The sequence below is a fragment of the Telmatherina bonti genome, assembly GCF_933228915.1.
Source record: "Telmatherina bonti genome assembly, chromosome: 14".
NCBI lineage: Eukaryota > Metazoa > Chordata > Actinopteri > Atheriniformes > Telmatherinidae > Telmatherina > Telmatherina bonti.
In genome coordinates this window covers 27,654,753-27,726,841 of record NC_136612.1, presented here as the reverse complement: position 1 = coordinate 27,726,841, position 72,089 = coordinate 27,654,753, and the positions used below count along the sequence as shown (strand labels likewise).

The window sequence follows — 72,089 nt, the reverse complement described above, 5'->3', positions numbered from 1 at the left end:
TTTTCCCAATTAAACTCAGGTGCAAAGGCAGCTTTTTCGCTACTTCTTAACATGTTGTCAAATTGCTGAGTAGCATGACCTGTGCTGACGTTCTGTAGATTGGTGATTGACGCATGTTCTGTCTATGCCATGAACTTCATCAATCACCAGCTTGGCTGCTATCCTAGTGAAGATGGACTTGTGGCTCTATTTAACGTTTAAATCTATGGAGAAAACAGGATAATGAAGTTGTTATCAATACCAGGAGTTATTAGACATGAGTGGTTTTAAATGAGTCCATTTGTCTTCATTCTGACTCAAAACATGTCATTCAGAGATCCGTTGTTTTCTCTCTTATTGACCATACGGACCCATTCAAATAAGACAATAAGGACACTGCCTTGTCTGAGATCTTTATAAATGAAACACTCTTCATCTGTTACCAGCTTTTGATTCTTTTTTTTTCATGCAGTGTAGTCATATTATTTCTAAGCTTTTGCAGAACTCACAGAATGGACACAAATCCAGTTTTAGGTAGTTGTCTGTCTTTGGTTATGCAGTTTCAAAATCGCTGTAGGTACGATGTTTTAGTGTTCAGCCAGCTTAATGAAATCTTGATTTCCCAAACTCCCTCTCTGTATGTGTCTTTTCTCATCTCTCTGCCCAAAGTCTTTGTGTTTCAGACAGTGCCAGCTGCTACCATTTGGTATTGTTTGTAGAGTGCTCAGAGCCAACTGAATCAACAAGCTGACTGATTAAAATGAAAATGGGTCCTCACTCTTGGCTAAAGGGACTTTGCTACATAGATTCTCCTTTCTTCAATTACAGCATCGAACCTCAATGTTTGCTGTTTTGCACTTGAAATGAAAGGTGAATAAATTAAATGTTTTGTGTCCACGTCAAGCTAAATCTCTTGTGTTTGGGATTTTAGCTTCCTTACTGCAGCCTAAAAGCAGAATTGTGTGGAAAGAACTGATTCAAACAACTGAGATTCCCGTCAATTTAACGATCATTGTGCAATATCAAAGAAAGCTTTTCTGTAATTCCCTAAAATATAGATCATGAGAGAAGTTTATTTAGTTATTAATACATTTCATGTTTATATTTGACTGTGTAAAATAAAATAAAAAAAACCCAAAAAGATTCTGGGAGAAACTTTCTTCTTCAAAAATGCCTCCAGTTTTGAATCACTTCTTAAAACCCACCTATTTTCACTGGCATTTTACCCAGAACGAGTTTGCTTTTATTGCTTTTTTCATTTTTACTTGTTTCATTGTTTTATATTTTGTTGTTTTATTCTTTTCTCTTTTATTGTTTTATGTTTTCATATCTTAAATATGTTATGTTTAGCACTTTGTTCAGCAGTAACTGTCAGAAAGTGCTTTATAAATAAAGTTGGCTTGGCTCGTGTTAAAAAGGCTAAGCATTTGATGCTTGCTCTCTCTATACCCAATCCTGACACCCTAACCTGCCAACTTTACAGACACATGGTGGGATAGTATATGTTGGATTTTCACACATACTCTGTACATTAAAAAGGCAAAAGGTGGGTTGAAAATTGACTAAGTGTTCTAGAAAGTGACATAAAAACATTTACATGAACTTTGAGGCAGATTCATCACATTACTGACTCATAAGAAACCAGGATAAAACGATGAGTAATTTCGGTTTAGTTTATTTAATATTGCATGTGACTTTAGGTCATTTTCACTTTACCTTGATGCACAGATAAACACAACAGCAAGATGGCATGAGCTGCTGCTGCTTCTTTTTGGGTTCAGTGAAGAGACGGTTGACCCAGCAATAAAGTGCATCAGTGATGACAGACTGTATGTAAACACACATAAGTCAGTTTTTACACGATGCAAAACAAAATGCAGCATATTCACATCTTTACTGCTTGTTGGTCATAATATCATTATATCAATTCATTGATGGTTGACTGAAAGATTAATAAAGTCTGTGTTTTCTATTTTTACTCCAGTATCTATCATTCAAGCCGAGCTCGAGTTGCTCACACCTACTCAGGAGCTCGTCCAGACAATTAGAATGAGCCTCTTCAATCCTTCTGGGAACTGCCCTTATGAAAGGACTAAAGCTACCCACTTTCTCCAGTGACAGCAGACAAAATCATGAATAGCTTCATCAGAGAGCTCTGCAGAGTTCTGTCGTGCCTGGCACACTTGACTGCACTGGCTACTGGCTGCTGCATGTGCAATGGTGCTGAGCAGTCCCTTGCTGGTGTCAAACAACTTTCTCACCTGCTGGCTCTGACACAAAGTTTTCCAATTCACAAAACATACCAAAGTTTCACATAAAGTTTTTTTCTTTCTTTTTTTAGTCTTTCTTTTGGGAGGGGGGGCTTTTTTTAATCTCAACAATTTGCCCTCATATTTACTTTTTGACATTAAATAAAATTTTTCTCTTCTGTGTATGCACCATTGTAAGTCTAAATTGACAGGCAACTTTACAGTAGAATGGTCTTACTTGCATAAACACGTCAGTCCTAATCAATGTTTTGCATGACAGGAAATATTTCATGAACCTTGAATATCTGCAGCTGTGGTGGAAAGTACAGTCTGCTTTGCTAACCACCTGTTGGAGCAGCATCAGCACTAGTTGCTCAAAATAACCTGGACAGATTCATAAAACTGGGTGGCTCTGTGCTGGATATTTTTGTGATTTTGTGAAGCTGAATAGCATACAATTTTGGACAGAACTGAACACCTTCTATAGTACACAATGACCAAAGAGAGACTTCAGTCATAGGCTGCCTCAGCTCTGCTGCAATAACTACATGTGCAGCAGGCTATTAGTGCCAAGTCTATTTTATTATTCTTCTTTTACTTATTTTCATCATCTCATTTCCCTTTTAGAATTATTTTCCATCCATATAGATGATTATGTAGATATTTTACTAATAAAATGACTAGTTTGTAGATATGTTTGTTTGTAGATCTGTAGTTTGTAGACAGTTTGTAGATATGTTTCCTGTACAAGCTAAAGCAGACCATTTATTGTGTAATCCCAAAGTGATTTCTTTGAAAGAAGTATTTAGGGTAAAAATGGATCTAATGAACTGTGCCCTTGAAGAAAAGAATAAAAAATAAATTCACGCATCTCGACAAAAAGCGAGCAATTATGTTGGAGTGTGGCAGAGGCTTTAAATTAGGCATTATCATGGCAGAGCGTTTCCTTTGACACCCTGTAGGATGGAGCTCACACTGAGCTTCTGCACTTTTTATGAACACAGACCTTTGTGTGATACCACAGGCCACAATGGGTGACATCCTTAGCAATCAGCACCTGCTGCCTGTGACAACAGAAGTATATCGGCAGATGACATGTCATGTGGTTCCATACTGTGTCATGATGTGTGGGTTTGATAGCAGAGAAAATAAAGGTGTGAGCCTAGACTTAAGAGACAGGAGATCACAGTAGGAGACGGAGCGGCAGTAGCTCTCATGCGGCGCTAGTGGCTTGTGTGAACAGCTAATGACGAACAAAGTCATCCACAATTCTCATATGGGATGGGAAGTCATGGGCGTCAGCTAGCACCCTTCCAGATGCACCAAAGCGTGAATGTCTCCTGTTGGCAAACTGCTACAACACCTCCTACAGTTTGCGCAGATTTGGCTTTTTATGTGTTTGTGTGTGTGAGTGATGCTTCTTTATTTAGACTAACTGTAGTTATATTGCCCACTTGTTTTTGTCATACTTTTAGATAATGAGGCTACATAAGTGTATTATAAAACTAATGTTCTGTACTTTTATTTGAGCTCTCCTCCCTTTTTAAGCATTGTCAGCCATCCTAATCTATTTCCAGTCCCATGCACATGGGTTCAATTAGCCCCTGTTTTCTTTTTCAACGTTTTAATCAACATGAGCCTGAAAATAAACGATACAATGAAAAAAATAAAGAAACACAAACAAAGTCTCCTACGAAGGAAAATTGTTTTTCTTCAATCCCTAGAAACCAATCTGTCCTGCATGGCTGCAGTGCCCATTTATAGTGGAGAGGCTGCAGTATCTGATGGCTTTGGAAGGTTTTGACCCTTTGTTGCTTTATATCCCTGGGTGGAAAACAAGTAGTTAGCTTTGTCTGAGTTGTGGAGGAGTGCAGACACACACACAGACACAAACCTGGACACAAACAAGCATGCTCTGTCCTTGAGCATTTAAGAGAGCATCTCATTGAGACAAGAAAAATTCTTTTCTCCTCCACGTTTGGGAGTTCTCAACAGTGACAGAGGAAGTTTATTTTCTTTGTTTCAAATGTACAATTAGCATTTTTTTTTCCTTCATGTTAAAATGTTAATTTTTTTTTCAAGTTTTTAAAGGTCTATATAGAGCTGAAAATTAAATAATTAAAACCCTGTGAGGTCTTCAATGTTATAAAGTAAGTAAGTAAGTAAGTAAAGTTTATTTATAAAGCGCTTTTCACAGATAAAAATCACAAAGTGCTGTACATAAAAATGGGTACAATAACACAATCAGCAACAATCAGCAAAAATTAAAATCATCCAAGAATCAACAAAAAGCTCTTCTAAACAGTAGAGTCTTTAGCTGCATTTTAAAAGAGTCCACAGAGTCAAGCACACGAAGGGACAGAGGCAGCTCATTCCAGAGTCTGGGAGCAACAGACTGGAAAGACAGGTCACCACGAGTTTTAAAACGAGTTTTTGGAACCTTCAGGAGGTTCTGGCCAGAAGACCGAAGAGAGCGTCCAGAAGAGTATGGACATAGTAAGTCGGTGATATACTGAGGGGCCTGACCATGTAACGCCTGAAAGGTCAATACTAAAATTTTAAAATCTATGCGAAATTTAACAGGAAGCCAATGAAGACGTGTCAAAACAGGGGTGATGTGGGCTGTTCTGGCTGCACCTGTCAAAAGTCTGGCAGCAGAGTTCTGCACAATTTGAAGCTTATTTAGAGTCGTCTTATTTATGTAAGTGAAAACAGAGTTACAGTAATCAATGCGACTCGAGATGAAAGCATGGATGATCATTTCAAGATCTGATTTTGACAACAACCTCCTTACTTTAGAGATGTTTCTTAGATGATAGAAACTGTTTTTGGTCAGTTGTCGGGTGTGACTCTCCAAAGACATGGCCTGATCAAACACAACCCCAAGGTTTCTGAGACTGGTTTTCACAGACGGTCCCAGAGCACCAAGATAGTTTTTGATCATAGGTATCTTTTTATCAGGGGCAATGATCAGAGTTTCTGTTTTGTTAGAATTTATCTGAAGGTAATTTGAGGAGAGCCAGTTTTTAATGCAGGACACACATTCTAACAACATAGATAAAAAATAAAACTCTGAATCATTGAAGGAACAGTACAAAACAGTATAAAGGAGCTGATGGTTTGATAGTAAGGTCATGGCGGTTGTAAAAAACAATAAATTTAGTGCAAGACATCTAGGAATTTAACCACAGACTCTGTTTTTTCTCTGTTGAGAAGACACATGCAAAAGGACACAACTTGAAAAATTACAGGTGTGGCGATTAGTGTTGCAGAAATACAAGCAGTCGCTGCAAAGTAGAACAAAGTTAGTGAAATAGCATTAAACCATTGTAGTCCGAACTGAAATGTAGCCCGAGCAAAAGGCAGTATTACCTGCAACATTTTCACTTCATGAATTTTAGAATATGCAGTTATCTTGAAGCAGTCAGCTTGAGTCTGAAGAGAGGGAAGTTTTCATTTAATCTTTTCAAGTCGTCTTGAGAGGGAAAGACAGTAAAACAAACAGCTAAATGATGTGTTCAAAGCAGATCTATGCAAGTTTTTTTTTCTCCTTGGCCAAACCCAAAACCTTTCTGTTCTGGATCTGTCCAGCATTTTTATCCCACAGCAAACTGAGAAATGTTTTTTCTTTTCTCATGAACCCTAAAACAACATATTGATGTATTTCAGGGTATTAGATTTGGTTATTTTTGCCCATCAAGAACTGTTTCACATCAGTACTGAAATAAATTTAATAATTTAGCATTAAGGTCCTTAAAGTTGATTTAAAACAAATAAGAATAACAAAAAAAAAAAAAAAAAAAAAAAAAAAAAAAGAAGAAATCGTTTTTAGATGTGTGTGATTATATATCATTCCAAAAAACTTTCACATCTCCTTTGCCAGTGTCTGACATTGTGGATGGTCAGTGAAACAACACACTCTGTGTCTATGCAGTCACTGAAATCAAGCAGGTTGAGCTCTGATACTGCTTGAATAATCGAAGGCCTCAAAGGAAAAGCTGTTGCCTCCACAGAAGCATATGTCAGTCCAGATTTCTAATATATGCCTTCAAATCAAGGGTATCCCTACACACAAAAGTCATAATGCCACAAACACCAGTGGATCCTTATACAGTCAAGGAAACTGGCTTTTACAACTACAACAGTTTAGATATTGTTTCTGATTCTTGAAATGTAGAAATTTTTCCTAAAAAGCAGCTTAAATGTGGGGTTGTGTCATCACAGAACCAGTTTATTGTTATTCTGTACATCTGAGATGAGCTCACGTCCAGAGAAACAAGTCATGTTTCTGTAGAAATTTGACAAATGGCGTCTTGTTTGAGTAATCCCATTTCAAAACACATTTAAGTTAGGGACAATGTTATTACAATGGCTTTTCAAGGTACTTTGAAGTCCACACTGATTATGGTGACATGACGGTTTCTCATGCTCTTTCATGTGAGGGCTGGAAGGTCACACACATCCATCACTTGTTTTAGGCCTTGGCCTTTTCAGATCAAGATTTCCCCAAACTCCCAAATTCTTTTTGCATCTGTTGAAGCCCATGGTTGGTTGCTGCTGATAAGTGATTGAAGGCTGTGATTGAAAACTCCTCTGTGTAGAAAGGCTTGTTACATACTCCACGAGAAGCGAGAACTTTTTTTTTTCTTTAGGCCCCGAGAAGAAATTTTGTAATTTTGTTCTCGCGAACATGTTTGAAGACGGTTCTCTGAGGCAGACTCCAAGACATATCGTGTGATTGGTTGGACATTTGAGGTGGGCGTGGTTAACAAGGAAATGATGAAGCAGATAGTTGCCCCTTGCACGTTTGTGATGTTGCAAGTAAAATGGATTGTTTTGATTATACAGCTGAACGAGGTGGTGAGAAAATACAAGCAATTTTACAACATTTATTCATTCATTCATTTTCCTAACCGCTTAGTCTGATTAAGGAAGCTGGAGACTATCCCAGCAGTCTTTGGGTGAACGGCAGGGTACACCCTGGACAGCTCACCAGTCCATCGCAGGCAATTTTTAAACATGTGGCATTAAAGCACAACAACCCAGCCGCGTGGATAACTCGTCCTGCTGCGGACAAAGTTTCTTGTTAAATATGGAATAACTGGGTTCACTGCACATAAAGCTGACATCTCCTCCCACAGTGGTCTCTCTCCGCTGCAGATGATGCTCATCATTGAGTGTAAATGGACCTGACAAAAAAAGGACTTTTTTCTTGTTCTCTCAGCCTAGGGAGCAAATTCTTTCTTCTGGAACAAGCTTAAACCCTTGATGCTTGAGCCTTCAAGACCCAATCCTGACACCCTCACATGTCACTAATGAATCTGGAGATTGTTTCATTTTCAAAAACACTGTTACTTCTTTATACTTTGTTGAGTGTTCTGCTGCATCTGTTTATATTTTAAAAATGCAGCTGATCAGAAAAATAAATGCTCATATATATGTATATCTATCTATCTATTTATCTATCTATCTATCTATCTATCTATCTATCTATCTATCTATCTATCTATATATATATATATATATATATATATATATATATATATATATGTATATTTATATCTATATATAACTGAAAGAGAGAGAAACTGATAGCCTCATCTTATAACATTCTCTGTTAAACCATTACTCTTTTTGACTCTTGTAATTAACACACAAAGCACAGGGATGGAAAGTGCTAGCTTCAATTGGTCCCTGTGGGACTCAGGTCTCAGCCTACAAATAAGATATTGCCGCATAGACAGTATTTTATATATAAATTATATATTTATATATATATTATATTATACATATGTATATATATATATATATATATATATATATATATATATATATATATATATATATATATATACATATGTATATATATATATATATATATATATATATATATATATATATATATATATATATATATATATATATATATATATATTTATATGTAGTATGTATATATATTTATATGTAGTATGTATATATATTTATATGTAGTATGTATATATGTACATCTGTACAAGATTTAGATTTAAGGTATATAAAATTTTGCATTTTTCTGGAAATTAAAGCCAGGTAATTTGTGCTTGAGACATTTTTTTTTCTGTATTTTGTTTTCAAGGACTTGAGTTTTCATTGACTGTTTTCAAGTAATGTTGAGTGATAATACTTTGGGTTTTTCAATGACCATTCAAAGTTCCACATTTGCTGCTATTTTGCATGTTTTTTTGTAAAGTCCTCATCCTTGACCATTTCACACATCACAGCATAATTTGTGGCATCAAGACCTGCCACAGGATCAGAGAAATGCATCTGCTCCTTCAGATGATCTATCCACGTTTTATTGACTAGCTTTTCAGGATTCACATTGTTGGTGCAAAAATTTAATTTTTTATGCTTGTCAAAATGCATTGTATTTATGGCAATTCTCATTTGTTACTAACAAAATCGTAGCAGAATGCTAGTGAAAAAGAAATAGCCAGAAGAGATTGGTCAAGTAGAACTCTTTCTAATGATTTTTTATTTCTTATGTGTAGACACAAAACTGATTAATCTTATGTGTTACATGCTGTTTTATGTGTCAGTGATCGGCCAGTGCATGGGGGGGCTTGAGCTAATGATGGCCAGGTACAAGGAACTAACTGCAAATGAGAGACAAAGCAACAAAAAGGAAAAAAAGAAAAAGAAACAGTAGCTCAGGACCACCTTGAGATAGCATGAAAGTATGGCGTTTTGAAAAGAGAATATAAAGAAATGTGGGATGGCTCAAGACATTTACACAGTACTGTGTTTCACAATCATTCTGGCCCAGAAAAAGATTAATACATTGAAAGCTGCATTTTACCATCAAATTCACTTCCATAATGGTCTGACAGCAATTTCTAACAATACTACAACAGGTAATAAACGTATTCATCAATTTAAGTTCCAGACGTTAATTTAATGATAAGCTGCCTCCACTGTATCTTCTGCATCTTATACTGGTTTTGAAGGTTAGTCAAATATTTAGTGCTGCGTTAGCTCTGCAGAGTAAGCACCTTGTAACGGAATAGCAGCAACTCTAATTCAAGTGAATGATTCTGACACATCTGGCAATGAAAATGTAGAATACCTCCAAGCACAAGCAGTCATTCTTTATTTTAGATGTGGTTTCAGATGCTTACTATTATTGTGATGCACTTAGAAAGAGACACAGCTTTCAAGAGGCCAAATGGAGGATCTAAGTTCACTACGAGGTCAACCTGGAAACAATTCATAGTTAAGTGACAGGGATGCCATCAGTTGCAGCATTTCAGTGAAGCATTAGAGAGAATAATTAGAGAGTAATGTGGAAAGTCATATTAACAGTAATTGTGTTGAAAATTCATTGCTGTTGTTGTTCTTTTGATAGTCTTGTATTTAGCATGAGCAGTTTCTCCTTTGGGAAGACAACTATAGCAAATGGACTCAAATAAAGAGTGGTAAAATTCTGTTGACATCCGAAAATGCCTAAATTTTAGTCATATTGAATACAAACCTCCTGAGTTTCTTGCTTAAATTATAGAAGAAAAGGTCTAGGTGGGGATATTTTGTTTTTTAGACATCCCAGAAACCAAAAATGTATCCAGTGTCCAATTTGGTAAGAGTCTGTTCTTGATTACATGTGAAGGCATTAAAGCTCTCGTTTCTGCTGGTTACCATCACCAAGCTTGTCAACTCATGAACCCAGTGATGTATATTTACACATTTCTGTTTTCCTCCCAACATATGTTGCCACAAACAGAGACAATGAAACGAGGGGTTTGAAGATAACCAGAAAGCAATCAACATTTGGCAGCGGTTGTCAGCCAGTGAATGATTTATGTCCGATCGCAGCTCTGTTTTACATCTCTTCCTGCCAGTCAGCGGCTGGTGTGTTGTTGTGAAGCAGAGGTGCTCCTCGCCGTTTGATTGGAGTGGCGTGGAGCTGCAGCACATGAAAAAAGAGCCAGTGTCACCTTGTCACTCTCAGGCACGGCGCCAAACTGCTGGCGGGGGTTGGAACGGGCATGTTGCCGAGGAAGAGTGTGTGTTGAGCACTGTGGTGATGAATCATTGTGCTGTTCGACTCTCTTTCCTACCCCTTCTTTCCCTGCTGCCTCAACCCACCCTCCGCCTCACCCCATCACTAACGCTGTAATTATCCGCCTTCAGAGGGTGGGACATCTGCAATAACACTAGAGTTTGATCATTTGTGTGTTCAAGACAAGGGTGACTCACAGAAAAAAGGAAAGGTGTGGGAGAGGGTAATTTAGGTTGAATTGGCGATTCTCCTCTTTGTCATCTGACATCTCCATACTCTTTATGATTCCTTCATTGTCATTAACAATACAGTGATTCTTCATCCCTGGATGTTGGCAGCAGGTGCACTATTCTTACATCCTGTCAACATGATCCATCAGCAGACCCGTGCAGCTCATCTGACGCTCGCCACGACCCAAAACTCTGCCCATTAGAGGCCTTCTCCCACTCAGGTCTGCACATGCTCAGGAAACAGCAGCTGATCTGTCCTGGGTTTATGTGTGGCACATCTGATTAGAGACTAAGGGTCGAATGTGAAGTCACCCAAGATCAAGGCCTGTGCTGAAATAGATGCTCCCATGGCAGCAGGGCTGTCACAACAGCCAAAGCTCTGTGGTGGAGACGAGAGGTGGGTGGAGGTGACCCTGAGGGTCTCTGGGTATTGCTGACACACGTGCTCAGTCATAGCGATGGCTTTTGGGGATCAAGACTGATAGTAATGATTTCTGATATCCCATCATCCAGCAGCTAAACTCGCAGGTTCGTTGACAGAGAGAAAAATACAGTTTTTACTATGAAAATAAAAATAGCTGAATTTATTAAGGGGTTTACAGACAATAAAGAATTTATCTATTAACTGTGGGAAAAGATATATTTGTTGACAAACTCTAGAAATGCGGTAATATTTCTTGAGAGTTCTCAAAATGTGAAAGATTTCCAAGAAGTCATGGCTTTAGGGATTACTGTAAAAATGAATAAATAAGTAAATTTATAAGAAAGTATAAATGCGCAGATTTGGACAACTCTTTTCAATGAGTCATTTATGATGACTTGGAAATATAAAAAAAAATAAGTTACAGAACAACAATTAACATCATCATTTTGACTGGATGCAGATGCAATTACTGTGCTTTAAGCAATAATTAAAGCCACACACAAAAACACGGTGGACATAAGTCATTCACAACCACACAGTCTGTTATTAAGTTACATTTTTAATCATTGTGAAGAGGTGCTTTACTTCCAGAACTCCTGCTCTTTGCCTGATTTCACTGCTGTTGGCTCAGATCAGCAACAACAATCTGCACATTCACTGACTTTACACATTTAATGGGAAGAAATAAAACTTAAACTTTCAAGGTTCTTTCTTTTCCTTGTCGGTATGAAGGAGGTCACTAAGGTGCAGCACTAATTATCACCTGAGGGTGCTGGTTCTTTGAGAGAACTAGGAACCCCCTCACGTCCAAAGCCACCCACCCACCTGTGCTTGTTGGACCTGAAGCGAGTGCCATGTGTTTTAGCATTTGTGTCAGTCCCGTGTGTATTTGCTTACATTTTATCACAGAAATGTAGGTTTGTATCAGTACTGTAAGACTGCATGTATGTTAGTCTGTGTGACTGGATGATCCCTCTCAAATTGTCATGGTACTGAGGTCTAAGTTAAGCACTACTCAAGGCAGCTGTGCTCCCTGCTTTGTCTCAGTGGATTTACCCTGATTTCTGTGAAATGAGACAATATGAGAGACCAGCCGACATCTCATTTGAAGACTAATTAGGTTGTTAAGAGGGCAGATGGAGGAGGGGTGAAGAAGGGTCCGCAATGCATCAATGGTTTAATATGTGCTCTCTGAGATGACAAATATTGAGTCACATCTATATTGCATGGGTGAGTGAAAATACATTATGTCATGTGCTACTCCGGTTCTGGTGGGAGCAATCTGCATATTTCAGCTTTGAAATTCTCAGTACAATTGAAGGTATATACTGTACATAACAGCACAGCATGCTTGCTGAGGATGAAGTAAGGCAGTTGTGAAATGTGTTTAGACAAGTAGGAGCACCTGTGATGTCGGGTTGGCTGAGATCTGTTTAGAAAGTCAGAGTTAGCTTTGTTTCTCAGACTCTCCTTCTATTCTTCTCTTATCAAGATGACAAGGTTAAGAGAAGGTTATAAATTCAAAAGAGCTGTAATGTGTTATTTTTCCACTTAACGTGTGAGATATTAATTGGGCCATGTGAGGGGAGATGACACTTTATGCCATACATGCTATCTCACCCTTTTTGCCTCTTCACCACTGGCTCTCTCATCTCTGGAGAAGCAATGGACCTGACTTATATGTCATCATACAGAAAAGTAAAAAGGGAGCTTGAAGCAGACAGAGCTATTCAAAGAGAATTCCCTAAAGAGACAGAAAAGTATGGTAGAGAATAAAGATATCCCCATGTTTATCCACTATGTGCAGCACAAACATTGCCATTACTACAGAGGATTTAGAAATTGACTAATGTCTCCCATTATTATTTATGTGAGCTGGTGGATTTTATGTATGTAGTCAGCTGAGATATCTGTTTATCTTTGGGCATATTTAGAGAACGGGAAGCTTTCAGAAATATATAATTAAATGATTCAGCTTAATCAATTACAAAAAAACATTGATTAAAGTTCTGGTTATTGACAGTTGCTGTGTTGAACACATTTCTTCCAGTCTGTTTAAGTCATTTCCGGTCTTACCTGCTAATAAATTTGGGAAGCTTGTTTTTGTTTAATGGCAACAAGAAGTCATGAAATCGATAATGTTTTTCCAGTTTTATCCATTTATTTGGTACTTTGCAGTTTTATCTATAGAAGACAAGAAAAAGTGGAAGAAAAAATGTATTTACAATTTGCATTTGTTTGTTTTATTTATTATATCTATTCTAATTAATAAGCCTGGGGTCTGCAAATCATTACAGCCCAAAGGGCCATTTTTGCATTCAACCCAACAAAAAAAAAACTTTTGAAAAAACAGAACTTATCATTTTTTGATAAATATCTACAACAGTAGATATGATGTCATTTATTAGGAACCACAAATTTATTTAGATTTTTAGGCGCAGGTACTTTTAAACTCATTATGTTGACAATTCAATGCAATTTTCCCATAAAAGAACTGAAAAGCTGCTAAAAACTGCATTTATTACATCTATATTTAAAACATCAGTTGTTCCGGAGCCACATGCTGCAGATCCCAGTATGAAGTAATGTCCTTACTGGTGAAATCGTGTTTAAAGCCACAATACAGTGCAGAAGCTGCAATCAGAAGTGTATATATTAAAGTTGATTTAAAGTATATATATATGTATATATATATATATATATATATATATATATATATATATATATATATATATATATATATATATATATATATATATATATATATATATATATATATATATATATATATATATATATATATATGTATATATATATATATATATATATATATATATATATATATATATATATATATATATATATATATATATATATGTATATGTATATATGTATATGTATATAGTGTGTAGTGAAGAGACAAAACAGAAAAAAGTAAGAAGGTAAAATTGAAAGAGAGAGAAACTGATAGCCTCATCTTATAACATTCTCTGTTAAACCATTACTCTTTTTGACTCTTGTAATTAACACACAAAGCACAGGGATGGAAAGTGCTAGCTTCAATTGGTCCCTGTGAGACTCTGGTCTCAGCCTACAAATAAGATATTGCCGCATAGCCAGTATTTTACTGAAAGCAAAGAATAGATTTGTCTCCTGGCAGGCACAGCAAATATTTCATCCAGGGTATGCCTGCGGCTTAAAGCCCTGTTGGTATTAGTGCGCTTAAAACTTGTTGGGAGCTTAAAGTCCACATGGGAAGTTTTTCAAACTATCCATTACTTCAAACATACATTCACACACTCATACGGGCATTCACTTGGATTTATAATGTCACTTACCGAGAATATGTAACATGAAACTAAAACATGGCGGCTTACTCTTTGTTTTTTTTCTAAGTGGCAAAATCTATAATTCCATTTTGTACTGGTGTGAAATCACTGTCATGCTGCTGGGAGCAGACAGCTCCACACAGCAGCCCCAGGAAGTGGAGTCCAGCCGGGTGAAGTAATTGAATAACTAACAGCAGATCACTATTTGGCTGTCTCCAGTTCATTAGATGTACAGGAATGCTTAGACAGCGCTGGGTGGCTGGCAAACAGCAGACTGCATGCTGGAGAAAACCAGAGCTTAAGACTGGGAATGGTTGCGTTGTGCTCGTAGGCTCAGCCACAGTGCAGATAGTGTAATAGCAGAGGATAAGACGAGGCTATGTCATCTCACAAGAGACTCACTTTAACAGCATCTTTGAATTCTTTTAATCATGTAGCTTAATGACTTTAATGTCTTGTAGAGAAATTCTGAAAACAGTTGAAAGGCTCAGAGAGTCATGGGAAGCTCTCTGGGGTCATGGAATCGTTTCTTTTTTCTTTCTTTCAGGCAAGTCAAAAGCCTGCACCATTCAGTTGTCCACTCAGAAATGCGACTGCACTTCTGCATACCAACTCTTCATCTTTGTTCCTGTGAAAACAGGAAGTGTGCTCCAGTGTGGAGGAACTGGTTTACTTATTCATCAGGTTTTCAACTTCGATTGGACACAAGGTTTCCACGAGATGATAAATAGCATTCAAAGGATCAGGTGGGTGAGGAAAGGGAGGAGGTAAATAATGGAACAGCCTGACAAACAAAGGGGGCTTCATGATGCATTGTCTGAATGTGACACAAAGCCACAGGTGTGTGTGTATGTGTGTGTGTGTGTGTGTGTGTGTGGGATTGCGCGTGTGAGCAGAACTGATGGTTTCCTTGCCTCTCTGTCGCTGCCAGACCCCTGTAGGAATGTTTGGGCGGTATTTGAAGTGAGCCTTGCTGCACCGCCTCTGTGAAGTGGCTGCCTGAATGAAGATGGTACATTTGGGCAGAGATAGAAAATAGAATAAATAAATATATAAAAGAAAGAACATCCACCCAGAGTGGAAATGTAACTCTAATGCAGCAGGAGGAGGTGAACAGGAAAGCTATTAAGGCTAAGCGAGGGCCTGGGGTCCACTCAGGTTTTACAGTCCTACTCTTAGCTCCATGTGTATCCTGATACATTCTCTGTCACACACACACACACACACACACACACACATCTTCTCAACCTCTCGTTCCAGCTCCGTTCCATCTGAACTATTTTTCAGCGCTGAGCTGAGCAGACTCAAGGAAACGGTTCATTTAAATGTACATAATTTGCTCTGGGAGGCTCACTCTTGGTCTCACTGTTCCCCTGTGGCGCTGCAGAGAAACAGCCCTGGAGAAGCGGACACGGAGAAGAGATTTTATCCTGGAAGAATCCAGTGGCCTGTACAGAAGCACAGAGTGGTAAAAGCCAGCCAGAGTGAGAGCTTCAGGTACACTGGACATTTGTTCCCCAGGGGCTTTGATGCCAACATGTGTTTTCATCTCGTCTCACCACCAGATTCCTAGCTGGAAAAACCTAAATGTAACACACTGCGTTTGTCTCATTGCTTTTATTGTCTCATTAGTTTATGTGATATTTGAAGCATTTAGAAAATTTGTAGCCATTATGTAAGATTTTTTTTTTTTGATGATGTTAAAATACCTTTTTGTAAAAGGTGGGAATTTCTTTGTTTCACTACTAATTGCGTGAAAATGGCATTTTAAACATGGTCTTTTCCTAAAAAGTTTTTACTAAAAATGGAGAAAATATTGATCAATCAACAAACAACGAACAAAGAAGTAACTTTTGGCCTTAAAATGCACCACCAGGCATTTGTGCAGAGTATTAAAAAAGCAATAAGTAGACTTATAATGGTGGAAGCATGAAAAATGCCAAGATAAAAGATAGTCCAGGGTCAGCAGACAAAGACAGAAGTGAAAAAGACTGAAAGAGAGTGAAAAGCAGCTTGGCCTTTGTCAAAGTCGACACTTGGCCTTTTGTTGATCAGTCTGTGATTGTGTTGACTGTGTTTTGCAAGCAAGTGTGATGGCAGGATGTGAGGTGCATGCTGCAGAGTTACTACAAGACGTCAGAATATCAGTCATCTGTTTGCTTGTTTCGCTGTGTGAGGGTCTTCATGGCCTGTGGATTCGAAAAGTCTCTGTCTTTACACTAACACTGACCCACATTAGCCAGGGGGGCAGTGGAGGTCGGAAACACGTCTGCTCTCTGAGAACAAAGTAAACTAAACACGTAAATCCTCATAATTGATTCTACTTTGGCTGAGTCGACTTGTATCAAATCATGAGCAAACAAGTGTGAGGATAAAGGGATAAAAGATGTGCTTTTGTCTGAATGGTCTCCATTTGCTACAGCACAAATGAAATAAGAAGATGTCTTTTCATGCAACACCAGTGGAGAAATGTTGCTTTTCTTCAACTAATAGAGAACGTAGTCATGAAGAAATCTCAGAAAGTTAAATTAACTAGACTCTCTCCGTACTCCAACAAGGCTGATCTGTTGCTGAAAAATTACAGAAAACAAACTAATGAGATATGAGCTTTATTAAACTTACCTCATAGTTTACTTTGTTTGTGAAAGCAGAATCGATTTCATATTCCGGTAAAAGAAATTTGGCACCAATTCTATGAACATGTGCTCCAAAGCATTATGCTCCTGTAAAAGATTCATTTTCTGCATTTAGCTGTCGGCTCAGGGGTGCAGGACAGCGTGAGTAATGGCATATATACACTAAGACATCATGCACTCTCCACAGAAGGTTCAGCGATTGAGCCAGATCTGCTGCCCACACAGTAGATGATGAGAAAAATGAAGATGATAATAAATTGTATTTTAAATGTCTGATATGTTGGATTTTGAAATGTCTCACAGGTCAAGTGGTTCAGATTTAATTAGAGAAGCAAATATTTAATCATTATTGAGTATTGTTAATTCTGCTTTTATTGCTTTCAAGTGGTTACATTAAAAACTGTACATCTCATTAAACAAGAGTGTGACAGCTCAAATAGAATCAAACCGCAACCTAAAGTAGAGGCAAATTACATCCACTGATCATTTCTCTTCCTCATTTCTCCCCTCTCTGGGAGGGCAGCAACAGGCCTCTTTTATTATGTCTTTACATGGTTTTATTTCTCATTAAATTCCTTCATGACTTTTTTTAAAATCCCTCTGTATGTTGCTGTAATTTTTTTTTTTTTTTTTTTTTTCAGGTGAAGCACTTTTAGAAGTCTGGTATACATTGTGCTGTATAAATAAACTCGCCATGCCTCTCTGGCGTCTTCACATCTGGTTTCAGTTGCAGTCGACTCAGTTATCATTGTCTTCAGCTGTTGTAGAACTTTGTATTGCTATCTCATTTTTTCCCATTTTTTAGAAAAATTTTTGGAGCATATCAGAAACAACCAAACTATCTGCAGATGCTGTGGCCAAATGCTGCAACAAACAGCCAAGCAGTGATGCCACTGTGGCAAGTTTCTACCTGTAGTAATAAAAAAAAGCTTTACCTTTAAACCCAAATATTAAAGCAAAATGTTGTATGGTTCAACTCCAGTGTGCTGTAGAAATTGCTCAATTTATCACCTTTATCCCAATTCAGACCCCTTTATTTTACCCTCACCAGTCTAATATTTACTCACCTGTCCAAGCACAGTTTAGCGTGGTGCCCTACAAAACCTGGCAACTTTGAAGAGACTGTAGCACCACCCTGTTACAGCCATTTGGACGACACACACATCTAAACTCTTTAGAAATGATATTTCATTCCTGCATTTGCATGCAATCATTAGCTGCTATGTGAGCCAAAGAAAATTAAACTTCACAAGCACACGATGCAAGATGAACCCTGAGAAACGCCGTGTGGTGTGAAATTCAAAATGGCTACTGGAGAGCTTTCTGATCTAAATACAGCTCTCAGCTCCTTTCTCTATGATTTTTGGGTAATCGAATGAGTGCAATAAGACAAACACTTTTCATTTTGGCACGAAGTTCCACTGTATTTTTAGTGAGAAATATACATGTCAAGCAAACAGCTTTTCTTGACTACAAAACATATTTTCAAACGACTGTTTCTTTTTTAATTATACTGTCCAATTATGTAAGTGTTAAGAGCATTTAAGTGAACATAACATTTCTTACTGTTGGCCTCCACTACGTTTTAGTTAACTACAGCAATTTATCACATTTCCACGATAATTAGTCAACTGTGAGCCTCATACCCGCCTCCAGGAACACAGTCAGCAGCTGCTTCAGACAGCCAGTGAGCACCAGAAAAACACTGGATGACAATTGTCAGCTTTTTTTTTTAAAGTATAATTTATCACTTGAAAAGGGATAAAGACTATGGTACCATAGATGCAGACTTTGTAAAAAATACTGCACCTTCAACTTTAGGGAAAAAAATATTTTTTCTATGTTTAATTTTAAAGAAAGGCAAATGCTCTTGTTAAGGTATGAAGTATTGCGTCTCAAAACACCCTGGAGTGTTTTAAGTCTCATCTTAAGACTCACTTATATTCTTTGGCTTTTAACATGAGTTGTGTTGTCCTCCGTGTCTTTTTATTCATTTTATTAAATTATTATTATTTATTTTTACCTATTTATTGTGACTGATTTTAAGCTTATTACTTTGTATTTATCGCTACTTTAGTATGGTTCATGTTTTAGTATTGTATCATTGTTTTTTTTTTTTACTGTTTTATTCTATTTATTCTATTTTAGAACTTTTAAAACTGTTTATGTTTATAAAATTTGCTATAGAAATAAAGAGTTAAGTAACAAAAGAGGAACTGAAGCAAAAAGATACAAGATGCACATGAGGTTTTATCTGGATATTTATATAGATACTTTACAGCGTTTCACATCTTGAAGTGGATAATGAGTGGTTTAGTAAACAATGGCATCCAAGCAGCAGCCCCATGTTATATTGATGATCAGTGTTCATTGTGTATGTTATTCAGTGAACTAATGGTAAGCTTACCAATCCACAAAGACCAAAACATTTCTTTAGCTACCGTCCCCTCTTTTTCTTTCCCTAAAGATCCACAGATGGCCCAACTACTTGATATTTCTTAGTAATATTGATCTAAAGCAGATATGAATGAGTGTTTGGTTCTTTTTATTTTAGTTCAGGGAAATGCAGTATTTTCAGCATCTTTACATAGCACTCTTTTATGTGCTCATACTGGCAACACACACTCAATTAGCTGCAGCAAATAATCTGGCCTTTGGAAGCACACTAGCTCTTTGCCGGCTGTCATGGCAACAGGTGACAGTGACATTCAGTTGGGTGTGTTTATCACCTCAGTTTCACAGCAATGTATGAATCTGACATTTTGGAATGGGTGTCTCTGGCTCTGGGTGCAGAATCCGCTCTGCTGCTGGATCAGAAGCCTCTGTTGGTGCCTTCATGTTTTGGGTTATCAACAGAATATATTATACTTTTTATAGTAAAATGTACAATTCCATGGTCCATGTCAGCGCTGTTGTTTTCCTTTTCATCAAAAGCTGATTTCTGAATTGAGTTATTTGTATTTTTTTTCTCCAATATTTCATGCCAACTGTTGAATTCAATCCAAATATTTAGCAGTACATTGTAAGTTATCTATTATGAAAACATTATCAAAAACTCTGTGCGTTTGCATGGCTCATCTTATCTCATTTTGCATGCATACGTGAAAAAAATCTCTGCACTCTCAATGCATGTGTATCTGTTCAAATGTGAGTGTGCAGACCTTGTGCTGAAGCCTCGAGCCCAGTAATTGAAAATTGAATAGAACAGTGAAGTTGTGGGCTCATGGCTCGTGGCCTAATTTGGCAGATGGCTCACTGAATCTCTCTGTAGAGCCATTCCCTCAAAGTTTGTGTGTGTGTGTGTGTATGTGTGTGATTTGCGTGTGTCTGTGGTGTGTTTCTCTGCTCGTGTAACTCCTCAGAGACAAAACGTCCTCTTAACGATTCAAGTTTACACCAGGATCAGCACGAGAAGTTTGAGGTTGCAACATGATTGTGAGCATTAGGGTTGGTTTTGTTTTGTTCTCTTTGCTGCCCCTTTGTCCTCCCCTGTGCTCTGCTTCACCTTGCAAGGGCTCATTACCTCCTCTGTTTATTGAAACCTCATTCTATTTCCAATCTAGTCATCATGTTAATGTATTCAGTTAAGGAGATGTCATCCTGAAAATTTCTTGCTGTACACGTTCATTCCCCTCCAGAAGAACAATTATCACCTAGTACCCATTTTGAATGTAATTTCTTTTCTAAATTTCCACCGGTTTGCTTTGGTCTCTTTTTGGTAGTGAAAAGTGGATGGACTGCGTTCTCGGGTTTGAGGTTAGAGCCACTTCTTGCTGATTGTTTGAGGTTCAAAAACACATATTTGAAAGGATAAACTTGAGTATTTTTTTATTATGTTCAAACTAGCATCAAAGTTCAGCATCAAAAGCAATGAAAGCATGAAAAGCAGAATTATTATTTTGATTATCTGAGGAAACCAGAAACATACAATATAATAACTAGTGGATACGCTCTTTTATTGTAAATAACCCAAATGCAGCTGTCCTTGTGTCTTAAAAAATATTGATTCAATGTAAGAGGACATGAAAGGCATAAGCATGCATGTATTGTATCAGGTCTGAATGGGCTTCAAGACACAGTTTAGTAGTTAGTTTTGTGTTGCTCATTATTTCATTTGGCTATTAGCTAACCCTGTTGGAATAGGAAAGGAACTTAGTTATTCTCATAATAAATAATGTAACAGATACAAGAAGAAAAATGTATATTTTAGACTTATACCCATTAGACTAAAAACTAAAGATACATCATGCTTGATAGATGCTGATAAAGTAACCTATCCACTACGGTAAGAGAAATGTATTTTTTTAGATGTATCATGGTGCAGATATGGACAATTTGATGTTGATTTACAAATGTTTTAAAATGTTTTTAACAGTTAATAACACAATGTAGCTAAAGCTAGCGTGTGGAAGTACTCCATCTTCTATGGGTGACTTGGTCTGCTCAGAAACACCAGTTTGTTTGGGGAGGTGTGAATGTGCAAACAGACTCTGATATGGATGAACGAAGTGAACTCTGTTCTGCATACTTATGTCTCAGTTTGCTTCAAGTTAACCAAAAACAGAAATATGGTCAACACAAGACTGTTGGATTCAAGATACTGGCAAGTTTTTTTTTCATTGCTTGTTACAACAAACATGAAAAACCATGTTATACTTTTCTACTTGGAAACCAGTCTTGGTAAAGCAAACGCACACAGAGAACACAAAATGTCTGAATAATCTGCATCACAGCCAAATGGCTTGTAATTAAATCACATTGTGATGTACTCAATGATTCCCAACCCCTGCTACACACAGTTTAAATTCCCAAACCCTGACTTGCTGAAGCAGCCTGTGAAAATGAAAAATTGTTAGCTAATACCCGCAGCTCCAGGACAGAGGCAGGAAACACCCTGGACAGGTTGCCAGTCCTGCCATCCTCCAACTTTCAAATACAGACTTTTTGATGGATAGTCACATATAAGTCAGAGTTTTGTTTCAATTTACTTAAAAGTTTCACTTACAATGAGTTTGGTTTGTGCTCGTGTGATGAGACGTTTTCTTGTACCTTCAGTTGCCTCCCTGAATCTTTGAAATGAACTTGTTGAGAATAATGTTATTACTTTCAGGATTTTCAGGATAATAATAGTAATCAGGATAGTAATCATGATGGATAAGATTACCATGGGGAGCTATGTGAAGAAATCAGAAAATAAAACACACCTTCAGAGGTCCTGTCACGTTTCTAAATAGCATCATAAACAATTCATTGTTACAGCACATGTCAAAAGAAGGCGTGAGATGCTTCTGCATGTGTGCTTCTCCATATGAAGTTGTGTGTTATTTGCGGTGCAAACAGCCACAAGGCTTTCAGTTAAGCATGAAACTTTTTTTCTCTCCATGTATTAATTAATCACTGCATGTTTTGGTGCCGACGTGCCCGTGCGACCATGGCTGTGTTTTCATCATGGTCTCTAGTCCCTCAAGCTTGGTCTTTATTTAGAGAAACTTCTGTCATCAGGAGCAGGTTGTGAGTGAGCGTTTCCCAGTTCACCTCCCAGTGAATGCTCCACACCGACACGTGTCTGTACGTGTTAATCACAGATGTCTATCTCTCCCTCACTCTGGCCTCCTCCAGACCTCCCATGGCTCTTCCCCTTGTCTGCCTGCCCGGAGCAAGTGCAGCACAGGTGACACAAGGCAGCATGACTAGCACACCACACATCCATCAGACTGCGAGAAGCAGCAGGAGAGACCAAGCCGAGCTAAATTTGGAGAGTTGTTACTCATTGCTAGCAGACTGCTCAACAATATACAGAATTCGGTGGATTACATACATTCTTTCAAAGTTGACATTTTAACTTACTGGTTGCACTGGCATTTGTAGAGGTTAGGCTTTTTACATGTTGATGTGTTAATTTGCCAGTGAAGGTGGCGGCTCCTCTTACTATTCAGTATCTGTTTCATCTGTATGTTAATATCTGATGTCCAGTAATGGCCTGTCTTGTTCGAGTAGGAGGAATGTGGAGGGTAATATCTCCTCTTTGACATATGCCCCCCTGCAACTCTGTGCTTATCTTTCTCTCAGCAGGTTCCTACTTTAGGCCATGTAGCTCTGTCTGATGCCCGCTCACGCACACACAACTGCTCTTCGTACACACACACACAGACACACACAGATTTTGTGCAATTAAAGTCACATGGTGTGAGCTTGCTACCTCCCATGATTTATACCCAATAAGGTCATTTTGTAGATGAAGAAAACAAATACTTTCAACACTTGAAATTGCCTATTTGCAGATGTACTTTTCAGCTTAGCATTTTCCTTGTACCAGAGTGATTTCAGCATGCTTTTTTTTCCTTATCATGCCTCATTTGTTGTTTACGCTCTTATTCTGTTTGCATTTTTTTTATTTATTTCCTTATATATTTTGTGAACCTGATATTATTTCAGGATTGTGCACATATTCAGTTTGAACAAGATAAATGCAAACTCAGGGATATTGGTGCAGATGATAAGACACAACAACTCTGTTACAAAACTTTCAGAACGTACGCTATGTTGCACAAAAAGTAGGACTGTATGTGTGCATATCTGTGGTGATCCTTCAGCAAATTCTTTCCCACATTTTGCTTTTGTTTGACTACAAAGAGGTTTGTTTGCCTTGGCTACATAACTGAATACCATTAATGTGGTAAGTACTGCCTCATAGCCAAGAAATGGTTTGATCTTTGTTTAAAGTGTGTCAGCTTTTTAGCCCTATTAGTAGTTTGCTCTTCTTTGGGATGTGTGCAAAGCACAAGGGAAGCAGCGCTTTAAAAGGTCACTAATGCACTCAGCGTGCTGAAGGGGAAAAAAGGCATGTTGGATGTTTGTTTGTGCGTTTTATCTCTCTTTACAGTGAGTTCTCTGGAGATGCAGCGCCACAACATGTGAAGATACCATGGTACTTGGATTGTGAGAGGGGTGGGAGAGGGAGAAAGTTATAAACATTTAGCTCACTGTTCCTGCCTGCAGTATGTAAAGACTACAAAGGTCCCAATCAGACATTTACAAAGAAAAATGAAAACATAAAAGGACAGTAGAGTTTGAGACAGTAAATGTGGTCAAAAAGGAAAGCAAAAGGAAGTTCTGGAAGTAAAATTTCATTCTACTGTGGCCAAGAACATGTTGCTCTAGTGTTAAACAAGTAGGGGGGCAGTGGGGCGGTGAGCTGGGGTCACACTGTAACACTGACTGGAGGTTAGCCTGCAGATAAGAGACTGGGCGGTTCAGTTTTTAGCCAGCACCCCCAAGCTCAGGGAGTGACTGCAGAGTACACCTGGCCTGGCAGCTTCAGACCATCCAGGGAAAACTGGGAAAGGCTTCCTTTTCGGCCGCAGCACAAACTGACAAAGAGAATCATGTTCGGCGTTAGGAGCAAACAGAGCAAGTGTGGCAGCGTTGATGTGTGACTATACAGTCACACAGGTTTTTCTCTGCACTTTTTCTGCACGGTTGTGTGTGTGCATGTAGTAGACGCCGTTGGTTTGCAGTGGGAGCTCAGCCTACCAACAGCTGTCTGCTTTCCTAACCTTTCCGTTCGTCGTACCATGTTAAAGGTGGGGCACGGTCAGGAGGAATAAAATAGGTGCAAAAGGAGAGAAAGAAAAAGGTCAAGCTGAACACAGAAAGAAACTAATGGCTGCAGATTTGTGGAAAATATCACTTTATATGAAAAGTATTGGAAACCTTTAGTTGCGGCCATAGTAGGCCAGTTATATTATATTAAACTTTTTTTTTTCTTTCACCTTCATGATGAAAAATAATTTACCAGGATTTAAATATCTTTTTCTAACTGGAGTCATGCATATAATCTCACTGTCTCTTGCAATAACATGCAGCATATTATTATGATATTATGTCACAGCTATGCACATGATAAACACAATACTAATGCACAAAACCATTACTCTTCAGAGACTGTTAATTCCACTATGCACTTAGCATTAGGCTGTAAATTGCCAGAAATGTTAATGTCTGTGAGGTCTGACGCTGCATTATGGCATTGTTAACAAAAAGCAGTGCTCATTTCATTTACACAGTATGTCACGAGGGTCTCCTCCCCTCAGCTCTCAGCTGTAAAAATTCATACATTATGTATAAAATTCATGAAAATAAAACTGCAGATGGTACATGCATTGCACTATATATTCAATATGGTGCTTATGTTAGCTCTTCTGCAGTGGCAGAATTTAATGCAGCGGGACCTTTTTATTCGCAGGGGAGCACACCTGGGTGCACGTTTTTCTCATGGTGATATGCAGGTGACATCAGCGACAAAGGATTTATCGCAGCTGCTTCTTCCTCAAAGGTAAATTGGCAACCATAAATAGGTAGCAACCAGGTGTCCTATCGAGAAGAAAAAGGATTTCTGAAAACACCAAGATTATAAAAAGCTGTTGCACGATCCACTGCGCGAACTAATTAGGGAAAAATTAAGAGCAAAACTTCCCAGACTAGAGAAGCAAACTAATCATTAGTGAGATAATTGTGTGAACTCGTGTCTGCTGTGTTTCATTTTAAGCAAAAATACCTCAGAGTGTAACTTAGTCTGTTGCAGGAAGTTTATATCTACCGAAGCTGTTCCGTGTTCAGAAATAATTTCTGGTGAAGTTCTGAAATCCACAGATGTCTAAAATAATATTGCACTAAATTAAAAGTGAAGATAGCATGCATGTTTTTGTGATTTTCATGTTATTTTCATAATTGTAATCAGTAACACCAGATACATTAATTGATTTTGGAGACTTTTTTACATAAAACAAATAAACAAGCCAAATGCATTTTGGAAGTGAGTCCACCTGACAGGTTAAAGCTTTTTGCATGCAATGAACAGTTTAGGGGGGAACAATGATGCAGCATTGCTATCAATCAGCAGAAAAAGTTTTCAGGTGCTGTGCGTGGAGATGGATCAGTCTTGCTTTGGGTGAGTTTTACAGTTTGCAGGTAGGGCAACATCATCACTAGTGGCTGAAAGATTGGAGTCACTGAAAACACCTGCAAAATCTGCAGGCAACCATCATGTCTTCTCAAAAAAACTGAAAATATAAAGTTAAAAAAAAAAAATCCTACTTTAAAACGTGCAGTGGACAATCCCTGAAGGAACCATTTACACTTGCTATTAAAATGATGCGAAGCTGTTGTGTTTACTTGGGTTTCTACATAAATCGGACACAAAATGTTTTCTGATCTTGATCTAAGTCACAACAAGAGACAAACACAGTCGGCTTTGATTAACAAGGCACAAAAAGTTACGTGCTTTCATGTTTTTATTGAACACAACACGAAACATTCACATACGTTGTCTTGCAGCTGTAAAAGTTTTCTTCATAGTGTCCAGTCTTAGACATCATTTGCAATCTTTTGCAGGATAGTGTTGTAAACCACAAGACTGCGAACAAAATCTGAGCTAAGTCCCCGAGTAAAGCCAAACAGGTAGAAGAGTTTCCCTTCGCCCAACTCCTCCTTTAATGGTCCTGTTTTTTTTATTTTCAAGATGGCATTGAAATGTATGGTTATCATCAGGCTCTGACATTCTGGTTCCCACTGGTTTGTATGTGATTAGCTTGTTGTATGCTGCAGGGAACAACTAAAACGATGCACAGAACGATGAGTGCCGCCCTCAGGGGCAAGGTAGTGCAGATGAGTATAGCAGCCAGTGTCACATCCCATTCCTGCCAGGTCTGAGGGATGTCCAGTCCTTGACACTTGTCCAATCTAAGCTATCTCAAGTTCTTCCCTCCAGCTTCACGCTGGCTAATCTCTCCTGACACCTTACACCGCCCCGACAGGGAATCACTCTACCCTGAAAACAATCCAGCGCTCCTCCCTCTTCACCTCAAATCAGCACCAGTCTGGCTCTCTGTCTGTCTTTTTTAGATTTCACGTTATCTCTCCCTCCCTACCTATCCTCTCCCCATTACTCCCCTCTGTGGCCTCCTCATTCTCTTGTGCTTCCATCTGTCTTTGTCAAACTATATTCCGCTCCTTGCCTATCTCGCTCAGTCTCTCCTCTCCCTGTCTTCCCTCCACCATCCTCACTTCTTCGTTGGGTATATTTTGCCTATGTTGATGAGAATCTGCTAAGAGACACTGTGATTGCCAGTTGAGGAATAGCCTACATTCTCTTAGGGACTCATCTGCATTCAGAAACTGCTTTTAACTCCACCGTTGGTTGTTGCTAAAGTTGGAAGGTCTTTATCTCCAAGTGCACCTTTCCAGATGGAGAAAAGCTCCACAGAAGCGCTTTAGGATGGGATAAACATAGAAATCTCTCCCTGGATGCCTATCACCCTAAGTACACTTCAGTCTTGTGAGAGAAAAGAGAGATGAGGGACTTGCTGATAGACTATTTATTGTTTGTTTTGAGAGTCCATTATTAAGATGCATTGTGTAAACAGAACAGAAAACAAACATTCACAGTCATATTGTTTGCTTCGACTGTAGTTAGTGAACTCGCTCCTTTACACATCTGACTTTCCTAATTACTTTTCTTTGGGATTCAAGAATTCTCTTGAGACAGGTCACTCAAAAAAATCCCATTTATTATTTAAATGTATTCAACAGTTCCAAAAGATAAGATAAACAAGTCATAGATTTCAATTACAAGCTGTTTGTTCAACTCATGGCACCTATAGAGGCTCCACCCGACATTAGCACAATCTCATTGGCTGCTGAGTAAAATATCTGTCATTGGCTGTAGCACAGAATACGGCAACTCTGGAAAAGGACGATGTTGTTATGGCACGGCACATGCTAAATTGCAGACACTTACTGATATGCACAGACACACACACGCACAAACGCAAACACACGTACACACAGTCAAACGTGCAGTCATAATAGGCAAAGTCACTCACCCAATCAGTTTCATTCTCAAGCAAGCTGTCAGGCCGCGATGTTGACTAAATATTACCATAATGCCTGTATGTCACTGAAAATGCAGCTAATGAATGGATGACATCCAGTGAAGACGGTGAAACAGAAAAATTGCCCACTCACTGTAACTGTGCTTGAATGCTTCCTCTGCCTCCCAAAATCCTGCACATTTCTGCCTTTCTCTCAGTGCATTTGTGAAATTTTCCCCATCACCCTCTGCCTGAGAACCCAGATTTTCTATCTTTTCTTCTTTTTTTTTTCTTTTTTTTTGTGCTGTTCAAGAAAGCTTGGAGGTCAGCACTGCAGAGAGGAAGAAAGGATCAGCGCTCCTCAACCGGGTTACCTCTGAATCTAAAGATTTGCTTCTTCACATGACTGGTTGTGCCAAGTGGAGCATCTACATGAAACTAGAACAATGGAAAGATTTTTTTTCAACTCTACTTTAATCCGAAAAGCAGCAGGACAGTGTGCGACAGTATAAGAAACAGTGTGAGCAGGTTCGTGGAAGGGATACTGTCGAAATGAGATATTTCCTTTTTCATATATATTTGAGGTGCAGAAAGTATGTTCTTCTCCACATGATCATTATATAGTTACCTTGTAATACCCAGGGATGAAGAAAACACCCACTCCAATAAAATACTGAAAGTCTTGATTTAAATATGTCTTGTCCAGCTGTTAGATCTGTGAACTGCATCACAAATAACATCTCTCATTCAAGCAGAATATCTTCACAAGGGACATAGATTCTTTTTTTTTTTTTTTTTTTCTTTTTAGTATCTTTTGTGTTGGATATTATGCATGTCTACAAAATAAAAACACAATCTAAATTGCACAGAACAACGCTACAAGTTTCAGTCCGTCCAGTGGGCTGAGGGAACAGCTGATCGCTGTTGAGAGACAAGGTGAGATCATCCACTTTTGCAGGGTTTTCATTTTTGTTAATATTTCTGTGAAATGAAGCGGGGTTAAAGAGCGACACTGAAAGTGAGGAGCTTCTGACGCGTCAGTATTGTGGCAAGGAATGCAGAAAAAGCAGCCTATCTAACATCCCACTCCTCCCACGACACCTGCCAGCCCCTCTCAGTGCGTCCTCAGGAGCTTTGCGTCCAAGCTTGGCTGCAGACCCTGGATGTCTTGGCTGATGGATAGGAGCAGAGGTGTCCGTGGTGATGGTGAGGATTAGGAAAACTAGATAGCATTCCGGCTTTTAACACATACACACCCTCCCCCCTGTCATACAACTCTTTCAGAGTCTCTTCCTGCCTGATGGTCTCTGTGTCTGTGTCTGTCTGTTCTCAGTCTGCGTACAGGATGAAGCCAGAGAAGGTGCTGTACTTGTTGTTGTTTCCTCCGTGGGCTTTGCCACCATCTAGTTTGATGTAAACCTCGTCGCCTGCATCTAGATGGAGTATGACACTGTTGGAGGCGTAGTCATAGTTCTGGTCGGCATCTTGGGCAATAGCACTGGCACGAACCTGTAGACACAGGAGAAAAATGTGGGAGAATGGAGAGGGCTTGTCAGCTGTAACACATAACAGCGTTTTAGCTCAGTTCAATAAGTAAATGCTCTGAATCTGATATTCTCCTTTTCTGACAAGTTTGTACTGAACTTAGCATATTTTTTTCTATCGAACAGAATTTGCATTAGAGATCTCCTATACAATATACACTTCTTTTTTTTTTTACTTTTAGGGATGTATTAGACATAAATGTTATGCAGTTTCCTTGATGGACAGGTAGCCTTGGGAACAATTACATGTCTGTTGTCGTTAGCAAAATGATAAGAATGCACTTTATAAACGACCTCACTGCATCTCTGAACTCTTAACAAAAATGTAACAGATATTCTAAATCTGTAATAAAAATCTTTGAAAAAATCTTTACAAAAGTAAAGCTACATTTATAGATTTATGGATTATTATGTTATATTCCAACTTATTTGTATATTATTTCATTATATATATATATATATATATATATATATATATATATATATATATATATATATATATATATATATATATATGTATATATATATATGTATACATATATATATATATATATATATATATATATATATATGTATACATATATATATATATATATATATATATATATATATATATATGTATACATATATATATATATATATATATATATATATATATATATATATATATATATATATATATATATATATATATATATATATATATATATATATATATATATATATATATAGGGGATGAATACATATGAGCACAACTGTATGTATACACATATATTTTATGGAATAATATACAATAACATATATAAACATATATAAACTGTGGGCATTTTCTGTTGAACTGATTTGTTGTTTCAACTCAGTGAGTGGTCTTTCACGACAGAAAGAAAACAAATAAAAATTTAACCTTAGAAAAACAGGAACAAAAGATCCACAAAAAGGAAAAGTTTCTGATATTTAACAGCAATGTTGGTGTTTGGATTTACCATCATGGAAGAAATTACTGAGAAATACAAAAACAAAGGAAAAAATACATCAGGGATCCCTTTTAGATAAGCAAAAATATCTGCTTACAACAAGGAGTGACAAGAATCATGGGATTAAGTCTGCATAATAATAAAGAGGAATTTCTGTCTGTGTTTGTCTTTGTGTGCCTGAGCGCACTTTGTGTGTGAGTGCTTGTGTGATGTGTTAGTCTGACTGTAGGGCATTTGGTGCAGTTTCTTAATAACCTGTCCTGGGTAATTAAGATCTCAGTTACAAACATGGTCTCTCTCGAGGGAGGAAAGTAAAGCTTCAGTACCACATGAGTCCTGAAAGACAGCTTCCTTTTCACGCATTTATTTGTGTGTATGTGTGGCATAAATTGATTCTACCAAAGTGGTACTGCAGATAATAGGAACGACAGCTGCTAAATGTTTTATCCAAGGCTGCTGTTTTACAAAGACAGTTTGTTTATTTCTAGTTTTTGTCCAAATGCAAACAGCAGAGAAACTTGGTGAAAAAATTTTTTTTTAAAAAAGTTTGGAGAACTCATCATAATGCGATGCAGAAGTTAATCAACAATACCAGTTAAATCTCAGAGGGCGATGCTGTAGGACAACCTTCTACACTACAGATACAGATAATCAAAGAAATAGGACTGCCTAACAGTGCCACTTGAACTCAGTCCAGTTTAACATCAATAAGTGTTGAAAATCAGAGTGAAGACAATAAACTAATGTGGCTGCAGTGCAACTCCGGCAGAACATCAGTGTCAGCTGATGTCTGTGCACAGTGAACTGTGACATCCTCAGCATCCCTCATGCTGAGTGTTTTTCTTTTTCTTTTTACACTGTTCATACATACCTTTATTTAGCATTCTAACAAGTCCTGAGATACATTTTTTATGGCATTTTAAAGTGAGTAAATGTTTGAATGTGATTATCCATAGTTGCTAATTACATGAAGCTGCTGTTGATTGGGGGGATTTTAGGGCTGTTACGCTGAAAATATGTATGAAAACAAAACACTGAAATATATTGAGGGTGAAATATAAACTGTAAATCGTTTGGATACAATTAAAAAATTAGCTAAATCTTGCATTAAGACTCAAAGTAGAAATGAGCAGAAGGTTCGGGTTAAACCTGTTTGTATTATAAGATGGAGTGACCAATCTCACTATTTTAATCATCTTTTGAGTTTGTAGAAAGATAAACTAGAGCTGCTTCAACTCCAGTGTGCTGGCTGGTATAGAACAAAACCATTTTACACTTTCCACCTGCTGAATTTGCACGGTATCCCGGTGCTATTAAACAATTACTAAGAAAGAGAGCTGCATCATTTGTAAGCTAAATTGAGTAGAATTGAACAAAAAGATCATTATTTTCTCCGGGGAAGGAAAAAGAAAGCGTTGCACATCCTTTAAAGAAGCCAGTGGTTAAATAAGCCTATTAGTCACTTAGTCTGGTCAGTAAGGGTTGAATCAAAATCAATAGTTGACATGCATTTGGAAACTTTCCTTGTGGCTCATTATGGGGACTCTAAAGTCCATCCTGGCCCTGTCTTACCTTGGTGTACAAAGCCTTAAATTAGGGGCCCCTTGAGTGACTGTCAACTAGTTTGACCAACAAGCATCATAACAAATGTCTAGCAGCTAGCAGCCTGCAAATTCATTTACATACAACAGCTTTGCTGACATATGTGCGGGGAGAAGAACTAAGGACAGAAATCTGCAGGAAAAATATGAATTTTCAAACCCAACTTGGAGCCTAGAACAGAGCTGTTTTTAATATGAAGTGAAGTGTTTTAATTTGCTTTATGTATCCTGTTGTATGATTTTCTTAATAAGTAAGATGTTTCTATTTTTTTTGTTGTTGGTGCTGAGCTCTGATTTATAAAACCCGTCTACTAGAATCACAAACGTGTGCAGAGGATATGCAGAGGCATGGACAGTCTTATGAAAATAGCAAATCCAAACCCTTTATGAACTCAATACCCATAAGTAAATGAGAAACCTGTCTTTATGAAATTACTACTTTAAAATTCAGTTTTTTTCAAGCTGCAAATGGCAACCAAATTTACTTTATTAGATCCAATAAAATACTGAAAGGGAAGAATTTCTGCCTCCAAATGCATGCGTGTAGGATACAAAATCTGCACAACTTGAGTGCTATTTCTTTCTTTTTTAGAACTTCATAATGCATGAAAGTTCACATGCACTGATTTTCTGTAAGAATGCGTTGCACCATGTGTTCTGAGCACCAATGTTTCTACAGGTTATTCTACCAATCTGAGCTGCAACTGTGATTTTCCTCTCCATTTCGTTTATTTTTACAATTTCATTCTTCCAGTAATGGTTTGTGTTTCTTTATTCTGGATTTCTGTGGAGTTTTCATATGGGTTTACTGGCTTGCATATCTCTGGGTGCTTCACATATTTTCTTTTTAAATGACCTCCAACACACAGAACTGAATGTGGGGAAAAGAAGTACAGCGTTGACACTAATACAGCCCTTTTAACCAAATTCATTAAACAGAGAAGAAAATACATTTGTAAAAGCTGAATGTAAAAAAAAAAAAAAAGTTTGAAAAGCGAAAATAAAAAATATTTTAACTGTGAGGTAGAATTATAAGGAAAAAGAAACATGGGAGGAACTCCTCAGTAATGTTTGTGCAGCGAGTTATTTATGTGCAGTGACATTTCTCTCCTAAAGACCTTCCTCACTGTGAGAACAGCTTCACTGTATGTACCAAATCTCTCGGCGCAGGTGTGATTCTGCCTCATAATTAACAAGTGAGACAGATGTGTTGGGGAAAGTTAGAGAGTCAAAGGTTTCTCAAAACTTTTTAAGAGTGTGCCCCGGACACAAGTAGAGCTGTCACACTGAAAAGTGCTGGCGCTCTCAGGGCTTATCAGGCTAATAAAATTCTGGGGAGAGGTTTTAAGATACAGAGGTGATATATAGAATATTGTCCTATTTCTTTTTTTGTTTATCCGCGTGATTAAATCTAGCACAGCTCATATCGATGAGCAAACAAAGCCTCCCGCTCTGATTCTGAGATGCCAGCGTCCAGTGCATATTAATATGATATGATATGGCATGATCATGCAAAGTCAACATCATCTTATTAGAGGGTTAGCGCCTTGAGCTGCAGGAGAAGCAGGTGATGATGGCTCTGGAGGATTTGTCAGTTAGGATATTAATGAAACTTTATCAAAATATTTGCTTTGCAGGTAGGCACACAGAACCAAGGAACCTCTGGCAATGTCACAGATGTGTCTTATAGTCATTCCCTTTATTGGGTTTTTTTTAAAAGAAAAAATAAATCTAAATTTCCAACATTTTCAAGCCAATGAGTTTTAATTTTGTTGTTATTATTGTTATTATAATTTTGCCTGTGTAGGAGAGGGAGGGTACAAATATAACTTTCCTCAGGCGGAGAGAGGAAAAGCAAACTTCCATGAAATCCTGAAACCCTTCCAGTTCTCCCACATTGATATTGTTTTGTTTTGTTTCTTTGCTCTAATGGTTTCCATGCCCTTCTGAGACTAACTGCCACAGTCGAGGGCTCCTTCGCTACTTTCAGTAATACGCATGCATGAATAAAAATCTCTCACTATTTTTGAAATAATAATAAGGGAGTTCCTATTGGAGCTGTTATTTTCCTTTCCTTCTACCGCCCCCCCCTCTTCCTCTGCACACAAGGAACTTGTTAGAGATATAAGCTGAAGGTTCAAATGCGGGGTATGGCTGATATGTAGCCAGTGATGAGAACGACAAACAGCCAACTGGCAGTGCATGACCTTGACACAGAATATGTAGAGGAAGTCTGACAGGACAAACAAAGCGTGAGGCTGTAGGCGCCTGCTCCAACGATGGTAAATGAGGTGTCAGCGTTGTTGTCTTCCTTGTGGCTGCTCGTGCGTGTTTGCTTCTGTCATATCGTCAGCGTGATGGCCTTGATTGAATAATATTCTAAGTGAAGACTGTGCTTAGGCTTAATAGATAATACATACTTATTGTCATCCAGTGTGGATTCTATTTACTTTTCCTGACTTGTGCACTGTCTTTGTACAAATATAAATGTGACTTGTGAAGAATTAGGCATTCATGTGACGAATATGAGAGGAATGAGAGGAATTCATGGCACAGTATAAGAAACTGCCACTCATCTTCAATCCTACGAGGCTTCACATTCAATCAACATTACATTTTAAAAGGCTTAACTCATTATTTCCATTCAACAGCTACTTCGTGCAGAATGGTATGTTGGCTGGATGGCATTAATTATACACACTTTTTACATCTCTCCTCATGAAAATCCTGACAATTTTCTGCTTTATCTGTTGTGGCAGCTGCAGGAGGAGTCTAAAACATCTCACTGGGACAGTTATTTTACAAAAGGCTTTGTCTCAGTGACAAGGACATGTCTTGTGGCTTCTCTGACAGGGATTTGTTGACTTGGTGTTGAGCCTCCATTTTGGATCAACGAGTCTATTGGTCCTTTTTAAATCAAAGTGTACTGCCATCTAATTGTGTTTGAACATTCCAGCCGTGAACCGCATGCTTAATGGCAGCTTAGATGGCTTGCCTCCCTTATCGAGCCTGATCCAACATCCCTCTGCCACAAACATTACAAACACACACACATACACACACATGCATAGTGACATGCATAGTGACAGACTGATACAGGGAGACGAGCCGTACATTCACAAGCATTTTGACGCGCACACTGACACAAGGGGTCCAATTTTTCCAAAGTAATGAGAACAAGAAACTGATGGGGTGCAAGAGAGTTGTTGTGTCACAAAGCAGCATGTGTTACAGGTTCATTTGTGGGAGGAACATAAGTGAAAACATGATAAGAGAAATGAGATGGCAACAGGAGATTTGCCATCTGTCAGATGAGAGTAGAAAAAGGTCTCTGGAATTAATTTCAGCAGCTGTTCTCTTTGTACCTGCACAGCCCGCTTTGGAAAAAGTCGCTTTGCTCCACAAACTTTGCACTTTTAAACAGCTGGCTTACTCTAAAGTGTGTGTAACATCCAACATTGCTTTGTTGGTTTATCGCTAATGCTGGATCCAAACCTCCCAAGTGCTGAACGTGAGTGCTGGAGGCAGCTATTTCTGAAAGAAGTAAGAAGAAGGCATCAACTTTGACCTGCAATCCAGCCCCTTCTTTTCTTTCCTCTGTCTGTCTCATCAGACTCACTTAATTACTGAGTCTGTCTGCCAGCAGCACCGACAGGAACCCCGACCGCTGCCCGTAGCACTCTCTAAAAACTTCTCTTTTCTTTCATTCCAAACCTTTGTTCACACAAACCCATTTTTCCCGTTTACATCCTTGGAGATACCCAGACGCTAAGATTCTGAGTGTTGGCTGAAATGAGGCAGTCAGTTTACACTGCAAAAACTCAGCCTTAAAAAAAACAAGAAAAAAATATGCAAAAATTAGGTAAATGTTGCTTAAAATAAGATCAATTATCTGCCAACAGAACAAGAAAATTTGGCTTGTCAAGACTTCCCAAAACAAGTAAAAATACTCTTTAAACAAGAGAAATTCTCTGTCATAAAAACTAAGAATTATCTTACCTTTAAAAAAAAAATAAGCATGTGTACTCAATTTAAGATTTTTAATCTTAGATTTCAGTTTTTGCAGTGTAGTTATGCTGCGTCTTTTTCATACATTACACCGTTTGTCCTCTCACTTAGAGTCTGTTGATATTTCACCCATTTTAATTCTGATCGGGGGGGCAGGAGGTGTTAAATGCACAAGTTATGTAGCAAACTGTGAGTCATTTGAAGCCATTGACTTTAAGTTGTCATGTGGAGAGGGCGATGGTAATTGTGGGTAGCCTATCACTGCAGCCTGAATTCGGGGAGACGTCTAAATGTCAGGGGCATGGGGAGATACGGGGAGAGAGATGTTTACATAAGAGGGCCAGGGGCACTTGTCTATCTCCCATATGGCACTCATTATAATGAAGGAGCCTTGTGAGTCAACATCATTGTGTTCTTGAGTCATCCAGTCTCCGGAGACAGTCCATAGCCTATTTTAAACTGTATGTTTTTGGTCTCTTGGTACGTGAGACATTAGACATTATACATCATAAGCATGAAGTGCAAGCACAGGAAGTGCACGCACTGCTGAGTTGTGAGTATTTGAGACGATGTATGTGAAAGGTTTTGCTGTGGATTTTGAACAGATAAGTGGTGGGCAGCTTTCAAACAAGTTTTGAAACTTCACCAATAAATGATGGATTTTCTTTGCCTTGCTTGCAGATGACAGCCTGATGTCATCTTGACATTTCCAATCTGTGTGGTATTTCCTAACAACGTGAGCCAATCTTAATTTAATAGCCCTCGCACCTAATTAGGCCAGCTCTAATGTTCCACTCGGCAGAGTGTCAAATCCAATGTCCAATTACAGAGGAGATCAAGGCCAAAGGTCCGCCTCCACTACCTCTCAGGCTGATTATAGAAGAAGTGCCATGATGTACAGAACATTGGAAGAAACAGGTCTGTCAGAAGAAGGAAAGCGAGACGCGGAAACATGCGCACACACCTAAGGGGATCAATACTGCAGGCAAAGAGGCTAAGGGACTGAGGGTGGCTTTCTCAAACCCTGCCTGTCTATTTCAGACAGAGTCTCTCTGTTACACCAGGAAAACATACAAAGGCCTCTCAGTGCTGAAGGCACACCATGATGAAGAATAGTAGGTCCGAACATTACCAGAATGTTAAAATCAATCAAGTCTAAGTGTTGCTGCATCCTTGTGTAGATAACTGGAGTGCAGTGGTCATGCACATTTGTCTTTTATCTTGTTTATCTAAAAAAAAAAAAAAAAAAAAAAAAAAAAAAATTATACCTTCCTGGATATATTTATATAACTTTTTATTGTTAACATCTTTCTATAGAGAATATGTCAGGAATCAAATCGTACAGATCTGAGTCTCTCCAGACACCTCAGCCCTTTGTGTTAAATGTCAGCAAATGCTAAATATAATGTGTAAGATTTGCCTGGAAATCGGGCAACAGACTAAACAACATTGCATTTAATGTGTTTCAGAGCTGAAAAACTTCCTGGAGGGAGATGGACTGAGATGAATGGTCTGACAAGGAAATGACATGCGACTAACCTAAGCTGAGCTAACTTCAATTCAGTTCAATTCAACTTTATTTATATAGCATCAAATCGCGGCAACGCCATCTCAAGATGCTTTATAGACAAGATAAAAAAAACATAATGAAAGCCAATTCATAAAAGCCTAGATAAGGAAACTAACAGATTGAGTTGGAGGCTCCAACTTAACAGGAGAAAAGAATCTTTTTTTCTCAGAGCAAAGTTTGCAGCTCTGAGAGCAGCTCTAACAGTGCAATGCATCACCTGAGAACAATAAACAATACTGATGGCACTGCGCATTAGCAGATCGATCCTTTGACGTCGCAGTCCACATTCTCTCTGGTTCCGTTTTGTCAAAAGAAGTTTGTCTTTTTAAGGTGAAAACTTTTTTTTTACCTCTTCAGAGACGTGAGCATGTGTACACCATAGAGGAGAGATGGAGGGCAGTGCACAGTTGGGGTGGGTTGAGGCAGTGGGTTATGGGGGGGGGGGAGGGGGGGCACACATCCGAGTGTGTGAATGTGTGTGTATGTAAGGAGGAGACTGCAGCGGTAATTGCTAGGGAAGAGCCATGTGCACGAAGGACGTTGAAGCTTATTAAAGGAGGAGACAGAGTGATTATTCACTATGGTCCTCTTGAGAGACTGACGCTGAAGTCATTGCTTTTAATTAACTCTGAAACGGTTTTGCGGATTAATAACAATATTAAGAAGGGAACTGAGACGAGAGGCGCAAACATATCCTGGATCTGGTTCAAGCTTTTTAATTACAATTAAATAGACAAGATGGCACAATAGCACAATAACTATGTCTTCTTTGCCCTCCCACCCCACCCAACCCCCCCCCCCCCCCCCCCCCCCATCCACTGTGTGCATTAAGTTTTTCCTTCATTGTCACGGCCACATCTCGCAAAATGTGTCAAAAAACAGTGAAAACAGCTCATTGATTTATTGAAGCAAGTTCAGCGTGTTTGGAAGATTTGGAGTTTTAAAAAAGTGCTTAGGGGAGGAAGTTGGTGTGGTGAAAACACACTTTTTATTTGTTTGTTTACAATACGCTCACGTTCCAGCTTAGCTTGAGCAGTGTCAAGGTTCTGGGGACATTGGATTTTCTGCTGAACTGTTCCCAGCAGAAAAAAAAAGGGCAGTGGAAGAAGTGGAGGACAAGTAAAGTAACCTATAGACACTGAAGCTCCTTATAGTTTATAAGAAACCCTTAAAGGAGGGAGGAGCACATACTGGGGTGAAAAAGCACTGCTAGGGCCTGGAAACACAGCACTTCACTGAGGCCAAAAGATGATAAAATACCAGTATTGTTTGCAATTCCCTGGCCTCCACTGTCCCAACTTTTTGCAGCTTTAATGAGCTGAGGAAAGCACAAGTGTGACTGTAGGAGTTTTACTTATATTCTCAATATCTCATCAGTGATGTAGCATAAGTCGGACCAACATTTATAACCATTCACAGTCATTTACACAAACGAAGGCTCTGGGGTCCTTTCCATCAACAAGCACACGCTGTAATAAACACCATGAGAAAGACTGCTTCTTTATGCATAAGCTGTGCATAGGACAGAGGAAGACTCAGTTGCCACTTTATAAACATTACACTGGTCTCCAGAGATGAACACCATGTGCATCTAACTTAAGTACCTCCACACCCTCCTCCTGAGGGCACAATGAAGCTGTAACAGAAGGCATTTTATAGGAACATATGTTCTTCTTCCACTTCTATATATCAAAGCTTTTACACCAACCCATAAACATTACTGTTGAGTGAGACATTATGTATAGGATGTGAAAGCTGTAACTCTCCATTTCATTCTAGGCTGGAATTTAGTGAGGGGAAAAGAATTAACCTTTGGCTGCATTGGTAAGACTGCAGGTTCACACTAATGCCAAGTGTTATTTCAGCTTCATATATCACAGTCTTAGAACTTGTAATGTAAGCCCCCAATAGGTTTCTGTGTTAATGTAATGGTTGACTATTTAAATAGATCATTTTCAAGCACGAGTCCAGTTTACGGCTCCAAATGTTACTTGAAGATTTAAAAAAAAAAAAAAAACTTTCATCTATCTCAAGTTCTTGTCTGACTCTTTCATTTTTAGTTGTAAATTAAGTGTGCATTTCCAAATCACAAACTCCTGACGTGTAGATTATTATTATATTTGTTTATCTATTTATTGCATGACTTGTGTGTTAAGTGAGATGAAACAGTTTGTGTGCAGAAAAAGATGAAATGACTGTCAGCAGCAGCATTTCCTACAATATCACTGATCGCAGTGTGTGTGATTCATTTTGACAACTTTGGCAAAAACACACACACACACACACACACACAAAGTGTAGCTGAGCTTGTGAAGCACCAAACACCACATAAGAGATGCTCTGTTGGAAGTGCAAGGTGGGGCACCACTTCACTTGTAAATTTTCATGGTTTCATCATATTTTTTTTTTTTTTAGTGGTTAAAGTGGTTGAAGTGTTTAGGGTTTGTGTTCCTTGCTTTCACAGTAAAAGTTTGGCAGGAAATGTAAAATAGCCTACCGTGAGAAAATAAAAAGAAATGAATAATCTGCAAACTGGATAAAAGCAGCCAGAGAAAACAAAGGAAACAGCGCACGTTTACAATAAATGTACAGTAAAATGTACTTTCACTTTAAAAAAAAGAAAATGTATTTTTGCAATTTAAATATCAACTTTGACATCCAGAATTTTGACGGATGGATGAAAGTCTAAACAACTGGCACGCGCATTAGGAGAGGAACCTCCAGGGTGCACGACAGCATTAAAATGAAGCAAAGAAATCGCGGAGGGATCACGGAGATGCGTTGACTGTAAAAGCTGCTAAATGCAAGAGTAGAAAAGCAAGGATGTCCGGCGCAGAACCATTTTATTCTAACATCCTACATCTGGAAAGTAATTTGTCCCAGAATTATGTCCAGTTTTAAACACTGATTTATAATCTTAATAAAAGCAGCGCGTGCGGTATCAATAATGTCCTACAGCAAACAGATAAGCTGATCGACTGGAAACAAAAAGCAGACGATCAGATCTTTACATCGCTGATGACAGATGGTGAAATGACTGCAGTTTAAAAACACTTTCATCTCCCGTGATTTCATTTTCAACACCGCTCCAGTTTTCCCGTTTTTAAACACCGTGACCGACAACTCTCCACACACTGCTTTTAAATTCAGATGGGAAAAAAAGAAACAAAGGTAACAAAAAAGTACATCAGAAAGACAAAAAAAAACCTGCTTCTTCTTCTCCTTGCGACCAGCCCTGACTATGCCCGTCCTGTGGATCTCGGCATGCGGCTCCGTCAGGACGCATCACTGGAACCAGTCAGCACACCTTTTCCCTCCAGGCGCGCTGTGCGCTCGGAGTTTTGAAAGCAGGCGGCATATGCCCACCTTCCCTCGCAGTGTCACTTTTTAATGGGATATTTTGAAAAGAAAAAAAAACAACCTATTTTTGTACCTTGAAGCGAGAGAACCAAAAGAAGCAGCGAGGAAGAGGAGCGCGCGCAGCAGCGGAGACAGGTGCGCATATGGTCAAATCACAAAAGTTACAAAACAATTTTAAAGTACTAACCTGGCCATTCTTGCAGAGGTCTGCCCACATACTTGTGCCATCCCCTCCTCTCATCAGAACGTGGTAAATGAAGAAGTATGTGCCCGGTATGCTGCAGATAAACTTGCCCGAAATACCGTCATAGTTGTTGCCCAGGTTGGTGACCACGTCGTCAAACTTTAGGATTTCATAGCCCTCATGGGGGTTTTTAAGCCCTGCATAGAAGGCCACCCGTGGAACTGTGCTGTACGTCGCTGTGCTGATAGCTCCGTTACTGCCCATACCCAAAATCCCAGTCCTCCCTTGATCCCCTCTGTCACCAGGCGGCCCCGCTGGTCCTGGTGGTCCTGGTTCTCCAGGTGGTCCAGGAGGTCCAGGTGGTCCGGGCTTGCCTGGCCTGCCAGGCTTCCCCTGCGGGCCCTGCAGCAAGGTGGACGGTGGGAGTACATTGCTGTGGTCGCTCAATGCCTCTGCCTCCGCCTGAAGACCAGTGGAGCTTGTGCTGCTGGCTGGAGTTCCCTTGTTCAGGTAGGGGTCACACACCATCCGGCAGGTACCCAGCATCTCATAGTGGCTGGCATCTGTACTCACAGAGCTGACAAGCACAGGGATGAGCACCACCAGCACCAGGACCAGCATAACCCCCACAGCAGCCGCCACCAGGGTCTTCCTCCCGATGCTGAGTCGGGGAAGGGGCTGCGCTGCCAGCGTGGGTCTCCCTGGGGCGGAAATGGTGACTGCTTGGTGTGGGGAGTCTGCCACCGAGGAACGGGACCAAAAGATCCCAGGAAGAGTTGCAAGAGGAGCGGCAAGTGTGTGAGGGTGAGACAGAGACCCACATACACTTGATACAGCTCACTGCTCCACTCAGTCACACTGAAGTAGGCAAGCAGTCACTCACACACACACAAAAAGACTTAAGGAAACCCGAGCATACACAGGGAGACATTCAGCGCATACTTACAAACACAATGTGACTTGTGAGAAGAAGCAAGAAGTATGCAGAGAGCCCAGAGGAATGGAGTGAGAGACAGAAGGAGCGAGACAGAGGGAGGGAGAGGGAGAGGGAGAGAATAATGAGAGTGGGTGAGCGTGAGAGATACAGAGCAGCCACTGGAGCTCTGTGTATGTGTGTGCATGTGTGTGTGTGTGTGTGTGTGTGTGTGTGTGTGGTGAGTTTGTGATGCTGTGTTCTCAGGCTTGGCTTTTTATATGGCGGGAGCAACGGAGCCTCCCCTCCTCTCTGCTCCCCCATCGAGTGAGAGGTTGGTGCGTTTACGTCCCCCCTTCTCTCTCTGGCTCACTCAGAGGAAGGACTCTCATCACGCTGCATGTCTTTCTAACCAGTTTCCTGAAACACAGAAAAACCAGTGCAACCCCTCTGACCACCTTGCTCTACCTCTTCTCTTTCATTCTCCCTCCTTTCCCCACTGCTGATGTTGTTTCTCACTCTCTTGCTTTGTCTTCTCTCTCATCAGCATCCAGCCTCTAAAAATAAAGATGGAGCTGTGGAAAGACAATCTCTCTTTTTTTTTTCTTCTTTTCCTGGAGGTGGGTTCTAAAGCTTCATGCATATATGTGCAGAGGCACAAGACAACACTTAAATCTGCTCTGCCAGGAAACGCTAGCAGCTTCTCAGAAAAAGGTGCTAATTACAGCGCTTAATGCCAAGAACAAATTCATAGCCCGACAGACTGACTGCCGAGGAAGTTGGATGTATAATCGCTCATGCAAAAGAAGTGAATGGAAACTTTTAAAATGCCAATATAACCTTATGTTTGACAGAAATGGACACCTCTCTGCTTTCAGGTCCCCTACTTTCCATTCTCGTCAATAACCCTACAACTCTGCCTGAACGTGCTGAAACGATTTCTTATTGGTGTCTTTTTTGGGGTATTGATTCCATGGTTTATATCAAATTAAGGGCCCTGTTTGGGAGAGAAAAAAAATCCATATAGAGCTGTGATGTCATTTGTTTGACATTTTCATCCCTCGGAGTGATGAATGGCAAAGTAAGAAAGCAAATGACAAAGTGTGTAGATGGCAAACATTCCTCATGAAAGGTGTGTATTGTTTACGCAGGCGTTGTTCTTGGTGTTTATGGTCTGATACAGTTCAAAAAGTTTTACTGACAAATGCATCAAGATGGACAACAGAATTTTTCAAGTTTATAACTGTATGAATGGCTGATTGGGGGGGAGGTTTGGTAGCTGAGGAGGGAGTTTTTTTTTTTTTTTTTGGCAGCAATATTTCTGGTTTTGAATCACATCAGAAATCCAGTCGGTGTAATCATTCAACATAGAGTCACAATCTATGATTGTTAACTGGTAGATGGTATCATGTGCCAAATGTCTTTTTGGTAGTGAAGCATTAATATGAGATGATGGGAAGTGCATCCATCAATCTATCTGATTTGTACCCATTTATTCCAGTGCATGGTTGCAGTGGGGCTGGAGCCTTTCTGAGGAAAGCTACTAGGCAAGGGGCAAGATGAACCCTGGACATGTTGCCAGTCCATCACAGGACCAATACATAGAAACAAACTACTCAGTCACACTCACTCTTAGGGAAAATGTACAGTTTCCTGCATGTCTTTGGACCATGAGATGAAGCCAAATTATGCAGGCAATGTAAATCCATTCAAATGTGTAAGCTGTGGCATGGACAGCAGGTATCATGTAAACAAAACCAAAGTATATTTAGTAGAGCATATGTAATATTTATTAATATGTTCTTATCCCTTATTATATGTTGCCTGTTTCTCATGCTTCTGTGTTTTTGGTCATTTTATAGTAAAGAACTTTGTGATTTTATCTGAGTAAAGCACTATTGAAATAAATATTGCTTACATACTTACATTTTTATTTACCCTAATTGTTTTAATGCTTAAACTAAATACCTGAGAGTGAAACTGGAATAAGTTAGAAATTATGAATGGAGAAAAGGAAAGAAAAGTGCAGTTACCATTGATAAATCCTGCAAGGCATATTTCAAACTTACAATCCTTTGCACAAGGATGTTGCATAAGAGCTTCACCAGAAAAGGTGGTTTGGCACCTACTGTCACCTCCTCCTTCATCTTTAAATGAGACATTGAACGTGGACATCATCATGGTGAAAAATGTGTGCAGAAATACTGAAGGTTGCTGGCATGCTGACAGAGAAAGTCAGTGTTCAATTGAAGCTGTTTTTGTGTGTGGAACAAAGTCAAGAAAACATGGTGATTGCAGGTTTTTAAACTCTTTATCGTGGCTGTTGAGCAAAGTGCATTTTCCACATTCTGCTATTAGAAGAGGTCGCCTGTTCGAGCTCCCAGAAGTATGGCAAAGTATGGAAATCAATATTTAAAAAAAAATCTGGTATGGTGATATAGTATACATAGTCCAGGATAAATGGTCCATTTTGATTATTTTGCTAAATTGCTCTAATCTGTTTAAAGTTTTGTTTATTTGTCAGCTTGCATGGTCATCGACTGCCAGCTCCTGGTTTTCCTCATCGTCGAGTGTTTCTGGCTGGGACACTTTGTGCCTGAGCTGGACGGCGCTCTTGTGATGGATTGAGATGGATCAACGAGCAAGATGCCTGACTATTTGTCACCACTACACATGACATATCACCAGTTACTTTCCTGCATTTCTGATTCTTCATCATCATTAAACTTCAGTTGGAGACTTATGGCGTCAGTTGGCGGTTGTCTAATTTATCACTGAGGAGAGTGTGTGTGATACACAAATAACCGGCACACCAGGTGCGACTGTGATGCATATTTGTCTGTTTTGTTTCACTCCTCATAACAGTCATCGAGTTTGTCTATATGAGGAAGCACACAAGCCCTAAATTGTTTTGGGGGTTTGTTTAGGGGCCCTTTGTTTGCCCCTCACACCTGCTGGTTGTAAGTGCCAGTCACATCACTGTGACCCAAATCTCTATATTTCTGAACCGCACAGATCAATGCACACTAGAGAGGACAAACAGAGGGAAAGGGCTGCAAAAGAAATAGGGAAAAATGGAAATATAAACACTGGAACGAGGAGCAAGAAATACAAATGGAGGTGTTTAATGCTGTAACAGCTGGTCCTAACATGAGATGAACTGATCTGTTTTGCAGGAGAGCATCCAACATGTTCAGATAGAACTCATGAGTGCCAGCAACACTTTGCTTGTGATGAAAACACAGCAGAGACAGATCTATTCAGTACTTAATGCTATGTCCAGAGATACCGGTGACCTGTTTAGGGTGTACCTACCTCTTGCCCAGTGATTCCAGCTTCTCCGCGACCCTTTATTGGATTAAGCAGTTAAAAAAATGGACGCTCCATGGATCCCACCTGATCCTTGCATCCTAGATTAAATGTGTTGGAGTTTATCACAGCAAATACATGTTATCAGTTTGCTATGAAGGAAATATTAGGCTTACTGCTGATTATGTTGTATTTCTACAGAAGGGTTGTGGCTGGAAAATAGCTCTGGGGGTTCAGCCAGTTTCAGCCACCACCCACAGACCACCACCCTCAGATACTTCCTGTGTTTCAAACTAGAACGACAAGCTTTTCATGCATATCCTAATTCCTCCCTGCACTTACATGATTTCTGATAACCAATACTATACGATCACACAATGATGCTTAACCAATGAAATGCCTTTGAGTATGTTGTTGTGCTGCAGAGTGAATAACAAGGCTGATCACCTGGAGGCAGTTTGAAGAAGCTCAGAGTTTTCTTGAGTTGTCTTCCCCGCGGTTATGCTTGTGATTTGAGCCCTGACTTTGTTCTTTGTCACTTATGTTTGGTTTTTAGATCCAACAATATAGAACACCTTCTTCGTATTGTCAGCTAACAAGAATAAGAAGTATCTGATAGAAAAATGCGTCACAGAGAAGTTACTCCATGCATCACCTTTTCTGGATCAAAAGTGGTCACAACGTGATACATCTTATAGAATGTGATGGATGAAGTATGCAGAACATGCTGTTGTGACTTAATGGGGCACAAAACATTTGATGAAGATATCATATATAAATCCAGTTGAAGCAAAAATAATTCAGCTTTATTAATTGTTCTGCCTTGATTTATTGTTGAACACATAGTGGTAATGTGAGACAGTTATGAGCGACATGGTATATCGGCTTCCTGCCTGCAGAGACACTATGTGTTAATATGTGGCTGCTATTGGTTCTTGTCCTTGCTTTCATCTTAGCAGATTTTTAATTATCTTCACTTTCATGCTCCACTTCTTAATGTCCAGTTCAAAACAAGGCTTCTTTTTCTTTTTTTATTAACCCTAACTGTGTTACCTTGTTGAAACCAAAAAGCAAGTGGAAAACTCACACAGAGAAGAAAAGAACTCTCTTGGGATCCACAGACAAGTCAAAACCCGGTCTCTAAAATGTCAAGATACTGCAGCGTTTGGTGTCGAGGCTAAAGCTCTGAAGTGGCATATTGTGTGGATCAATGATAAAATGAGAGCAGGTTTGTATGGCACATGTAAGGAATTCTACAAATATGAAAAATCTCTGTGGTTTTTTTGTAGGCAAATGCATTGAAGATGCACAAAGTAATAATAATAAGGAAAACATCTGGACTCTGCATGTATGGAGGTTGGAATTCAGTTGAGAGATTAATAGTGCAGTACATGCTACAGATGATGTGTCTAGTATCTGTAGCATGTAAACCCAGTGTGAAATTTTTTTGTTTGTTTGTTTTTTTAACAGCTTCTTTGTCTGAAAAAATAAATGAAAATCAGATGTTAAGAGTTAAAGGAAAATACCCTTCTATTTTTTTTTTCTTTTTGATAAATCAGTTTGAGCCCAGTTTAGAAATATGTCATCACTTTACATGTATTTCTGAAGGAAATTAATTCAGTTTATCTTACATAATGTAAAAATGTTGATGCATCTCATGCCAATCTCTCTTCTTAATCTTAATCCTTTTTTTTTTTTTTTTTTTGGTCTGACTGAGTCGCTTTTTTTAACTAACATGGGGACTTTGTTGAATAATCCAAATGAAAGGTATTGCATAGACGAGGAATGACACAAATAGCTGTGAACGCAGAGTAAAGGCTAAAATAAAGGAACAAGAATAGTTTCCCACCGGAGTCAAACTGAGATCTTTGAGATAAAAATTGGATTCTTCAGATACTCCAGCACATGTCCATCAACATCAAACGTCATATTGTACGCCTATACTGTGTTTGTGTCAGTGTTGGGTTTGTTACCCTAAAACATGAAGAAACACTGTGCAGACATGTGCTGTCTGCAGGAAGAAATATGCCTCCCTGTAAATCCACAAACAGGATAAAGGAAGCTATGAGGAGGTCATGCTGTGATCTTACATGCTACTAGCTATTCAAGTACATTCAATTCAGCTTTATTTGTATAGCACCACTTTACAACAATGTCATCTCAGGACACTTTACAGACACATCAGTTTGAGCCAATTCATAATAAATAGTCTAGTTAAGAAAAAGCAACAGATTGCATCAAATCTTGAATTTGATCCAATCCCCCATCCTGAGCATGCATGAGGCAAGAGTGAAAAGAAAAAAAAGGAAAAAAACTCCCTTTTAACAGGAAGGAAAAATCTCTGACAGAACCTGTGGCTCAGGGAGGGCAGTCATCTGCCTGGACTGGCTTTGAAAAGCCTCCTGCAGCTCATCAACTACGTGTTCTCATGTAAATGAGATCTATGAACTGTTTCCTGCAAGAACCACCCTCCCTTCAGATCTAACTCTCAACTCAGGCCTCTATGTAGGCTTTACTAAACGCACTAAAGGTAATTAAACTTGTTCTAAAAAAACATAACTTGTACATTATCAGCGAGCTCAGATCTCTGATTGATGAAGAATTTTGCACAGCAACTTATCAATCAGACTGATCAGCTGATATAACAGAGGAGGGTTTTTTTCCCCATTGTTCAGTATAAAAAAATTAATAAGAAAAAAAAACTCCAATGAGTTCTGAACTGTATTGTTTTATTCTGTGAAATCTAGATGTGGACAGTTGAGCAGTGTCCAGGCATAGACAGATACACACAGGCAGCACATGCACATACCACTTTAATGGATTAGAACGTCACACATAAGGCATGCAAGACTCGGACAATGCAGGAAAGTGAGCTTCTACAGATGGTAAAGTAATTTTGATATGGATATTTTAAGTGCAATGTGTTACTTCGTACTTTCGTTTCCCAAAAAAGTAATGTTGTTTCTGTAATGTGTTCTTTTGTAGTGTGTTCCTTTGTAACGCATTACCCCCACAACTGGTTTCTGCACTTCAGGATCTAATTCCTCAAATTACAAATCCACCCATCTCTAGTTCTCACAGTCACATAAAAAATATATCAGTCCAGTGCACATAAAAAAGGGTTTAAAAAAAATACCCCTTTATTTTAGACTCATCAAATTTGCTACATATAATTCCATAAAATAAGCAAAACACTGAATGCATCTAAAAGAATTGGATTTGGTAGATTTGTCAAAAACTTCTCGTGAATCAGATTTTAGCACAATAGTTGCTTGATAATTAACAGGTCATGCATGCAGCCATGCAATTAAATTACTCCTGTTCAGTTCCATTTCTATTTTTTCCATCTCTTCTTTTCTTCATTATTGGCTTTTAGCCAAGAATATCAACATGTAACTGGGCAGCACTGGCTGTAACCAGAGACTATGGGAGAGCAATTATTCCAGCACGCAATATGGTGTGGTTCTTGTTCTTGATTGTTGCTGAATAATTCTGATGCTGGTGAGTGACCCAAAAAGCAATGTGCCTGAATGGGGTTTCCTGAAATAGTGTCATGGCAGAATATTTTCCAGATGAGTAAAATCCGTTTTGGACTGCATAGTTTTTCATTTGTCCATTCATTTATTTAAGTAGCTTAAATAGCATGACTTTTATGTCTTTCAGATGGGTAGGGCTGTACATTTGTAAAGTCAAAAACAGAATATTTGAATGTATGTATTTAAAGCAATGCTATGATGTTTTTTTTCACCTGTATTTGCAGCGCTTTTTCTGTATTTGCAGCACTTTTCTGTATTTGCAGCACTTTTCTGTATTTGCAGCACTTTTTTTGTTGTTGCAGCCCCTTTTTGTGTTTGCAACATATTTCTTTTTTTTTTTTTTTTTTTTTACATTACGTTTTTATATTCGCAGTGCTCCTCTTTACTTGCAGCTTTCCCATGAGCATTTCTGTTCACATATGCAGAGTGTTGTTGTATATATGATGTGCGGGTGCACCTGTCATTCACCATACATTAGCCATTTTGGACACATTGTGGAGACAAATCAACAACACCCAAGAGGACATTATTGAAAGACATGAAAAAAACAATGAGGGAAAGGAACATAGAACAAGATGAGACAAGAATAACAATGTTCCTGATGTTTACCGGCTGGGGAGAGCTCAGATAAGAGACAGGATGCAAGACAAATGCCAAATTTGATCTGATTTGCAGTGAGATTGAGAAAGCTTTAAACATAATGTGAGTTTCGATTACACTGATAAAAGGCACTCACAACTAATAATAGAAATTAATAAATGAGCTCTAAGTGAAAAAAAAAAGCTAATGATTAATAAACTAAATCTCAGGCATCATTTGTACGGTTGATCACACTGAGATGACAAAGAAAGTTTTTGAAATACAACAGGTGAGCAGATGCGAGGACAGGGAAAGAACAGGAAAGTACAACCTCAGTAGCACAGCGTCCAGACATCAGCCACATCCAAACACACCTCAAAAGCTTTTAATCACTTTGTTGTTCTCCCTGGTTACAAAGAGATGGGGAGGCAGAACAAATGTGTTTCCAAGAGTTTCAGAGGTGCACAAGGGAAAAACCGCAAAAACATAAAACAGTGGGGAAAAAAAAGACTTTTATGGATTTCATTTTTTTTTTCTTTTTTTCCAAGAGGAAAGTTTAACGGGTCAAAAAAAAAAAAAAAAAAAAAACATCACAAACACACAAGCAAACACTGTAGATGGCTCATCTCTAGTTGAGTTTGTGTCTCTGATTGCTTCCCTTGTGTTGCTCCTGGCTGAGGCTTATCAAAGAGTTTCTTTCATAAGTGCCAGGATCAAGCCACTGCTGTGACTGCTTGGCACCCACTGAGATGGTTTGGAGACAGCAAGGGGAGGGGTGGGCTTCAAAACATAGAAAATAAAGCAAAGGAAGTCAAAATTGAAGATGGTGAGTGGAGCGGACTGTGCATTTGTGCATTTAAAGAAAACTGGGAAGGAAAATAGATGAGTTCAGATGGGAAACTGCCCTCAGCCTCTCCAAACAGTCTGAGAAATAACTATGTGTTGATTTGTTTAATGATAAAAAGATGGGAGAAAGAGGATCCTTTTTGGGTTGGGGGAGAGGCTGTTTGACTGTGCTAGGCAAATGAATATTTATTTGCTTAAAGCTCTCTGCCTCAGTAATTTCTTGCTGACGCACACTGCAATGCACAGAATATCCAGGTGGGTACAGACAGTGAAGGACATGACTCCAGAGCGAAAAAAGCAACACACAAACACACACATACACACTAATTACCCTGAGGCTGTGTATTTCTTCTCACTGCAGCAGCCATGGTTCTATCATGCCTGACATCTGACCTGTTTACTAAGGCATGCAACAGCACTGCATTTTACAAGACATAGTAATTGTGACTGTGCAGAGCAGAGCTCACCAACCAGAAGCCAACTCAGTCTGGTGTTTCTCCATGCTAGGAGGCTTCCTAGTTCACTTGGTGACTATGACATGTTGTAATCACTTTGCACGTTATGTTACACGTGCAGTCAAACCCGCCTTATTACATGCGCTCTTTACTGCAACGAGCTGATTACAGTTGCATGCTCTGTTTGTAAGATTATGAAATATTTACTAGCTGATTACACAGACATATCAGTTATGAGCAGGATACAAACTATCATGAAGATAGAGCTTCAGGGTAGCTAAATTTTTTCACCCATAAACCAAGGCTGGTTTTTTTTCCATCTGTTTACCTGTTGTCTTTTTTTTTCCTTTCCTGGCTGAGCAGCAGAGCTGCAGGAAAACTATGGTTTAACTCCTTGTCCTCCAGTTAGTAAAATAAAGAAAAGTGAGAGGCCTAAGACCTGTTCTTTGACCTATAAGGCTGAAAGGCTATTATATCCAAGAATTATAATGAATGTGATAATGTAATGTATTATGTGGATGTGTGTGTGTGTGTGTGTGTGTGTGTGTGTGTGTGTGTGTGTGTGTGTGATCCATGTGTGTTCTCCCCCAGCCTGCCTTGCCTGCAGCGAGCTGGTTGTGGCTTCACTCTGTCTTGACTCTTCTCCCCTCAGGCTCCAAGATGATAGGATGACCTTTCCACCTTTGCCAGGGCTGAGGTGTCACTCACAGCATGAAATGAAAACTTGTCATCTTGCTAAACACTTCCCATCGCTCTTTGCTCTGCTTTTCTCCTGCACTTGCATCTGATTTGCCTTTCAAGAAAGGTCAGACTTCTATATTCTTATGATATATTACATTTACAGAATTCATTACCTTTGGTTTTAGTTTTGATGTCCTGCAAAGTGGACACAGTATGAGGAAATTGTGACTGTAACTATTCATTTACTACTTATTATTACTACATTTATATTTGATACTTGTGTCGTATGTGTATTAAAATTTCAGTTATGAACAGGTTTCTTTGAGTGATTATTTTTCTGTGATTAGTTTTTTTCTGTGTTTGTTCCTTTCTTCCTTTTCTTTGTTTGTTTGCCTTCTTCTTGTCTGACCCACAGGGATGTCCCTGGGTGATTTCCTTCATCCAGGCCTTGAAGCTGAGAGTCTGTCAAAACCACAGTTTGAGTCCAGAGAAGGCTCTCTGTGGTCCGGTCTTGCTCCCAGCATGGCAGAGCAGCAGCAAGAAAAAAAAAAAAAAAAAAACACAGAGGAGTATTCAGTCCTGAGGGGAAGAGGATCAAAATTCTGTGGAATTGACAACAGCCCTGAAGGTGGGATGGTGTAGTGTAGATGAAGAGCCTCATCAGTGAGATGGTAAATTTCTTGTATTTCGCATTCACTTATTATTATGTGATGTACTAGATCATAGTATCTTTGGATATTGGAGCTTGTGGTTAAAAGTTCATATTTGTTCACACAGGCATTAAAGGGATTTCAATATTTTAAACACTCAGAAAATTCAAATGTGGCATATTTCTAGGTCCAAATCCAGGTTTATGCTCAAAGTCACAGGTTTTTTTTAGTGATGCATGTTCTTTCAAGAAAGAAAAGTCAATAAACAAGAAAAAACAGAACCATAAAATCACAAAAAAAAATGTCATAATGATTTTAAAAAAAAAGTTTAGTCAAAATATGTTAGCTAAATAGAAAACAATTGTTAAAAAATCACAGCAGCCAAACAGAAAATAGCAAACCATTCAGAAATATGAAACGATTGAACAAACAGAAAGGAGCATCAACAAAGCATTAAAGCATAAAGTGCGAAACACAGGAACAATTATTGCTTCATTGTCTTTTTGGTTATATTGGGTTTTTTTTTTTTTTTTTTTTTACACCTGTAGGCTACAGTTTTAGTGTGCCCATGTTTTTAAATAACTTAAAGTGAAACTCATTCAACCTCAAATTGTATTAAATTATGCAAAATGATGAATGTAGTACCTTGTAGTGATATTAATAATAAATTCACTAAGTCATAAGCTAATAATTGCTTCCTGCTTTTAGCTCCACTCCAACACTATTGCACAGGAACACTAAAGGTCAAGGCTATACGAGTAACAGATGCATAATGAAATCACCCCATATTTCATTGCGAGCCTATCGAGCCTGCAGGAGAAAATCAAGAGGTCTGTGTCTGTGGTGTGTGTGTATGTGTGTGTTTGGGGGTAGAGGCAATAAAGCTGCTGCTTAAGCATCTCTTGAGGTACTAATACAGCAAAACATACGTATACACTATCTATAAAATTATCCAGAAATTACAATTAAAGGATATTCTGTTAGACACAGCACAAACGTAAAATGTGAAATACTCATTTATCTTTTTTTTACCCTCCCTCATACATCATCTACTCTCAGCCATCTCTCTATGCCAGTCACCGAGAAGGTCCCCCACCCACAACATCAAACTCCAGCCAACTACTCTTGCCAGCCTGCAGCCTCTGTCTCGTGGCTCAGATCATCCACTAGAATTAAGTGTTGTACAAAAAGATTGTGTGAAAGTATGAGATATCATCTCACTAAATCACATGTAGCATGGAGAGCATTTATGATGAACTCTTAAGAAGTTTCTGTCCTTTAAACTTGCATTGTGGATCATATAGGGAGACCATCAGGGAGGAGAGTAAAATGCACCACATCATTAATATAAAAATCATTAATATGGATCTGGGAGCAGGGTGAACACTTCCTGAAATAATGAAGCTGTGTACCCACGTGCATTATTAATTATTCAAAAATACATAAGTGAAACACTGTGCCCATATATATTTACATATTCTGTGTTTGTGAAAACTTTGATTGCAGTCTTTGGACTGATGTAGAAGTGTGTGTCGGTCCAAAAGACACAGTGCCCTCTCAGCAGTAACTGCTGACCTTGACCTTGTTTGTTGCTTTTTTAAGATTCTGTTTATGGGGAACGGGGAGAGAGAGAGAGAGAGAGAGAGAGAGAGAGATTGTTTTCATGTGGCTGAGCATTTCTTCCAGGGAAATCTTACCAGGAGTGAACTGACCATCTGACATCACACCTGGATACCAAACAAAAAAAAAAAGCAAAACAAAAAAAAACTTCCAAAATTTCTCCCATGAGGATGAAAGAGAGAACAGGACCGAGACCGAGGTAGAGTGCAAAGGGGAGCAACCCAAAAAGCAGAGGTACCCTCCCTCCAACCTCCGTTCAACATGGCAGTTAATTTAAATTCTGCAAGGAGACAACCCATAAATCACCTCCATTCTGACTAATGGCTTCTGCACTGAGGGAAAACTATCGCCTCTCCACCTGGAGACTTTCTGCACTGCAAAAAATCTAGGCTACATCGAGTTTGTGTGTATGGTGTGTGTATATATAAATATATATGGTATAAGGTATATGAGTGCTTCACTCAGACAGACAGTTTTTGAAGGAGTCAGCAGCACGACTAACCTCTCTCCACATGAACAGCTTTCACTGGAGGCAGAAATCCCCCTGCGCTGGTCCATAATTAGCCCCCATAACTGCAACTGTCTGACGTCAGAAGTGTGTGACACAAAACTAACCTTGGACTGGATTCCAAAAAATCACCCTGGGTTAGCACACAAGCACAGCTCACCCAGATTTGTAAGTCATGTGAGTCATGAAAGCGTCCCTCAGTTTATTTTACCACATTCTAAGTGGTCATACCTCAGGGAATATGCTAATTCATTTTCTGATTGTTTAATAGTGAATGTTTTCTTTTTGAATGTGTGTGTGTGTGTGTGTGCTTCCAGCTGTTTTACTTCTCAAGGAGAGAGGCACTGTGGATTTATTTACTCTAGTCAGTAGAAACAACAAGTTCATCCAGTGTATAAAAGAGCATCTTTTGTTGTTGTTTTGGTTAGTTTTTTTCTCTTTAAGAAAATTATTACAACTATCATAAAATTATAATTGCTTATTTGAGTTGATGTTTGGTCATTGACTGAAAATGGCCAAAACACAAGTTATTTTAAGAACTGTTACTTGTTGGCGGACCCCAGAAAAAACAGTCGCAGCCATGTCGCAGGTTTTCCTAAATAACAAACAATAATTTAATGGCAACATATAAAAAAGGCATTTTAATGCACTTTCAAGATACAGTTCAGTTTAAGCCAATTTCTTGAAGTACAGTTAAAATTAAATTTAAACAAATACTAATCAATATCAGTCCATTTTATAACTCTGTTCATAGAAGCCAATTCATAAATTATATTACAAATTAAAAAACAGATTGTATCCTATAGGTACTTCTGTGAATATTCACAATTAGCATAAACTCCTAATTAAGGTATTTTTTGCAGCTTTGTTTGCAGGTTATTTGGCTAAAACATACATTTTTGTTTGACATCACATTTAAAATCGTGGCACAACCAGACATTTTTTTTAAACTCCGTCTCTCTTCTTCCTCGCCCCAGTTCTCCATGCCTTTAGTGTACGTTTGGGACAAAAGAACTGTGCACGTTTGTGTGTGTGTGTGGGGGGAGCATCCCGTGATATTAGGGGTGTCCTGACCAGGCTGAGATAGACAGTTGTGGACAGTGTGTGACTTTATGCCTTGGGCTTGTGGTCACTTGCTTGTTTTCTTATTCCTGACAGCAACTGCCCTTTGCTCTGTGATGAGAGACTAGACCTCGGGACCCTGTTTGCTTCTGTGTTGCCTCCTCCTGACCTGTCAGTACTCATTTGAGCATACAGTTATATGATTGACTCAAAACATGCACCACAGTCTTTATGAATTCATTTGTTCTGTGTCTGTATAGCTGTGATGCACTTGTGACCTGTCCAGGTGTACCCTGCTTTGTCCAATGGCAATCATGGCAGGCTTCTGGTCCCCCCTCCATGAGTCTGGACAGGTGTAGAAAAGAAATGAATGAAATATCTGTCTAAAAGATCAGAATCCAGCTGATTGCTGCTGACAGAAATTAGCTTTCTTTCCATTTGTTCTTCAGCGTTGAATGGTTCCTCTACAGATGTGAAAACAACTTCTGTTCAATGAGGTCAAAAGGAGCAAAATCAATATGAAAACACTCCAAAAACCATTTCCAAACACACACACCATTTCTTCACACTCAGATATCCATTGAGGGAAGGAAGAACAGTTTCCGCTTTATAATTTGTTACAGTCTGTAAGCATGCAGCTTATACATTCCAAATGAAATAGGGCTGTAGCTTGAGCAGTGACCTGGAGTAACAGGCTTGAGCCAACTTCACCTTTTATTCCATCCCAGTAACACAGATGACCTCCAGCTGTGATTGGGGCCTCTGATCCCCTTGTGGGTCATAAATGTGTTTTAAAAATCAGCACTCTGCTTTCCTTCCTTCACCTTCCTTTCTTGTCCATTCACCTCCTCCTTCCCCTCTTCTGGATTGCATTAGATGGCCACAGTTTCTTCTGAGCTTTGGGGGAGGTTTGAAACTCCGTAATACGGTGTGTGCGGAAGAGTTCCAGTCCTCTGGACCACAAGAGTCATGAATTCACTCTCTGCTTCAAATTACAGCTGTGGAAAGAAGATATGAATGTCTTAAACCTTGACTACCATCACCACCACATAACCCACCACTCACTACTACCTCACCAGTGGAGCATAACCTGGTACTCTCCAGCCTAAAACAGCTGGTTCTGTGGGGCATCCTAATGACTGTGATGACTGAAGTGGTGCACCACTAAGCGCCCTTTCACTGCGTGCTAGTTACTGATTAATAATGACTATGATCAATCATACATGAAGATTCACTGCAAGAAATATCACCTGACATAAGAGCTGAGACGTGACTCCCCACCAGCCAAGCAGGTGTTGGGTTTTCAATCCCAGCCCGAAAAACAGCAGGATGGGTCAGCTAGACAGCAAGAAATTCAAGGTCATTTTTAACTCACTGACCACAGATTCTTCTCATCATAAACCTTCCCTTTTATTTTATCTTGCTTCTTAACTCATGTGATTATTCCCTTCTCCTCTCTTGAGCCCCGGTCCTGTAATCCAATATCATTAGCCTCATGAATGGAAGGCTCTCTGTGTGAATCCATTCTGAAGGTTTCTCTGTGGCTCCCTGTCTGTAATCTCTCTAACCCTGTGGGATTAATCACCTATAGAGAACAGAAATCGATCCATTTAATCACTAAAAGATGTGACAAAAACGCTGTAACTCGAGGATATGGTGGGAAATTATTGGGCAATTGAAATTCATTGGACGTCGAGGGGCAAAAGACTTATAGAGAACAGTTCTGTGTAGCACCTTAATGAGGCAATCATTCCATTTACCCGCACAACGTATTCATACAGAGAAAGAATCTCTCTTATTTGTCCAGGAAACTAGCTTTAAAGCAAGTAATACACAAAACAAATTGATGATTAAGAATAAAATAACCCAAATGATGAGTTTGACCACGACAACCCTCCATTGTGTGACAAATAAACACGGCTATCACATTGGAGTAAATCATGTTTAATGCCACTCGCTTTGTTTGTGCAGATGCATGTTCAGCAGATGTATTTCAGATACGAAGACAGGGTCCGCAGAGAACTGTGGTAACATTTAGGATTTGTTGATGCCTCCATGAGCCCATAATGAGAAGGAATGAGGGTCGCCGGCTGATGTTAACCTACTAATAAAATCTGCCTTGCTTTAAAGTGTGTTAGAAAACCACAATTACCCCCCTGACATTTTTTTACTGCATGATTTATGAACTGAATATTGCATCCTCCCTCTAACCCCTATTCTGGCTGTGGAGTAATAAAGGGAAGTCAGGGGCAGTATTGATCAGCTAAAAAGTAGTCTTTGATATACCACAGATCCATGGAAGAATGGCGAGGAGAGAAGAGGAGAGCTCTGCTATTGATAAGCTTTTTTCTCACATGGCCCTCCAACACGAATCCCCTGGCCGTCTGGACACCCACCACGTGTGAACAAGCTTTCAGCTCACATCATCTTCTCAACATCCACTTATAATTGGCCATATGTGTCACTTGCACCCTGCTGCTGTTGCTGGAAGGAAGGAAAGGGAGATCACAGCTTTGACAAGGTGATTGTTGGGTGGTGCTTGCTTTGACATGTCAGGTAAGTCATCTGAACCCTTTGAGCCCCTGTATGCCTTAAAATAGTAGAAAACATTTTTGTATAGCAACAGACAGTCTGTTTTTAACCTTTACTTGTTTGCATGGCATGGCAGATGAGAACTTTTGGCACTTGTCCTTCACATAGAGGCTAAATATAATGAGGTATTTATAACGTCCCAAGAGGACACCTCCAGTAGCTTTACCTGGATAGGAAATGTACAGTAGATTGTCAGGGGGCCAGCTCCTGAATAAGCTGAATACATAATGCCTCAAAGCCACTTGTTACATGTGGCATTCAATGAGCATTCATTAACTTTTTCTGCAGCTGCAGCGGTTATCTGAAATAAACAAGGCAGTTAAGTACAGTTGTCAGACAGCTCACCAAGTGAAAATAATCAAATTAGGAAAACCCAACTCGAAGCGAGTCAAAACACACACCAGAAAGGAAAATGTGATTTTAATCCTTGGAAATGATTTTTCTCTCAAAACTGGCTCTATGAATGCTAATATCAGGAGAGGGAGCAAGTGATGGGTGAGAGAAAGGTCAGAGTTTGGATAAGTATCCCTCTTCTCTTGTCTAAATGGCAAATGTCACACCAGGCAGCAGAAAGGCTGCAGAGAACAAGAGCATGGCCGGTGAATGGGAGGGTAAAGTGAATATGGTGAGCAAAGGGCAAGGAGGCTGAGGAAAGGCAGGTTTAGAGGGGAAGACATGAAATGTGGCTGAGATGCCACTGGGCAGATGCTGAGAGGCGAGTGTGGAGTAGTGATACTGATCGCGCCAAACAGAATTGTAGAGCAGCCAGCGAAAGGCAGCAGGGGGCTTTTACTCCAGGGGAGCTGGGGGACAAAATGCATGCGAATCAGTGACATAAATATACTGAAGGCTGAATGCTTATTTCCTGAGGAAGACCACTTGTTATTTATTGAAAAAAAATCACATAAACAACTTCCATACTTTACCTTTTACAAATTTGTTTTAAACACTGCTACATTTACCTTGGCACACTTAATAAAACTGGAAAAAAAAATCCTTTTGAGGCATGAAGAGTTTTATATGAAAAATTTCAGAATGCCATTACTTTTATTTGAGGAATTTAAAGCGGGTTGAGACTGTGTATGTGTGTATGTGTGCATCTTGTTGTATGCACAAACTGATTAAAAGTTTTGCTACACTGTAATTTTTCCAGAGTCCAGAGTCAACAGGGCACGGAAATGGTGCAATGTTTATTTCTGCAGCACAGACAGAAACGATCTATTTGACAAAGTCAAGAGAAGAAAACATGACATTGATTGCATTGTTAAGTAGCCTGAACTATGCGAAGAAACCTAGTGATAAACCACAGTTTATTTGGGAACAGCTGTTCTGGACAGATGAAATTTAAACTCACTGATGTGGGCCTGAAGAGAACGAAGCAGCATTTTTTTATCATGCACAGCAGTTTCTTTTATGCATGCATATTTATATCTAAATTCTTTTTCAGGGTTATGTGGTGGCTGATAGAAGTACAAACATATGTGCATGCAGTCCACAGAGAAACTAAAACTGATACAGGGAAGAAAAGATGGAACACTGTAAAATATCACCAAAATTCACAATTCACTGTTAGAATGAATCTGTCTTCATTTGGAATTGTAGTGCTTTCATTTCTGTGTTCATCTCAGCTAAGTATAGAAAAATACATCATTCAGGGAATCTAGTTAGTAACTGAGCACAAAATGCAGCTTAATCCCACCAGAAATCCAGTATTAGGAACATTTCTTCACTTTTCAAATGCACAGTTGCATCAAAATCGAGTCATTTGCTGTTGTTTTTACATGTTGACGTGGTGGGAATGTCGTCCCATGAATATAAAATTGTTTTGTTGTCAGCCATGCAGCTGAGGTATATTACCATGTAGGTCTACTATGTTGTAGCATGTAGACCTTCGCATGTTCAACGGCTACCCCTGTCTGTTCACAGATGAGTGCTGGAAAGAATTATTGGTTTTTACAAACAGAAGGGAAAGAAAAATAGTACAAGGATTGTGGAGAACAATGGGTCCTATTTAACCAGCAGACTATTTATACAAAGCATGTTTATTGTCCTTGTATCAGTGGCCAAGTTAACACGAACATCATGTAGGAACACACACACACAGATATGTAGACATGAAACAGAAACATGCTGATAAATGAAAACTGGAGCTACCTGTGTTGTAAAACTGCACTTTGCAGTGCTGATCACTGTTGCTACTGCTTTCTTTTCATTGTGAGGTCATGTCAACAAGAAGAGGGACTGAGTACAAGAATTCATGGCCTTCAGACAGTAATGACAGTAAAAGAATAGACAACTTGTAGTCCAAAAGAGAGTTATGTTAGTGTGCACAGCTCTTTTGCAAGTTAAATAGATATATATGGGTCCAAAACAACACTAGTATATTATGGTCTGAAGTTTGTTTGAAATGAACAGAGGTGAAGTGGATTCTATATGATGAATGAATATTTAAACATTTTGTTAAATTCATGGACCTTTCTTCATTAGAGACAACAAGTTGCAAAGGCCATCCAGTTTGTTATTATTATACAGTTCAAAGGAAGCTTTTGCTATATTCCTTAACAGTACCCTGACTGGCTAAACTCACAAAATAATTCAGAATCTTACATAAACATGGTCATACACCAACTAATGTAGTTTTGTAAGATAATAATGGAAATAATTCATTATTTGACTCTAGTAATTTCCTTTCTCATCAGGTATTTCTACTATTCTCAAGCTGCAATTTATTTTCAAAAGATCAGTAGAAGAAAAATACACATGTGAGATGAAGATTATATGTTCTTCACATCAACTAGAAGACAGGGAATAAATTGTAGAAAAAATAAATAAATAAATAAACTTTTTAAAAATAGAGGGGGAGTGGAGTGGCCTGATGCTTTGACACTGTATATTTGTGCCATCATTGGGCTGTAATCACAGTGTGCACACAATCATAAGATGGGGTTTTGTGCAGCGTACACAAACATCAGCATCTAATGCACAAAAAAAGAATCCTCTACTCTTACAAATGTTGTGATGCCAGACCTGTTCTCGTGCATCCTGTCCCTTAGCTTCTAATCTAGAGATAATCTAAAAAAAAGAAAAGGCTGGCGCAATGAAATGTGAATACCATATGCATTAACAATGGTAATGAGACAGTTCACTGAAAGATATTATGGTTGTATCATCACCTGTTGGCACAAGATGTCAGGCATGTAGAGTGTGAATAGTGCATGTGCAAAGCATCTAATTGTGGAATGTCAGCAGATGTCCTGTCTAAGAAACATATCACATATGTGACAGGGCAACTTTGGATTTCACTTTGCACCATCTTCTGTCTTACTCTTTTATTTTCTCCCATTCTGTTTAAAGAAACGTTGCTGTTTTGGTTATATATCAAAATTGACTCACTTGTTTTTGTCTATTTATCCCTTTATAGAAAGAAATGAAACAAAAAAACCTTCATCACTCTTGGGATTTCTTTACATTTTTCATCTACAGTATATCTGTATTTACAGATGTTGATGACAGCATCTGTAAATCCAAATATTTTTCCTGGGGTTTGCTGTATGGCACTTGTGTGATATCTGAGATGTCATGGTGCATTTTAAGGTCATCAAGAGCATTAAATACGTAATTGTTACCCAACAGCATTCATTCTGCACTGAATAATGAGTAGAAATGTTTTGTCTTCATTTTGCAGGTAAGTGATTCAGTGCATGTTCACTCAATGCCAGATTCATCTTGTAAACCTTGAGCTTTTTTCAGTCCAAAATAATATAGAGATTTAGGATGTTTGTGAGTGAAAGCTAGTATTTTCTTCCCCATCCTTCCAAAAGGCAAAGAACTGGTGTCTTGTTCTGAACATTTGCCCTTTTTTATTCCCTCTAGTTTTTCTGGTGGAAATTAGCACCTGTGGGTCCAGCATCACAGAAGTGCAACCAGGCCAAGACTTCAGGGAGCTGGACTGCAGTGGCTTCACCCTCTAAAGGAATGGCAGAGGAGGGCACTGGCACTGGGTCTGGCCTCATGACTTAGTGAGAATCAGGGGACCTCTGAAGGCCATCCACCATCTGGTGTCTGTCATTGAACAAGCTTGATGAATCACATGGTGCATTTTCTCAATGTATGTATTCCTCTCTTTATGTCTTGTTGCATCATTGACGTGGAAACGGAAAGTCTGACAACCTGCTTTCGAAACCCCCCCTCCGCCCCATCACTCCCTCTCACTCTTTGTCTCTCTTTATATATCTCAGTCTGGTCTGAAGATAGCCGAGGATCTGCTATGGGATTATGTACTGTGAGCTGCTAATAATGTTGAAGAGCCTCCTGGGCTCCCACTCCCGAAGCAACGGTGCAATAAAGCCAGGAGCTGGGAAATACATGACTGTTTAATGGAAACCGAAGCTCCTGAGCTACTGTGCTATATTTGCAGGTCGCTTCTCTGCCTCACTTTTTTGCATCTTACACTTGTCTGCCCACCCTATCAGCCACCTTGGAGGAGACCTGGCACCTGCTGTTCCTTGTGACTCTCCTGCAGCCTCCCACGCTATTGCCACAAACACACACTCCATTTGCACAGGCAGTAATGTAAGAGCTGGTGTGACTGGAGTCGTTCTGATCGTTGCTAAAGCGACACTAGGTTATGGAGCACGAAACAGGTGATAAATACAGAAAATGCTGGCTCTCTTCAGAAAACGTGGAGAAAAGGTGAAGATTAGGATGCTCTCTTCATCACAGTGTGCTGTTTGTTGTGCTGGAGCTGCTGCCCAGTTTCCCAACTATTCAAATCTTGCCATTTAGTTTGTACCATCTGTCCCACACCGAAGTCAGAATGGGTATGACACAACAGGGCCACTGTTTTGTTGTCTTGTTCTATTTATTCCTCGATAATGAGAAATCAGCAGAGGGACTGGCATGGTTCTTGCTGCCACACATATACACCCATGAAAGTCTTCCTGAGCCATATGGCTTGTCTACAGGGGGCTACTTGACTCTTCTGACTCTGTGGCACCAAAAGCACTGATCTTGATCTGTCTTCTTCAAAGGCACCACACTATCATGCATCCCAGTTGAAAGAGAATAACTTTTCTGCAACGTCTCCATTGGATACCCTGCCATCTCCCTGCGTGCATTTCACTATAACTGACGGGTGTCTTGGAAACTGGAAAACAGCAGTGAAACCAGTTTGAAAATCTACGTAGAAGTGATGGTAGCTGTGAGGACATGCTGGGGAAATAAGCTGGGAATTAAGCTGTCATAATTGTCCTTCCTCTTTGTGGGACACTTTGTCCACATACAGTAATCCCGGCTTTTGCCTCGTGCACGTTCAATGTGTCACTTGTTCAAAAGAGGAGACAGCACCATGTGACTAATTACACACTCTTGAAATGTTTGAAATGGCACAGATTGAGGGTGGCATGCATGCAATGTTTAATTTGGCATCTCGGCATGATGACTTTAAAATCTAGAGCCAGTCTGACTCTGCAGCAGCAGGCTCTGGCACACACAAGACTTACTTGTAATCCCCAGTGTCACAAACAATGACACACACTCCCTCTGTGTTGTACAGTGGTCTGAATGAAGAAATTTCCCTCTAAACTGTAATTAATTCACACTTTTACAAAATTCTACAAACAAATGTTGATTACAGTTAGCAGCAGAAATCCGCCCAGTTTAACACTGAATCTCTCTGACTGACAATGCCCACTTGAGTCTTTTTGTTCTTGGTTACATTTCATCAATGACACCGAAAGGTGACAGAGGTTAGTAATTGAGAGCGACATCATTACACAAACCTTTTGTCATGCTTGCTGCATCCATTCTCTGCGTGCTCTTCCCCCAGTCTCCATCTCTCTATGCACTGTCTTGCAAAAAGCTGGGACACAAGCAATCGTGTCTAACAGAGTCGCTACCCACCGGCTGCTTGTTTCCATGTTTCCCATTTTCCATGCATTCATTGCTGCCACCAGACTCCAAACAATGCATTCAGAAATCAACACTTCTTTAGTTAATGTGATTATTTCATTTTCAGAGAATTGTGATCATAGATTCTGCTCTCAGTGTTGGAGAAAACCTTTATTCAACTTTGCAAATTTAAGATTTAAAAGTTGCAAAAGTTACACATTACTCTAAGTTTAAAAAAAAAAAAAAAAAAACATAAAACAAAAAAGGTCAAAAATTCTTTTTGGTTTCATGTGAACATGAAATGACATTAAAAGGAAAGTAATTACAAATCAAAACCTCCACACTGTTGTGGACTGACACCACAATTAAAAATCAGACAAAGAAAATTACAACAGACATTTTAAGCTGGAGCCTGATTTTAATTGCGGATGTCGCAATGAAACAAGCAGATCTTCAGCGGATCCAGAATTCTGCAGCCAGAGTCCTGACCAGAACCAGCATGAGAGATCATATTTCTCCATTTTTAGCCTCTCTTCATTGGCTGCCTGTTGAATCTAGAATAGAATTTAAAATCCTTCTCCTTACATATAAAGTCCTCCACAACCAGGCACCACTATATATCAAAGACCTCATAGTTCCTTATATACCAAGCAGAGTACTTCGTTCGCAGACTGCAGGCTTACTTGTGGTTCCTAGAGTCTCAAAGAGCCGAGCAGGAGGCAGAGCCTTTGGTTATCAGGCCCCTCTCTTATGGAATAAGCTCCCAGTTAGTGTTAGGGAAGCAGACACCCTCCCCACCTTTAAGACTAGGCTGAAGACTTATCTTTTTGATAAGTCCTATAGCTAGGGATGGTTAGCATCCCTTAGTTATGCTGCTATAGGTTTAGACTGCTGAGGGACATTTCCTGATACACTGAGCTTCTTTCTTTTTCTCTTTATCTCTCTCTTTTATCCCCCCCAATAACAGTGTTGCATCATTAACATGTATGTCCCCTGTCTCAGCAGGTCTCCCTGGCCGGGAGTAGCAGTTCCTGTTGTCTGTTGTCTTTCTGTCCTCTTCCCCCCACACAGCAGAGGCAGATGGCTGCCTGTCCTTGAGCCGGGGTCTGCCGGAGGTTTCCTTCCTGTTAAAAGGGAGTTTTTTCCTTCCCACTGTTGCCAGTGTGCTTGCTCAGGATGGGAGATTGAGTTGGACTCAACTCAATCTGTTGGTTTCCTTATATAGGTTATTATGAATTGGTTTTCATTATGTTTTCCTCTCTGTCTGTAAAGCATCTTGAGATGGCATTGCCGTGATTTGACGTTATATAAATAAAGTTGAATTGAATTGAAACAATTCCGAATAACCGCATGGGTAAATGTCAGCATAATTTCTAAGTGGGGATTATTAGTTTGTGCTCTGTTTGACAGGTAAAGTACTGACTTTTGCATAAAATACACAAATGTGAATAGTCTTTCACCCATTAAACCTTGTTTGTATCTCTGACCCAGTTAATTTATTCATCTTAACCCTTTAAGGTCCAGGTCTACCATTTGATAGAAGTAAATTTGCAGTGACTTCAATGAATTTCTTTATAAAAATTGTGGAAATAAACCTGCCTGATCCATCACTACCATTTGGTTTGGGTATCTAAAACCCAAACTAAGTGTTTGTTATAACACTACTCTTTCATATTTCAACCACTTCACTGTTGTAACATTGTTATTAACTTCTTTTTAACATCTCAACCATTTGCTAAAATTTTTTTTATTCTGTTCATTCTTTTCCAAAAGAATGGAAAAACACAGAGAAACATTTTCCTCTGGCCTTTTTGTTAGTGTGAAAGTTAAAGGTTTAAGAGTGATTTGAAATGCAACCAACCTGTCTCTATCACAATCTGTTAATCAGAATTAAAGTTCAGCATTGTCAAGCAACGTGCAGACCTAATTTGACTCTCACTATTCAACCATGAGCAAATTGGATGGCTGACTTTAGGCTGACACTTATTATTTTCAGTCCTTCACATCTGGAAGAGTCCAAATCCAAGCAGGGATCCACTGCAGGCAGAACCATGCTGGGCGGCATGCCCCAGCAGGACCAATACCATCACAAGGGAAGGCTGAGGCCCTACGGAGCACACATGTGGAGAGAAGGTCACAGACCGTGCTGAACCAGCTGAACACCAACAGCATTATCCTCAGTGTCTGAGACCACAACTTGTGGAGCTACCCCTGGTTCACATTCTGGATGTTTCCTGGTCACTCCATGCCCATCAAGTTATATTAATGTCATGTTACCAGTCTGTGACCTGATATTCACCCTAATAAAAATGCATACGGATATTTCACATGACATCAATCATTCCTACAAATTATCCTGACAAATGTCTTCCTTAATTACAGTAAAAGAAAAAAAAAAAAAAAAAAACGCTGAATTTGGCATGTTAATCTTAGTTTTCTCATATGTATGTCAGCCTGCTTAAACACACAGTCAGGCTTAAAAAGCTTAGGTTTGTATGAAACTCAGCTTTTATTGTGACTTTTGAAGTTTGCTGCCTTTATATTTGAGTATATCTTGTATCTTTGCAACTTTCACAGAATGCTAATTTTAATCAGAATTAGAAACATTATCAACAAATTATCAACACAAAATGATGTACAAAAAACAGCAGGGGTACTATTACAACTTTACATTAATTTACCTTCGCCATGTGGAGACGCAGCTTATGCAAAGACTCACAGTCTACATGTTTGACTACAACATTCACATGCAGCTTTTTTGGCTCTCATGTAGTTTTTACAAGATAATTCCTAGCGTTCTTTGATTTTCTGCTTTCCCCTTTGCAATTCCACTCCATGCTAGTGAATGGTACACATATTTACAGGTCCCATGTTTATAACATGGGTCGTAATCCACAAAATGCACACCTGGCAAAAGTTTTAGCAAAAACTAAACATTAAAAGCAACAAGAATAACTCGTGCATTGATTAATATAGTTATATACAAAGGTTAATCTAGTTTTATATAACTTCAATTTTATACAGTAATATCTTTTACTCAAGAATTTCTTTGTGTGAAATTATCCCCAGCCACTCAGTCTGATACACATATGAAATCAAAGTTTGAAAAACCCTAAAGGGATGAAGTGTAACTTTTGACCCAAACATTAGCCTATGTGAGTAATAATGGATGATTCTTGGGGTTAAAATCCAGTGCGTGACACATGTAGGTGCTCCAAGGGGGCTGCTTTCTTCAGAAACCAGACATTGTAACTTTGCAGGAGCGGTCTGTCTCTCATGAGGTCATGTGACCTGGAGCGCTTCGCTTTACAACTCCCCCTCTATAAACACAGACGGCTCTGCTTTGTGCTACTTTTTCCTCCTCTTCAAAAGAAGTTTGTCATGGCTAAATGAAGTTGAAAATGTTGTCTGAGAAGGTCAGAAGGAGGAAGCAGCAAAGGGATCACTTTGGAGGAAAGACACAAGTCGACCTCGGCAAAGAATTTGCTCATTGTAGTCTGATGAAAGAACAGAGTGGATGCAAAATACACTTTCTGTTTGCCTGTTAGACTGGTAAATTAGCTTTTTGTCTGTTGTGCATACGTACCCAAGTTTTTCCCATTTTTAAGCCATCATTTGTTCAAACCTTTGGCAGTAAGTACCTGATAAACTGCAGAATGTTGCGCTGCTTTTCAGACTATGTCATATAATTTAAACAAATACTAACAAACAAAAATAAAACAATAAGGTGGCATAAAGACTTTGATTTTTTTCCTTTGAAACAATTTCTCACCCGTTTGATTGCGTTTCTAGAAGAACCTGTTAGGATTCTGTTATCATTTTCTTATTTTACTGTTGAAGTTTTTTCTCAAACATGAACTGATTGAGGTGAAGTGGAAGGTGGCATTCAGCAATATTTGTTGCTTATCCAGGCAATATCTTAGCTGTGATGACAGACCATCTGATATATTAACAGCATCTTATGAGTGCGTATAGATTAAAAGGCAGTATGTAAGGCAGGAGCTTCCCTAGAGATAATTTTAAGCTCATATGAGCGTGGCTATGAGACTTTAGTGACTCCTTCACATTTGTCTTTATTATAATTACAGAATGAGTTTCTTGTGCCTACATACATCCTCATTTTAGATTTGTTCTTTCCATTTTTGTTTTGTCTGCCATGCTTCGGGACATGCTTCTGTGCGAAGGTTGCTGGAAGACTGGCAGGGTTTTGTTAGTGAGATGTGCCAATTGCCCATTTTTCAATTTATTCATTGTCATTGTTAATTTATTTTTTGCAACACATTCAGCTGCTTAGTTGTAAATTGTCCTTAGGGATTTCTGCATGTTCTCTACAAATTTCAAGTCAAACCAGTCAAATATGGGACTGTCATGACAAGGAAAGACTAAATGGAGATGCAAATTAAAGAATGCAATATGAAAGTTTGTCATCATCAACAGACACATCTGAAAACAACAAGTGGTTATTTTTTACAAACAAGCTTCAGACCTGTTTTATTTGGATTTTCTACCACATGCTAACAGTGATGCAGAGATACTCTGGACATGACTGAGAGAAACATTCTCATATGATCTTTTAGATTATGTTTGTAGTTTTTCCACAAATTACTGTAAATGTGACCTGATGAAATTATATTTTTGGTTTTTCTTTTTTGTTTTTCATTCATAATTTTTACTCATCTATTTTATTTATTTATTTTTTTTATTTTTTTTTTACAAAAGAAGCTTGTTGTAGCATGTTAAAGTGTAAAACAAAAGAAGATAGGATGATCCGTCAGAGTCAGTGCCTCCATGTGAGGCGTTACATAGTACACATGTTTCCTATGAAGCAAATTGAGCGTGCCTACCGGTGCTTCTCAGTAAATTAAAATATCAACAAAAAGTGTTTAAATTTTTTATGTTCATCTTTATAATTCAAACCTAATGAAAACTGACAGAAAATTAGAATCTTAAGACAAAGAAAAAAACACAATTCAACACAGAAATTCTCGCTAAAATGTGACCTGTGTATGATGCCTTGATATATAATTGTGTTTTTCTTTGTGAATTGAATTAAGGGGGAAAAAATCCTCGTGCTGTGGTTATATTTTAGTTTATTGAGAGGTATTTTTATGTTGCATAAATTGCAGCATCTCCAGTGAAAATAAACATGTCCTCCCAGTTGTTATGTTCCCATCGATGCTGAGACAAACTGAATAAAAACTGCAATTACTTGACACAGATCTGAATGCCAGCTAAGCACTTTCTGTTTGCACTCAATAGCCTGCAATGGGTGTTGTGATGTGACATTATTTTGTGTGTATGTTTGTTTTGTTGTATAACTTTAGTTACTTCTTAATATTGCATATTGCCATGCAATCTTGTATAATATATAAAACCTTAACAATGCCGTTCCCTAAAAATGGTTAAAGAAAAACTTTACATTTTGCAAAAGGCCCAAGAACTTTCCCACTTTATTATCTGCCAATTATTTAATATAAAACTTGAGACTTAATAGTCTACACAGCTAATAGTGTTTTTTTTCTTTTTCAAAATACCTTTATTAATTTCTCTTTTTATTTTTTTATACATACACAAAAGTTTTTTTTTTAGAGGGTTATTCAAAGAATTGTTCAACTTTTGTGCTGATGATTCAGCTGGAACAACTTCAAGACCATCCCAGTCTTGGAAAATCTCCAATAGCCATGTACCGATGCTCATGCAAAAGATGCACGGCCAGAGCTTCAGATCCCCAAAATAACTCATCCAACTTTGTTATACTATAATGTACACTTGTGCTTTAAACCTCATCTGTGCAATATGCCTTTCCAACACTCTACGTGTTTGCTTTGTAAGCATGGGAGTAACATATGCATATGTACAGCACTAGCCGAGCTAAGCAGGTGCTAAGAAAACATCAAAGGTGGTGAGGGTATGCACAACCCGCATGCACTCCTCAGTTCCTTTTTAGATTAGTCTTGCTGGCATCGCTCCAAATTGACCACTTGCCAGGTTTGTGTTTGTTTTTAATAATAAAAAAAAGGTTAAACATTAAGGTCAGTTGTGTTCTGCGTTATGAAATGCAAATTGGTAAAAGCTTCTCTCATTCTGGGGTGCAGGTGGATAATAAAGTGTCAGGATCCTGCAGCCTGACAAGGAGGAGATGAATATCCACTCAAACATAAACCATGCTGATGTGTGAATGTTATACATCCAATCAACCGTCCCTCCTTTTTTCCCTCCTTTTTTCATGAGCCATTTGAGACAGGTGCTGTTGTGTGCTATGTCATGGGACTGAGTGGCATTTTAAACTGAACTTGCCTTTCTTACCTGCACCTGCATTGTGTCTCCAGAGCATCCGCTTTTCCATTTAGCGCCTGACAATATCCAAGCTTTCTATTCATTTCCCTTCTTTCAGGCAGGAGGAAATGAATCACAAGCCTGTCAAGGAGAGGCACAGGAGCAATAACAGAAGTGTGTGAGAAAAGAAACTTTGATATGTGAGGTTTACTCACTCTTTATTCCTCACAGACCCTTGGGGTATATTGTGGGACATCACACTGCAACACTCTTGCAGCTAAAGCTAACAGACCTGCAAGTGTAATTTCATCTGCCCATCTTTTTACTCCTTGGCCCTTCTTGTCCGTCCACTTTCTCTCTCACTTTCTCTTTGTATCATCCTCTGCTGCTTCTTCATTCTCACTGGCTGCCTGACAGTCTGTCCGTTGTCACTTTCATTTACAGCACAAAAATTATACTGCACCTTCTTCGCTGTGGCTTTGAAATATATAATTCACTCTAAAGAAAGAAATAATGCATGTATCTGTCTGTAAACCTTAACCACCAGGGTCTGTGTATGGATGTCATCACAAAATAACAGCAGATTGTTGACACATACACACACACAAGAAACCATGAAAAGTGTTATTTTAAAGTTCTGGTAAAAGCAGTGAAACTTATAGATCATCTCTATCAGATGATATTGACTAGTTCAATACTCACCAAAGAAGAAAGGAATGTGTAAATTAACTTTAATTTTAAATGGAAGAATTCTGGCTTGCAATGAATGAGTGTCATAAAAACACCAAGAAATTATGTATTTTGTTTGACTGGCAATAATACATGACTACCTGCGATGGACTGGCGACCTGTCCAGGGTGTACCCCGCCTCTGATTGCAGGAATACACTCCAGCTGCCCTGCGACCCTCAGTCGGATTAAGCGGTTCAGATAGTGAATGAATGAATACATGACTACAGAAGAAAATGTATCTGTCCAATCGTTGTTTAGACTTCTCACTGTTTCTGACATCCCACAAAGCAACCTATAAAAGTACTGCACTGGTCAGATTAAAGAGACAATGTATGAACCTTGAGGTTTAAGGCTCAAGAAGTAGAAAAATATTGTTTTTTAATCTGTAAAAGAATATCTGAACTTATAACAGAGGGCAGTTCAGAAAGGGCAAGTAGTCGATTGTTTCTCCTTTTTTATAAAACCAACTTAATTACATACTAATGGAAAGGCATATTAGTCACATTTACAACAAGGTATAGCTTGCGTAAATCATTGTTTTTGGAATGAGAAACACAGTTAAACATGTGGACAGTTCCCCTCTGAAGAAACATGCCAAAATCCCCCGTAATATTCTCCTGTGGCCAATCGCAGATGTGTGACTGGCATTTAATGACACTTACGTGATGAGCAGACATGTCAGAATGACATTCTGCACCCAGCGGTGATCCAATATCTTTGGAATCTGGGACCTAATTCTGTCGTCCAGGATGACAATATTTCCCCCACAGAGCCCGGATAATCACGAAGAGCCTCCAGAATTTAGCAGTGGAAACGATGGAACGGCAGGCCATGAGTCTGGATCTTAACCCCTGAGAGATCAGCTTGGGCGTATTGTACATGCCAGATTGACCAACAAAACCACACTGGCTGACCTTCAACAACGTCTTGTTGAAGAATGTGGTGTCATCCCACAGCAAAATGTGACCAGACTGGTAACAGCATGAGGAGGAAATGCTAAGCTGTTCATGCATCTACCATACGCTACTTTCTGTAGTTTCTGACAGCATAAAATAAATAAATAAATAGAATAAAAATGACTAATATGTTTTTTTTCTCTCATCATTCTTACTTTAAGTTTTTTATTATAACTTAAAACAAGAGTTAATGTAAACAAGTGAATATTTCAGGCTGTTTTTAGGGGGATAGTAACCACACTTAGAGCTGAGTTGTGAGAAGCACAATCCTTACAAGTTCTACCTCGTTGTAAAAGTGGCTTCTGAGGAAAGACGTGATAACATACAACTGGCATCATTACAAGGGAGAATGAATCAACTGAATACAAATTTACTTACCAAGTTCCAATTTGAAATATAGGGTTGAGAACACATTTCTGAACATACTGAACACAAATAACTTCTCTAACTTAAAGTTAATCCATTTGATATCATTCAATATGTAAAGCATTG

The 72,089-nt window shown here is 38.9% G+C and overlaps 1 protein-coding gene across 1 annotated transcript; it reads right to left on the bottom strand.

The window, feature by feature from the left end:
* Nucleotides 1–29,082: 29,082 nt before the first annotated feature.
* LOC306764921 (C1q-related factor-like) lies at nt 29,083–41,705 on the bottom strand (the record flags this gene model as incomplete). Its single annotated transcript, XM_079252220.1, has 2 exons — nt 40,998–41,705; nt 29,083–29,262 (listed from the first exon to the last, which is right to left on the bottom strand). The coding sequence occupies exons 1-2, from the start codon at nt 41,613–41,615 to the stop codon at nt 29,083–29,085; spliced, it is 798 nt and encodes a 265-aa protein (XP_079108346.1). The 5' UTR covers nt 41,616–41,705.
* Nucleotides 41,706–72,089: the final 30,384 nt, after the last annotated feature.